This window comes from Notolabrus celidotus, chromosome 21 (assembly GCF_009762535.1).
Source record: "Notolabrus celidotus isolate fNotCel1 chromosome 21, fNotCel1.pri, whole genome shotgun sequence".
NCBI lineage: Eukaryota > Metazoa > Chordata > Actinopteri > Labriformes > Labridae > Notolabrus > Notolabrus celidotus.
In genome coordinates, this window is record NC_048292.1 from 26,938,321 (window position 1) to 27,008,745 (window position 70,425).

A 70,425-nucleotide genomic window follows, 5' to 3' on the forward strand; every position below is an offset into this window, starting at 1 on the left:
ATTTTTTTAAAAAGTCTGTTAAAAATTTTAAAAACCTTACAAAATCTCTGGTCAAGCATCACCAGCGTCAACTTGCATTTTGCTATGAAAATTATTATTTTAAAAGATTTGAGGTTGGTCCTATTAAAATCAAAACCATAGATGACCTGGAAGGTGGAGAATTACTGTGTCAGATTTTACATTTAGATGCATGTGCAGATGTTTCAACTACAATTTGGGTCAGAAATGATGGCACTGAGTACCAGGTTAATCTGTTTATATGCACTGGAACATCCTATGATCTACCTGTGTTCAAGAAAATCTGCAATATCATAATACACGAACAACGTGCTTTTATTTTAGGATGTACAGTTAAAACAATGTTCTTTGATGAACACTTTCATTCATATTGTATAGAGGAGAATATAGATGAACATGCTTTGATATGCATTGACCAGCTTACTTATTTTAGACCTTTTGATAAGCAATATTCTAATGAAAATGAGAGAGCATATATTATTCCATATTGTCATATGTTTTAGAAGATGTTTAAGATGCCTATGTGGTGCATATGTTTTAAAATTAAACAAAAATGTGTTCTTACTCAACATGTTGTCTTTATTTTAACAATATTATCCAAGTAATTTTAGTAATTTTATTACAGCAATTTTGACACCTTACAGTGTTAATAAAGGGTAACTCTTAACTAGGGGTTAACACTTTAATAGTTAAAAAAAAATCCTCTGAGAGTGTTAATCTCTAACACTATATTGAAGTGTTGACCAAAAGTAACACTGGTTAGTGTTAAGAAGTGTTAAATTTTAACTCTAGAAAGAGTCAATAATTACACTTAATAAGTGTTAATGTACCAACTCTCCAAAAAGAGTTACATTAACACTCAGTGGTGTGGACCCTTATAGACACTTTAACTCCAACATCCTCCAACCCATGATTTCAAATCATCAACCTTTTTTTCTTGTGATTTGCAGCTAAGGATCACCTGATGACTGATTTGACATCATGACAAATAACCAGGTTTAAATGAACAGTGTGTAACCATTTATGTGTGAAATGTGTTCTTAAATGTGGTTTGATCTTTCAGTGTTCACAATGTTTTAGTGACTAAATCCACTAGAGGGCAGTAAAGACCAGTGTTCATGTCAAAGTATTTTCACTGGGACTGTTTAGTTTATGAAAAGCTGAAAACCAAACAACTGTTACGTCCTCAAAGTTCCCTTACTGTATCACTTTAGAGAACATGAAGTCCCTTGAACCAAACACAAATGTTTAACATCCTTTTCTGTTAATACTTCAATTCTACTTTAACCTCACTTTGTCAGTAAGACGGACTGAATTTCAGTGATGCCAACCAAGACTTTTCTGCAACTGTATAACTTTAAATGTTTCAATCATCCAACTCCAACATCCTCCAACCCATGATTTCAAATCATCAACCTTTTTTTCCTTGTGATTTGCAGCTAAGGATCACCTGATGACTGATTTGACATCATGACAAATAACCAGGTTTAAATGAACAGTGTGTAACCATTTATTTCATATGACTGCAAAAGCAGAAGCATAATGCATGATCTGGTGCAGATTGGGGGGTGGGGGGAACTGCATGCTGTCTCCTTTCCTTCTGTCTCTGGACTTCTCTTCCACGTTCTGTTGTAAAAATGACATCACACATAAATTCTCCCTTGGATCAGATCTTTCATGGGATTTCTTGATAATTAATTATTCAAGTCCTGATAAAAACTCTAGAAATATACAGTATGCTTACCTTTTATAAATGTGGGTTTACATTGAATGCTTGTGCAGCAGTTCAGGGGGACATCTAAGACGGCTTGTCTTTGCTGAAAATGAATACAAACGGACAAGGCAGAACATCAGTTAACAACTTAGTCAATGGTTTAAAAAGCTCTCCAGTCTGCTTTCCCTCTGTCATGGACTCAGCTTCCTGAGCTTCCTTGCTTTTCTAAGACATATGAGACAGATGTGTGTGAACAACAATACGTTCAGAAAAAAGGTGCAGTGTGTATCACTTTTGACATTTTTACCTCTAAATACAAATATGTTTTAAGACAGAATCAGATGTAAAAGTATATACTCATCTTTTTTTTAAATGTGGTTTACAATGAATGCTGGTGCAGCAGATCAGGGGGACGTCTAAGGCTGCTGGTCTTTACTGGATATAATGGACACAATGGAGACAAACAGACAAGGCAGGATAAAAGTCAACAACTTATTCCATACAGTTTGAATGTTACAACTGTTGATTGGCGATGAAATTACATCAAATCTAATAAAATAGATCATCATTTTTAAATAATGTTTATAGAATATCATTTTAACTTGTCCTGTAAAAATAATGTTTCACACCTAAATTTAACATTTTGAAACACTGATGAAGAACTGAATAAATCTATACTCATCTTTGTATTTAAAGAGAGTCACTGAGTATGATGTCCTGGTCCAAAGACTCTGGTCTCGTCTTGTCTTTGAACCAAGGTGTCCTCAGGTCTTTTAGCGTCCTCTCTCTAAAAGACAAATGATAGACAAGGTATCTGACAGTCAACAAACAACTTCTTCTAGATTTGACAAACTGGAGAAAAAAAACTGGAAATCAATAAAAAAACATACTTTTTTAAATGAATGGAATCACAAAGTCTGCTGTTTCTTTTCTTGTTGATTGAACTCCTCTTATTTTTCTATGAGACAAATTGCACATGAGTCAGAACATGATGCCATATGTGCAGTAAATGTATATGTATGTTTATGTGTAGAGTTTATATATAGTGTATGTGTCCCTTCTTACCTGACTGGCTGCTCTAGTTTACTGGAAGAGGAGTGTAGGAGAGGTCAACATCATCACCAGCTTCTTTCTTGTTGTTTCTGTATTCTTCTAGCAGCCTCATCGTCCTCATCCTCTTCCTCTCTTTGTTGGATGAGTATTGTAGTTGTCTCTTTGTTGTTTTGTAATATATCCTTTCATTCTTTTCTTGAGGTGAAATTTGAGGCTAAAGCTGCTTCTGATGAGTCCAGATTCATTCACAAAAAGTCACAATTCCCAAAGTTCCCTTGAAGTTGCCACCATGTTGGACACACAGGCCAGCTCCAAGAAATAATGAAAGGTGCAAGACGCACCAAAAACACTGACCTGTGTCCCACCACCATGATGGAATACACTATTTACATTATGTCACCCTCAGCAGGTGTACATGGGCCCAGGTAGAAGACCACTGGATGGGTGTTGGTCCTGCAAGACGCAAAGACCAGCCCTCAGGGGTCAGGATACTCCACCTGGTTAACCTGCCAGATGCTGAATCTACAAAGGACACACCAAAAGCTCTTGTTCCTGTGTTTTCCTGCTTCTTCTTTAGACCTCTTTGTTTCATCCTCTTGTATTTTCTTTGCTGGATCTACAGTCCTCTTGGCTGTCTTGTTTTGTAATTTTTTTTAAATAGTTGCTGCATATATCCTTTTATTTCTGTCCTTAACTTTAGTCTGAATTTTGTGATGAGTCCAATTTCTTAAAAAAGAGTCACAGTCCTCAAAACCTCCCTCAAAGTTGCCACCATGTTGGACACACAGGCCAGCTCCAAGAAAGAAAGAAAGGTGCAAGACGCACCAAAAACACTGACCTGAGTACATCCACCATGATGGAATAAACTATATACATATGTACAATATGTAACCCACAGTCAGACATGTTCTTCTTGTGGGTACATGTGCCAAAGTAGAAGACCACTGGATTGGTGCTGGTCCTGCCAGACGCAAAGACCAGCCCCCAGTCTTCACAGTAATCTTGATGGTGGACCTGCCAGATGCTGAATCAACATTGGATAGATCAGAGCTTCAGCACTTCATCACAGTCTCAAGTGTTTCTTTGGTGGAGACTGGCTCTCTTCCTCTGAATCCCTCTTCCTCTTCTTCCGTGTCTGTGGAGTGTACGCATACCTTGCAGACTTTCTGACAAACCCACAGAGGACTGACATGAGAAGGTGTCCATCCTGGCTGTAGGTGGTTACTCTCCAGCGGTTGGTCAGCTCAGTGCCATCAGCGTCGAACACAGTGGAGATGACTCTGCTGATAGTTCGGTCATCAATCTTCGTGAAAGTGACGCAGTTATCACGGTCGGCCATCAGGGTCCCAAGGTCTGTCCTCTCAGGAAGAACTGGAGTCTGCATGTTCGGAGGAGGAGAGCCGGAGCCTGCAGGAGGCACCATCACACCATCTGGTCCATCCATTGGTCTGGTGTTCTCTCTCACGTCCAGCTCGCCAAAGGGTGTGGTCAACAAGTTAACACGAAGGAACACTTCGGCCTGAATCATAGGGAAGTCCTTTGAACCGGTGACCAGGTCGTGGTAAAGGCTCAACATGGAGTGACTCAAGACCTCAGTGTCTGAGCTGCACAGAGGCCGGTTCCTCAAGTTTGTAACAAGCATTTGAAGAACTGGTCCTGGCCTTGGGAGCTCCACTAAAAGAAAAGAAAAAGGAAAACATTTGTTACGTAACTTTGGACATGACTGGAGTCATTTAAGTCTGGATAAAAATGTCTAGATAGCTGTGAATACATGAGAGTGATGACAGTCAGTGCTGCACTTCAAATAATTCATCACCTGCCAAGATTTGAATTCTTAGATTGAGACATGTTAGATGAAGGACCTTGTTTTTAGAGTTCTTTACTTGTTTTTAATCTTTGGATGTATGGTTGAATCTTAAATTGATTATGAACATGTCTTTTTGTCTCAGTTAGTCTGGGAATCTTAAATTGAGTGAATGACTGTTAAAATAAGCTACATTGGTTGTCTCACCTAAAGTCTCATCAAAATAAAACTTGTTCCAAGATTGAGTAACAACTTCAAGTTGATTTAAGAATAACACATGAGGCATCTCTTCAAGACACAGTTCAGCTTGTATCTTATTGATGCTCATAGTTCTGCTGTATGGTGATATATCTGTTTTAGTTTGGCTCTAAAGACTGTTGATTCAGTATCCATCAACCCTGAGCCACTATTAAAGTGTTCTTGATGTTATATGTTGTTAATCCTGACATGTATTAAATGTTGCCAGTAATCCAGTTTGCTGTTTTGGTTTCTGTAGAAACATTTCAGAGGTATATTCTAAGAATAAGACCTGGTTTAAAGATTTTAGTTTTAAAATGGGTTAGGGTTTATTTTAAGATGAGTCAGCTTATATCAAGAAACAGTGTAATCAGAGTTTTCTAATAGTGAGTCATTTTTTACTTAAATTGATGTTTTTCTTCCCCAGGCCTTAATTTGCTCAAATTAAGTATATTGAATAAATACATGAGATTTTCTTTGCTCATATTCAGTATATTTCACTTCTAACTGTGCTGTAGGAAGTTTGTTTTCAAGTAGTTTGAGCTAAAAATCATCATATTCTACTTATTTCAACCCTTTTAATATGTTTCAGAGCCTGCTTATTTCTAGATTTAACAATCTCATTTTAAGATTTCTTATCAAGTAGAATTAACTCACTGCATGGACAGATCATTTCACTAGTTTTAAGAAATTTTCACCTTGAATTAAGTTTTTTTACCCTATATTTAAGCTACCCTTTTTACAGTGTGTAAGTACATGTCTAAAATACAGATTTGCATAGCGCAACTTTAAATGCAACTTTATCATTCAACTGTAAACAAATCCTCCAAAAATGTTGGCTCTTGAACTAAAGTAAATAAATGAGTAAAGTCAGTTTGATCTGGCTTTTAACTTTGAGTCATTTCCATTTAGCCCTGGACTGCATTATTACCACTATGACCATTGTTTTAGCATCATTTTACTTATTCTATTCTTTGTTATTATATCATATTTTATTTTTATATTATTTTAGTTTTCTGGTATTTTTCTGATTTTATTTTATTGATTTGATCATCATGATTTAATTTTTTTGAAATAACTGAAAACTCTTAATAAAAATGCTGTATTAATCCCCCTCCAAAAAAAAGAAGAGGCTCAAGGAAAAAGGGTAACGTTAAAAATCTAAATGTTTGCTTTTCATCTTTTCAACACAGTCACAAATCACACAGCTGTGACAACAAATCTCTTTAAAATGTCCATTAACTGAGAGAAAGATCAAAACAACAGCAATAGATCTATTCTGTTCTTTTCTGTCTCTGTTCTTTTGTGGAGCACTTTGGGCTGCATGCTTGAATGTATGAAAGGTGATATATAAATAAAAATGAGTTGAGTTGAGTTGTATCATCATTTAGAACATAGTGGTGCAGCAGTAAGGGCCATGCCATGACACATGATTGAAATGACAATGATGTATATGTCCCTCTAGTTTGGCCTCATGACAGTAAGAGAGGCTGGAGTGAACATTAAAGTATCACTTACTGAAGTCAATAAGTTAGAACAATACTTGAATCCGTCAGAATGACACTTTCTGACTCTGTACAAAGTTTGATTGCTAAGTTTGAAGCTAATTATTGACACACTTTTAGCTAGGCTATATTTCACACAGTCCCAATGAAAGAACTTCTTCATATAAAACCATGTTCTGTAATGCTAGGTGTGTTATCTGACATGTTATTATGCTCACATGATTTCTATAAAGGAGAAGAAAGGAACAAGTATTTTGGAGGCTACTTTATTTTACCATAGCGTTCATCGAGCACGCGCACGATGCCGGTGCTCAGCAGGTACTTCTCACGAGGTAACCCGGCGGGGTGGGGCATGTTTACGACACTTCAACAGCTGTTTCCTGCAGATGTCCTCAGTTCAACTTTAACTCAGGGTTTTACTGCTGAACGATTCAGTCCGTGTTTTAAAACGACCAACATTCAACTTTCCAACAACTCAGAAAGAGAAACTGTGTCCTTCAAAAAGATACGGCCCTTACTGTCACCATGACAACCAGTGGAACGTTAGTGTTGGGGTTACAGGAGGTCAACTTACAGTCAGGTGTAGATGTTAGCAAACTGGTATTATTTTATATATTCATTTAATTCAAGCAGTTATACTTTAGCCCATACTTACCTTCTCATAACACTATGTTGGGAACATTGTTCACATGTTTAAGATAAACTAGATCAAAGTATGAGTTCAGTTCAGATTGCTTTATTGGCATGAACACTTCAGTTATTGATGAAGTAGTGTAAAAAAAACAAATACAATAATAACAATATTTTTTTTCATAGATTACACTGAAAGTTATTTTTTTTAACAATTCAACATAATATATCTTTATATAAATAATTAATATAATACAGTGGATTTATATATCATTAATCAGTATGATATAGTGGGTCTTTGTATAAATAATTAATAATAATTAATACAATACAGTGGATTTACTTATCATTAAACAGTATGATACAGTGGTTTCTGCAGCTTTGTCTGGAGCTCTGAGGATGCTCACATTCCCCCTGCTTTGCAAACATTCAGACATTCTTCCTGTTTCATAAACAGATGCTGCATTTGAGATATTTGAATTAAACATGCAACGTTTCGATATCAAAATAACAGCAAAAACGATCCTGAACAGCTAACCATGAGTGCTTTGCTGAAGTGAAAACTTAACTTGACACACCGTGAACACCTTGTGTAACTTAGGTCATGTGTGATGCTAGGCTACGAGGCACAACACAATATCACAGGTTGTTAACGTGTCTGAAGTTAGGAGTATGGAGTAGGAGTATTAAAGCCATGGATGAGAAAAATGAATGAGAGGAGGAAGAGTTTCATACATGATGCACTTTGAGACAAAAGTCGAATCACACTTCTGTATAAAGCAATTTACAGGTCAAAATGCTCCACCACTCAATAGTAAACACAAGCTTCTCCTGCTTTTTGTCAGTTTACTTGAGAATAAAAAGCCAACACTTTGTCAAAACACCTGTTAGGCACTTAGAAAGACAACATGTCCTCTGCTCATCTGCAAAGTCTGCCACCAAACACTGTTAAGATTTAAACTAGCAAAAAACGCTGCTCATACACAAACATGTTTCCCAAAAGCTTCCTTTGTGGCGTCTCACTTCTTGGCTTTGTCTTAAAATTTAGCACATTTTAGTAAACTGAGCAGCCGGCTGAAATTAAGAAGCTTCTATTTGCTGAGGTGAGTCACTGCAGGTAGATCCTGTGATCTGTGATCATTTATACTTCAACTGTATTATTTCTTACTCTCAGTGATGCCAACCAAGACTTTTCTGCAACTGTATAACTTTAAATGTTTCAATCATCCAATTCCAACATCCTCCAACTGATGATTTCAAATCATCAACCTTTTTTTCCTTGTGATTTGCAGCTAAGGATCACCTGATGACTGATTTGACATCATGACAAATAACCAGGTTTAAATGAACAGTGTGTAACCATTTATTTCATATGACTGCAAAAGCAGAAGCATAATGCATGATCTGGTGCAGATTGGGGGGTGGGGGGGGGGACTGCATGCTGTCTTCTTTCCTTCTGTCTCTGGACTTCTCTTCCACGTTCTGTTGTAAAAATGACATCACACATAAATTCTCCCTTGGATCAGATCTTTCATGGGATGTCTTGATTATTGATTATTCAAGTCCTGATAAAAACTATAGAAATATACAGTATGCTTACCTTTTTTTAATGTGGGTTTACATTGAATGCTTGTGCAGCAGTTCAGGGGGACATCTAAGACGGCTTGTCTTTGCTGAAAATGAATACAAACGGACAAGGCAGAACATCAGTTAACAACTTAGTCAATGGTTTAAAAAGCTCTCCAGTCTGCTTTCCCTCTGTCATGGACTCAGCTTCCTGAGCTTCCTTGCTTTTCTAAGACATATGAGACAGATGTGTGTGAACAACAATACGTTCAGAAAAAAGGTGCAGTGTGTATCACTTTTACATTTTTACCTCTAAATACAAATAAGTTTTCAGACAGAATCAGATGTAAAAGTATATACTCATCTTTTTTGAAATGTGGTTTACAATGAATGCTGGTGCAGCAGATCAGGGGGACGTCTAAGGCTGCTGGTCTAACTCAGTTTTTATAAATAAAGTGATATTTGATATTTATAAAATGATTTCTTGATTCAACAGGTCTGGCAGTAATCAGGTCTGGGTGTGGAGAGTGAAATTGAACTCAGCTTTCCAAAAAATCTGGTTAATCACAGTTAATTTGTGATTTAACAAGGGGGGCAAATACTTTTTCACACAGGGTCAGGTGGGTTTGGATCACTTTTTTCCCTTAATAAATAAAATCATCATTTAAAAAGTGCATTTAATGTTTACTCTGGTTATCTTTGTCTAATATAATTTTTTTTTGATGATGATGATGATGATCTGAAAAATTTAAGAGAGAAAAATGTGCAAAAATATGATAAATCAGGAAGGAGGCAAATACTTTTTCACAGTACTAAGATCTTTCCTTTCCCCCTCAGGTCTGTCCAAAGTCATCTATGCATCTATTTTTTCTGGTCTTGATTATTGTAATGCACCTTTAACAGGTATCAGTCAGAGCTCCCTCCACAGACTCCAACTAGTTCAAAATGCAGCCGCTCGGATTTTAACAGGCACATCAAAATACCAACACATCACTCCTGTCCTCGCCAGCTTACTTTGTCTGCCAGTTTTCTATTGCTTCGATTTTAAGATCTTGTTGATTACTTTTAAAATTTTAAATGGACAGGCCCCAAACTATTTAAGCAACATTTTAACCCCCATGTGCCTGAGCGGCCCCTCAGGTCTGTGGATGCATCTCTGCTGGTTGTGCCAAAACCTCGCCTTAAAACAAAAGAGGACCGGGCTTTTTCAATCAGAGCTCCAAGTTTGTGGAACTCCCTGCCACTGACAATTAGACAGTCCACAACCTTGACTGCTTTTAAATCCTCACTGAAAACATTTTTATACAAGAAGGCATTTCTCACCCCTAATTCTTGAACTTGCTCTGCATTCAGATGTCTTGTTTTGCTTCTGTCTTTTTTCTCCTGTTTGCACCGTTTTTTGTGCTTTGTAATTCTCTGTGTGAAGCACTTTGTAACCTTGTTAAGAAAAGTGCTATATAAATAAAGTTTATTGTATATTATATAACTGTATATCAATCAAGGGCACTTTGTTCTGTCATAGGCAAGTTATTGAATCACATTTTGAAATACTTTTTTATAACTGAAAACTTTGTCTTTGGTTTGATCTTTCAGTGTTCACAATGTTTTAGTGACTAAATCCACTAGAGGGCAGTAAAGACCAGTGTTCATGTCAAAGGATTTTCACTGGGACTGTTTAGTTTGTGAAAAGCTGAAAACCAAACAACTGTTACGTCCTCAAAGTTCCCTTACTGTATCACTTTAGAGAACATGAAGTCCCTTGAACCAAACACAAATGTTTAACATCCTTTTCTGTTAATACTTCAATTCTAGTTTAACCTCACTTTGTCAGTAAGACATACTGAATTTCAGTGATGCCAACCAAGACTTTTCTGCAACTGCCACAGCAAATTGAAGGGAGTTGATATTTTGGTGTTAGGGCAATTTAAGAAAGTGCAGAGTTAATTTAACACTGATGTAGTCAAATTCATAAAAGTGCATCTTCAGTGTAAAAAAAAGTTAGAGTCAAAATCGAGTGTTAACATGAAGTGTCAACAAATTAAATCTGTAAGTGTTAATGGCAGAATTTTTAACTCTATACTTTTCACTCTCAACTCTGAACCTGGATGTGACAGGATTTACCGTTCTCAGGTAAGAAAATACTTTCTGTAAAGGTTATTTTTTGATACAAATATTATTTCTTTAACGGTGCATGGTCTTTTACTTTCAATTATTAACCACTGTTGCACTGTTAGCTTCTGTTATGCTGTAATACTCAAACTAGCCAACCTAACCAAATATCTTTAGTAGCTAACTCGTTCATTTCAGCTCGCCTAAACTTGATTTGATAGCAAATACCATACCAATGACACAAGTTTTAGAGACAGCGGTGCCAAAAACTGTTGATTAAGTTAAGTATGTCGAGTTTAATGTTAGGCTAACTGAAGCAATGTGTCTAGTTGGGTTGTTTTAATTCACGAGCAGCCCAAATGCTATGCGAAAACGGGTGGCGGGATTATCCTCGGTTTGTAAAACTTGCATTTCTGTGAGTCAGTGAGCATTTGAAGTCTGCTACACTACTACTGACTTGCTATATCTTGACTTCTCCGACAACATGTTGACACCGCGGTTTTGCAGTAAGTTGCTTCTCTTAAGCAAATCGATGTACAGCACGATATCTTTTTATTTTAGCGGGAAAGACAAAATGATTTACAAGAAGTCAAATTGCAGACTGCAGAGCTAAGACAATATCAAATTGATTTATCAATCTCTCTTCAGTGTCTCAGTGGTTTCTTGTCGAACATCTGTGTGACTGCTTGCTTATTGCTCTCATAATGGAGCTACATGTCAGTGCTCTTTAAAGTTATTACTTTTTTAGTGTTTTATTTGCTGTGTAAATGTTTAATGTCTTTTAGTTGAAGGTTTTTTTTTCTTTACATGAATGACATGCAGGGTTGTCGTTTTGTTTTATAAAGTGTGAAATCTTTGATTCTTAAGTGCTTAGTCATATAAAAGTGACTCAAACTTTTGTGTCTTAGGTCTTCTAATAACACGAAGGATGCAGTAATATCTCACTGGCATTTTGTATGGTAAGATACTAATGGAAAGTATGTGATATTGGCATACAACAACTGTTCTTTCATTCATTTTAATTATAGTAAGATCCATTTTTCATGTACTTGGGTCAAAGACGAATAAGGATTTGAAAATTGAAAAAAACCCAAAGTGGCTAAAAATGCCTATTTAGACACTTTCTATCTTTATTAGAGTGTTGTGTATACAGCTCAACAACAGGAATTTGTTTTAAAAATGCAATAAACATTTTTCAGTGAATCACATGATTTTTTCCGTGAAAAATGTCCTTCCTGGGTAACGGAAATGGATTTGAAAATTAATTAAAATATCTATCATTCTTGTCATTTAAAAGTTATTAGATAACTAGAGTTAGAGCACAACAAACAAATACTGCTCAGAAAACAACATTTTTATCACAATTTATGTAATATATATGGACATTTTCACTGAAATGGCTTCATTAGTTCCTGTTTATTACACATTATTAAATTCCAAAAAGAGAAAAAAGATGGAAAATGTCTTAAAATGTTTAACAGTAAAGGTAAAAGCTTTGATTTTGTTTTATAAAGTGTGAAATCTTTGATTCTTAAGTGCTTAGTCGTATAAAAGTGACTCAAACTTTTGTGTCTTAGGTCTTCTAATAACACCAAGGATGCAGTAATATCTCACTGGCATTTTGTATGGTAAGATACTAATGGAAAGTATGTGATATTGGCATACAGCAACTGTTCTTTCATTCATTTTAATTATAGTAAGATCCATTTTTCATGTACTTGGGTCAAAGACGAATAAGGATTTGAAAATTGAAAAAAAACCAAAGTGGCTAAAAATGCCTATTTAGCCACTTTCTATCTTTATTAGAGTGTTGTGTATACAGCTCAACAACAGGAATTTGTTTTAAAAATGCAATAAACATTTTTCAGTGAATCACATGATTTTTTCCGTGAAAAATGTCCTTCCTGGGTAACGGAAATGGATTTGAAAATTAATTAAAATATCTATCATTCTTGTCATTTAAAAGTTAGTAGATAACTAGAGTTAGAGCACAACAAACAAATACTGCTCAGAAAACAACATTTTTATCACAATTCATGTAATATATATGGACATTTTCACTGAAATGGCTTCATTAGTTCCTGTTCATTACACATTATTCAAAAGAGAAAAATGATGGAAAATGTCTTAAAATGTTTAACAGTAAAGGTAAAAGCTTTGTTATTATATCCTCAACTCAAAAACCATGATTGAGTGGTATAGCATGAAAATCTGGGTTAAATGACTTGACTGTGTCATTGTTACCCAGAATGACATGCTGTTAGCAGGAATGACCACCGCAAGATTCCAGCATTGAGTATTATCATTAAAGGCTGTTTCAGGAACATCATTTTTAACAAACATACTGTATTACAAAGAGACTGGCAACTGTTGAAAAGATGTTTTTTTTCTTTCATCTTTTAATCTTTAGTTTCATGCAACAATGTAACTTATGCAGAAATGCAACTTCAGATTCAGCTTCAAGAGCGGATTCATGAATAGGTTCTGGCGTGTTGTCCATGAGTTCATTAAGTTGACACATTGCTAAACTAACATATCTAAGCCTTTTGAAAGTTATTTTTAACTGATCTGCCTTCTCATTTCATTACTAAATCACAATACCATTCTCTCTTTTTCTCAAGATACTCAGCCCTAGCTCTTGGGTCAGCATTCTTCCTGGCCCTGAAAAGTCTCTGCCTCTCTTTATTAGACAGCTGCATCTGGAAGGACAAAACTCAACCTTAAATATCAAAAGCTATACTAAAACATTATTTGCCTGAACTAGCTCTGCAGGCTTTGCAACTTATTAAAGCATAAATATTGGTTCATTGTTGGGCAAAAACTTCATAAAAATCTATGATAATGACCAGTGTTGCTATCATTGAATAATGTGAAAAAATATTGACAAAAAATGCCACAAAAGTAAAAAAAAAATACATCATATTGTTATTAATATAATATAACAATATCAAGTCAATGCCTAAAAAGCAACATATACTAATATAAATCTGTATTGATTAACATGTCCACTCTGGATAACAGAGGACATGTCCTGGGTAACAGAAGATCTTTGTTATCCAGGGAGGACAAAAACAATGTTTTCCCTTTATAATCAGGCACTAACTAGTCCTACTGTGTAAAATGTTTGCTTAACCTTCAACACATCAATGTCATATTTAACATGAGATAGGTCATTTTTAAATATATAAACATTATAAAGTTTTATTAGCGTTATCCAGAAAGACACATGATTTGAGGACATAGTGCACCAGTGACCGAAAAGGTCAAAATATCAACATTTTAAGAGAGACTTTCTGACCATGTGATATCTTTTGGGGGTCCTCCAGAAACTGTTGGCTGATGCAGTAGCCTGTCACATGACTATCCAAATCCAAATATGGTAATATGTAGCCACTTTATGTGTGTTACCCAGGAAGGACATTCGGAAATCCAAATATGTAAACAAAAGTATTTCTTGCATAAATATGTAAATAAGCTTAGTGTTGTGACTATATTTGTGGGTATCATTGCAAATATCAACACAATTATGCCCCAGTACATAATTAATGCTTTTATTAAGATTTCTGACATTTTTAGAATATTTTTGTATTAGATTTTAAGCCCGGACGTTCTCCAGGAAGGACAGTTCTGTATTTTTGAGCTCAATTGCTCTTTAAATTAGATTTTTTTAATAGTGAAAACTCATATGAGTAGGTAAAGTGGAGAGAGTTGAGTACTGTAATGTGGTATTTTTAAATCTTTATATATTTTTAACATTATAATTATGCTTTGGACTACAGAAATGACATGCCACGTCTTTGACCCACTTACAGGAATACAAAAAATGCTGGCAAAGGTGGAATACGGAGGAGTCCAAAAATACATCAAAGTTCCACAAAGTGATGGAAACTTTGATTTCCTCCAGTTTCTTCAAGAAGGTTGGTATCTACATTCTAAACTACAATAGTTAACACTCAGCTTACAGATCTCAATGACATGGTTGATCTTGTAGCTTAATGTCATTTCTTTTTGATTTCTTACAGTAACAAACAAATTCAGTCTGCAGGCTCATCTTCTAACTGAAGGTGAGCTTAGACTGAATGATGAATCTGGTACTGAGATCGACGCAGATGTGTTTGATGAGCTCTTAAAGTCAGGGGTCCGAAAGTTTAAGGTTGGATACCGTCAGTATGTAGCTACAGGTAAGGCTTATTAAAAAATGTATTCAGAATAATTGACTCAGTCATTGATATGAATGCATTGATATTCCTGTTGATATGTAAGAAACACTTTCTCATTCTAACTCATTTTTAGGAAAATAGTTGTGAAGATGCATTTTCCATAATGTTTACAACTGAAGGTTAGATGTTGTTTTTTTTTGTTTTATGTGGTCTCATACAGGATCATCAACTCAACAGTGTTTTAAAACAGCATTGACTATGATTTGATCTGTCATTACATCATTGTTTTTAAGACCCCATAGAGTAAATAAAAGTATTTCTTTTTTTTAGATCTAGAAATCAATATGGTCGCAGATGAATCACTGTCATCAGTATTGCCGGAGCCATCAGCATCATTGGCTTCATCCGCAGACCTTTCAGCATCACCAGCTTCTTCCCTTTCATCGGATTCAACTATTATTCTTCCATCTACAAAGAACAGGAGAAGGGGCCTGAGAGAGCTGGATTGTGAGGAAGCAAGACAGGTAAACCTTGAAACCATCAATATATTATATACAATATATAAAACTGTTGCTATTAGATCACCACTACTTGAACTACTATTCAACAAAACACAACAAAGTCAATATAAACAAAATTTATCAAGGCTGATTTTGAAAATGTTTTGTTTGCAGAAAGTTGATACTGTTCTGAGGTCAAATCCAAAGGGTGAAGAAATCTTCCAAGAGTATGACAAAACTAAAACGCTGTCAGATGCAACACGCAGACAGATGGTCAACATTCTGGTTGCAGAAATGACTGATTCATATGGGTAAAAATCTATCAAATGAACCAGAAGCTTCACATACACATACAATCAGACATACAGTACAGGCCAAAAGTTTGGACACGCCTTCTCATTCAATGCGTTTTCTTTATTTTCAGGACTATTTCCATTGTAGATTCTCACTGAAGGCATCAAAACTATGAATGATCACATGTGGAGTTATGTACTTCACAAAAAAAAGGTGAAATAACTGAAAACATGTTTTATATTCTAGTTTCTTCAAAATAGCCACCCTTTGCTCTGATCACTGCTTTGCACACTCTTGGCATGCTCTCGATGAGCTTCAAGAGGTAGTCCCCTGAAATGGTTTTCCAACAGTCTTGAAGGAGTTCCCAGAGGTGTTTAGCACTTGTTGGCCCCTTTGCCTTCACTCTGCGGTCCAGCTCACCCCAAACCATCTCGATTGGGTTCAGGTCTGGTGACTGTGGAGGCCAGGTCATCTGCCGCAGCACTCCATCACTCTCCTTCTTGGTCAAATAGCCCTCACACAGCCTGGAGGTGTGTTTGGGGTCATTGTCCTGTTGAAAAATAAATGATCGTCCAACTAAACGCAAACCGGATGGGATGGCATGTCGCTGCAGAATGCTGTGGTAGCCATGCTGGTTCAGTGTGCCTTCAATTTTGAATAAATCCCTAACAGTGTCACCAGCAAAACCCCCCCACACCATCACACCTCCTCCTCCATGCTTCACAGTGGGAACCAGGCATGTGGAATCCATCCGTTCACCTTTTCTGCGTCTCACAAAGACACGGCGGTTGGAACCAAAGATCTCAAATTTGGACTCATCAGACCAAAGGACAGATTTCCACTGGTCTAATGTCCATTCCTTGTGTTTCTTGGCCCAAACAAATCTCTTCTGCTTGTTGCCTCTCCTTAGCAGTGATTTCCTAGCAGCTATTTGACCATGAAGGCCTGATTCGCGCAGCCTCCTCTTAACAGTTGTTCTAGAGACGGGTCTGCTGCTAGAACTCTGTGTGGCATTCATCTGGTCTCTGATCTGAGCTGCTGTTAACTTGCGATTTCTGAGGCTGGTGACTCGGATGAACTTATCCTCAGAAGCAGAGGTGACTCTTGGTCTTCCTTTCCTGGGTCGGTCCTCATGTGTGCCAGTTTCGTTGTAGCGCTTGATGGTTTTTGCGACTCCACTTGGGGACACATTTAAAGTTTTTGCAATTTTCCGGACTGACTGACCTTCATTTCTTAAAGTAATGATGGCCACTCGTTTTTCTTTAGTTAGCTGATTGGTTCTTACCATAATATGAATTTTAACAGTTGTCCAATAGGGCTGTCGGCTGTGTTTTAACCTGACTTCTGCACAACACAACTGATGGTCCCAACCCCATTGATAAAGCAAGAAATTCCACTAATCAACCCTGATAAGGCACACCTGTGAAGTGGAAACCATTTCAGGTGACTACCTCTTGAAGCTCATCGAGAGAATGCCAAGAGTGTGCAAAGCAGTAATCAGAGCAAAGGGGGGCTGAAGAAACTAGAATATAAAACATGTTTTCAGTTATTTGACCTTTTTTTGTTAAGTACATAACTCCACATGTGTTCATTCATAGTTTTGATGCCTTCAGTGAGAATCTACAATGTAAATAGTCATGAAAATAAAGAAAACGCATTGAATGAGAAGGTGTGTCCAAACTTTTGGCCTGTACTGTACATACACAGCAGTGTTCAGCCCTATGGATGGATTTTTCTAATTTCTAATAAATGTTTTCTGTCAATAGAAGAATTCCACCCACAAGTGCGCGGGTCAGTTATGCACAGGGAATTGTTACCCGGTTTCCATATCTTCAAGATCCATTTTCCAAAAATGGATATGTAAGTGTTTGTGTCCCTTTACATTTACAAAGTGTGTCGGTATATCATTTATCATATCATATTTATGTTAAAATATATTTTTTTGATTGCTTTTTATGTGTCTTTGCGTGTACATGTGTGTGTGCATGCATGCAGGAACATTACTACGATCCGGAGGCAAATACCGGTTATCTTGCTTGGAGACTTAAGACAGTACAACGAAACACTTGCGATGGACCACGCGGGTGTTCCAGGCCGATTGTCAAGGACAGTCCAATGAGAAAACGGGAATCTCTGTTAACTGGTGACCAGCTGTTTGGTGACGAGTGCAGAGAGGCTATCTCTTTAATCAGACACTCAACAGATAAAGTGGTGGTTAAAGAGAAAATGAGAGCAACCTTTGAATACAGACAGAAGATGGTTCACGACAAGGATGCAACAGCTTCAGTGTTGGAGGTCTTCCCTCGTTTCCTTGACATACCTGGATTGGTAAGGATATGTACAGATCCCTTTAAAGTACTTTGAGTATTTTATACCTTAATCCTCGTAAGTGCAAAGCACTCATAAGAAACTTGTAAATGCACATTGTGTCTCTCTCAACAGATCGACCAGGACTTTTCCATAATGTTTGGGGATGAAGTATCTGGACGGTTCCTTGCAAGGTGGCCCTCATATTTCAAGCAGAAAGTCATCGCAGAATGCCAGAGTCTTCCTCAAAGTCCATATGTGGAGGAGCTGCTGGAACCTTTTAACCCTGAGGCAGAGAATGACTATGGTAAATATGTAGTACTGTATGCGAAATACCCCCAGCTGCCTAGTTTATTAAGTCTTACATGCAACAGTAAACTAAAACTAAATAATGTGTCTAAATAAACACATTCTATGCATGGTAATTTGAAGTTAAATTATAAACTAGTTTACAGACTGTAACTAAACGTTTAAGCTAAATGGCGACTGAAGTAATTAATAACTTCTTTCTGTCTAAAATAATCTCATTTGTGTTCAAGGCTGGGATAGTGATATGTCGGCTCTCCTGTTGCTGTTGCATCTCCTGCCCCCTACATCAAGAGGCCACAAAAAAACAGCAAAGATAAGCTCAGCACAGGCAGCTAATCATCTTGTGAGATATCTTAAGGTATGTACTATTAGCTTTTCATACCACCAAAATCCTACGTTTTGTTTTCTGCAATTGTAAGAAGTGTTTGTTACAGGTTGATAGTGGACAGCAACAATTAATTTGATCTGGTATGTTATATTCATTATGTTTCTGTAAATCTGGTTCAAACTGCAGCAAGGAGCCAGCCTCACTACGTTCCTGGACAAAGTTGATGCAAGACAGCCCTTCCTTCTCTGCATCGGTGAGCAAAAGAAGAAGATGGAAAAGTTCTTCATCATTGTGGACCAGAAAGCAATCCCGTGCGATGCTCAGACATCAGTTGCTGCTTTTGATGTTCTATTCAAAGCTCACTATGTCTTCAGCCTCTCTTATGATGAAGCTCTCTCCGGTTTCTACACTTTCATACAAACCACAGTTTACCACATTGATGTTGGGAACGCAAAAGAGAGCCCAAGAGTCAAGGAACTGAGAGCCCGAGTACTGCGTGATCGTTAAAATGCCACCAGAGTACAGAGGTCAGAACACAGTTAAGCAAACTGTCCAAGTGAGTTCACATGTTTTTTCTGCAAAACGCAATGTTAATAGTTAAAATAACTGTTATAATGTTTGATTTGTGCAACACGACACAAAACTAGTTTTCTTTGAATAATACTTAAAATGCCACTAGATTACGAAGGTGTTCAAAAACCTGTTTAACCATGTTCACATGTTTTGTATGTAAAAAGCACCACAAAAATTGTTCAGGTCTTTGTCAGCATTTGAAATTTCAGCACGGGTTATATCCGGCAAAAAATCTGCGTTTAAAATGTGGAGAGCAAGGCTGTCCTTCATCTTTTTGTACTTACAATGGCTTCAGAAAGCACCTTAACACTGCACATAGGCAACACCTTGATGAACAGGCCCTTACTAACCAGGAAGTTGCCACAGAATCACATTCTGAGGGGGATTTTTGAAGTGATCAGCCTACAACTTCTACATCCATGTTGCAGGTCCCCCCTCCTGTCACAAAAAACTGGCTTGATAGAATGTGTGGATCAATTGTTGCACACTTGCAAGCTTCTGGTATTTCTCAAAGTACTGTCCAAACAATAGTTTGTTCAATGGAGGAAGTTGTTAGTGATGTACAAAGTCAAGCACGAGAAGCAGTTCTCCAAACATTTTCTTCTGAAGCACAGCAGGCAGACATTTATAAAAAAAATAGTGCACAATTTAGATAAGTTAGATAACCCCTTTTCTGGATTTAATACAGAGAACAAGAGACAAAAATATTCTGATGAAAAATGGGAAATAGTTGAACCCAAAGAATTTGTCCTTGGTGTGAGACTGGATACACGGAGAGATAGAACTACAGGTGTCTTTAGTCAGATTCCTGTAACAGACAAGTACATGTATGTGTCCATATTAGGTACACTTAAATCCATTTTCAAAAATAGTGAGATAAGAGAGGCTTTTTTGCAAGAGAAACTGAGTAAAAAGGGAACATACAGAGATATCAATGATGGGTTATATTTCCAAAATCATTCTCTGTTCTCACAACAGAAGCAGGCCCTCCAAATTTTGCTTTATTACCATGATTTTGAAACCGCCAACCCATTAGGTTCCAAGAAGGGTGTCCATAAACTTGGGTGTGTCTATTTTACTTTCAAAAACCTCCCACCAAAGTTAAACTCTGTGACAATGAATGTACACCTTGCAGCTCTTTTCTACACAGAAGATTTAAAAAAATATGGCTTTGGTGAAATATTAAAGCCTGTAATTGATGATTTGAAAATTTTAGAAACAAAAGGAATCCAACTTCCATTTATTGAAGAACCATTATTTGGCTCTGTAATACAAGTCACTGGTGATAATCTTGCTTTAAATAGCTTGCTAGGCTTTGTTGAATCTTTCAGTGCAACACATTGGTGTAGGTTTTGCCTAACTAATGAGCAAGACATTCAGTCTGTGTTTAACAAGAGTGACCCTGGGCTGATTCTGCGCTCAAGAGAGCTTCACATTGAACATTGTAATGCACTAAGTGAAGTTCCTGCTCTACCTTCTGTTTGTGGTGTTAAAAAACCTTGTGTGCTGAATTCATTAGAATATTTTCATAGCTCTGATCATTTTTCAGTTGATATCATGCATGATTTGTTAGAAGGTGTTGTACAGTATGAACTGAAATAGTTTTTTCAGTACCTGATAAAAAATGGATACATCTCTTTGAACACGCTGTTGGACAGGATACATAGTTTTAATTATGGTTACATGGAACGTAAAAACAGACCAAGTGTTTTAAAAGTGGATGATAACAGCAAACAGTTAGGTTTAAAGGCCATTCAGTCATTGTGTGTCCTCCGTAATACCCCACTCATCTTTGGTGATGTGGTTGAAAGGGAAAATAATCACTGGAAGTTTGTTCTCCTTTTGTTACAAATTGTTAATATAGTGTTTTCCCCCATCATTACTGATGGCATGATTTGTTACCTAAAACATTTGATCCATGACCACCACACCATGTTCAAAACTTTGTATCCTGATAAAAAATTGATACCCAAGCACCACTTAATGATTCACTATCCAAGATGTATTCAAAAAAATTGGCCCTCTCATTCATATGTGGTGTATGAGATTCGAAGCTAAACATTATTTTTTTTAAAAGTCTGTTAAAAATTTTAAAAACCTTACAAAATCTCTGGTCAAGCATCACCAGCGTCAACTTGCATTTTGCTATGAAAATTATTATTTTAAAAGATTTGAGGTTGGTCCTATTAAAATCAAAACCATAGATGACCTGGAAGGTGGAGAATTACTGTGTCAGATTTTACATTTAGATGCATGTGCAGATGTTTCAACTACAAGTTGGGTCAGAAATGATGGCACTGAGTACCAGGTTAATCTGTTTATATGCACTGGAACATCCTATGATCTACCTGTGTTCAAGAAAATCTGCAATATCATAATACACGAACAACGTGCTTTTATTTTAGGATGTACAGTTAAAACAATGTTCTTTGATGAACACTTTCATTCATATTGTATAGAGGAGAATATTGAAGAACATGCTTTGATATGCATTGACCAGCTTACTTATTTTAGACCTTTTGATAAGCAATATTCTAATGAAAATGAGAGAGCATATATTATTCCATATTGTCATATGTTTTAGAAGATGTTTAAGATGCCTATGTGGTGCATATGTTTTAAAATTAAACAAAAATGTGTTCTTAAATGTGGTTTGATCTTTCAGTGTTCACAATGTTTTACTGACTAAATCCACTAGAGGGCAGTAAAGACCAGTGTTCATGTCAAAGTATTTTCACTGGGACTGTTTAGTTTGTGAAAAGCTGAAAACCAAACAACTGTTACGTCCTCAAAGTTCCCTTACTGTATCACTTTAGAGAACATGAAGTCCCTTGAACCAAACACAAATGTTTAACATCCTTTTCTGTTAATACTTCAATTCTAGTTTAACCTCACTTTGTCAGTAAGACGTACTGAATTTCAGTGATGCCAACCAAGACATTTCTACAACTGTATAACTTTAAATGTTTCAATCATTCAACTCCAACATCCTCCAACCCATGATTTCAAATCATCAACCTTTTTTTCCTTGTGATTTGCAGCTAAGGATCACCTGATGACTGATTTGACATCATGACAAATAACCAGGTTTAAATGAACAGTGTGTAACCATTTATTTCATATGACTGCAAAAGCAGAAGCATAATGCATGATCTGGTGCAGATTGGGGGGTGGGGGGAACTGCATGCTGTCTCCTTTCCTTCTGTCTCTGGACTTCTCTTCCACGTTCTGTTGTAAAAATGACATCACACATAAATTCTCCCTTGGATCAGATCTTTCATGGGATGTCTTGATAATTAATTATTCAAGTCCTGATAAAAACTATAGAAATATACAGTATGCTTACCTTTTTTTAAATGTGGGTTTACATTGAATGCTTGTGCAGCAGTTCAGGGGGACATCTAAGACGGCTTGTCTTTGCTGAAAATGAATACAAACGGACAAGGCAGAACATCAGTTAACAACTTAGTCAATGGTTTAAAAAGCTCTCCAGTCTGCTTTCCCTCTGTCATGGACTCAGCTTCCTGAGCTTCCTTGCTTTTCTAAGACATATGAGACAAATGTGTGTGAACAACAATACGTTCAGAAAAAAGGTGCAGTGAGTATCACTTTTACATTTTTACCTCTAAATACAAATATGTTTTCAGACAGAATCAGATGTAAAAGTATATACTCATCTTTTTTTTAAATGTGGTTTACAATGAATGCTGGTGCAGCAGATCAGGGGGACGTCTAAGGCTGCTGGTCTTTACTGGATATAATGGACACAATGGAGACAAACAGACAAGGCAGGATAAAAGTCAACAACTTATTCCATACACTTTAAATGTTACAACTGTTGATTGGTGATGAAATTACATCAAATCTAATAAAATAGATCATCATTTTTGAATAATGTTTATAGAATATCATTTTAACTTGTACTGTAAAAATAATGTTTCACACCTAAATTTAACATTTTGAAACACTGATGAAGAACTGAATAAATCTATACTTATCTTTGTATTTAAAGAGAGTCACTGAGTATGATGTCCTGGTCCAAAGACTCTGGTCTCGTCTTGTCTTTGAACCAAGGTGTCCTCATGTCTTTTAGCGTCCTCTCTCTAAAAGACAAATGATAGACAAGGTATCTGACAGTCAACAAACAACTTCTTCTAGATTTGACAAACTGGAGGAAAAAAAACTGGAAATCAATAAAAAAACATACTTTTTTAAATGAATGGAATCACAAAGTCTGCTGTTTCTTTTCTTGTTGATTGGACTCCTCTTATTTTTCTATAAGACAAATTGCACACGAGTCAGAACATGATGCCATATGTGCAGTAAATGTATATGTATGTTTATGTGTAGAGTTTATATATAGTGTATGTGTCCCTTCTTACCTGACTGGCTGCTCTAGTTTACTGGAAGAGGAGTGTAGGAGAGGTTAACATCATCACCAGCTTCTTTCTTGTTGTTTCTGTATTCTTCTAGCAGCCTCATCGTCCTCATCCTCTTCCTCTCTTTGTTGGATGAGTATTGTAGTTGTCTCTTTGTTGTTTTGTAATATATCCTTTCATTCCTTTCTTGAGGTGAAATTTGAGGCTAAAGCTGCTTCTGATGAGTCCAGATTCATTCACAAAAAGTCACAATTCCCAAAGTTCCCTTGAAGTTGCCACCATGTTGGACACACAGGCCAGCTCCAAGAAAGAAAGAAAGGTGCAAGACGCACCAAAAACACTGACCTGTGTCCCACCACCATGATGGAATAAACTATTTACATTGTGTCACCCTCAGCAGGTGTACATGGGCCCAGGTAGAAGACCACTGGATGGGTGTTGGTCCTGCAAGACGCAAAGACCAGCCCTCAGGGGTCAGGATACTCCACCTGGTTAACCTGCCAGATCCTGAATCCACAAAGGACACACCAAAAGCTCTTGTTCCTGTGTTTTCCTGCTTCTTCTTTAGACCTCTTTGTTTCATCCTCTTGTATTTTCTTTGCTGGATCTACAGTCCTCTTGGCTGTCTTGTTTTGTAATTTTTTTTAAATAGTTGCTGCATATATCCTTTTATTTCCGTCTTTACCTTCAGTCTGAATTTTGTGATGAGTCCAATTTCTTAAAAAAGAGTCACAGTCTTCAAAACCTCCCTCAAAGTTGCCACCATGTTGGACACACAGGCCAGCTCCAAGAAAGAAAGAAAGGTGCAAGACGCACCAAAAACACTGACCTGAGAACATCCACCATGATGGAATAAACTATATACATATGTACAATATGTAACCCACAGTCAGACATGTTCTTCTTGTGGGTACATGTGCCAAAGTAGAAGACCACTGGATTGGTGCTGGTCCTGCCAGACGCAAAGACCAGCCCCCAGTCTTCACAATAATCTAGATGGTGGACCTGCCAGATGCTGAATCAACATTGGATAGATCAGAGCTTCAGCACTTCATCACAGTCTCAAGTGTTTCTTTGGTGGAGACTGGCTCTCTTCCTCTGAATCCCTCTTCCTCTTCTTCCGTGTCTGTGGAGTATACGCATACCTTGCAGACTTTCTGACAAACCCACAGAGGACTGACATGAGAAGGTGTCCATCCTGGCTGTAGGTGGTTACTCTCCAGCGGTTGGTCAGCTCAGTACCATCAGCGTCGAACACAGTGGAGATGACTCTGCTGATAGTTCGGTCATCAATCTTCGTGAAAGTGACGCAGTTATCAGGGTCGGCCATCAGGGTCCCAAGGTCTGTCCTCTCAGGAAGAACTGGAGTCTGCATGTTCGGAGGGGGAGAGCCGGAGCCTGCAGGAGGCACCATCACACCATCTGGTCCATCCATTGGTCTGGTGTTCTCTCTCACGTCCAGCTCGCCAAAGGGTGTGGTCAACAAGTTAACACGAAGGAACACTTCGGCCTGAATCATAGGGAAGTCCTTTGAACCGGTGACCAGGTCGTGGTAAAGGCTCAACATGGAGTGACTCAAGACCTCAGTGTCTGAGCTGCACAGAGGCCGGTTCCTCAAGTTTGTAACAAGCATTTGAAGAACTGGTCCTGGCCTTGGGAGCTCCACTAAAAGAAAAGAAAAAGGAAAACATTTGTTACGTAACTTTGGACATGACTGGAGTCATTTAAGTCTGGATAAAAATGTCTAGATAGCTGTGAATACATGAGAGTGATGACAGTCAGTGCTGCACTTCAAATAATTCATCACCTGCCAAGATTTGAATTCTTAGATTGAGACATGTTAGATGAAGGACCTTGTTTTTAGAGTTCTTTACTTGTTTTTAATCTTTGGATGTATGGTTGAATCTTAAATTGATTATGAACATGTCTTTTTGTCTCAGTTAGTCTGGGAATCTTAAATTGAGTGAATGACTGTTAAAATAAGCTACATTGGTTGTCTCACCTAAAGTCTCATCAAAATAAAACTTGTTTCAAGATTGAGTAACAACTTCAAGTTGATTTAAGAATAACACATGAGGCATCTCTTCAAGACACAGTTCAGCTTGTATCTTATTGATGCTCATAGTTCTGCTGTATGGTGATATATCTGTTTTAGTTTGGCTCTAAAGACTGTTGATTCAGTATGCATCAACCCTGAGCCACTATTAAAGTGTTCTTGATGTTATATGTTGTTAATCCTGACATGTATTAAATGTTGCCAGTAATCCAGTTTGCTGTTGTGGTTTCTGTAGAAACATTTCAGAGGTATATTCTAAGAATAAGACCTGGTTTAAAGATTTTAGTTTTAAGATGGGTTAGGGTTTATTTTAAGATGAGTCAGCTTATATCAAGAAACAGTGTAATCATAGTTTTCTAATAGTGAGTCATTTTTTACTTAAATTGATGTTTTCCTTCCCCAGGCCTTAATTTGCTCAAATTAAATGAAGTTAAGGTGTTAACTTAGATTCGGGAGCAGGACCACGCCTAAACCACACCCTCAATCACCTGACAAGCCTACTTAAACGTAGCAAGACTACTTAACCGCTCGTCTGTTGCTCTTCGAGACTGACAGACCGTGCATCACCGTTCTGATTTTGCGCTAAGCGTTTGAACTTACCATGGAACTGTTTCTGCACGACTCCGATGAGGATCTATATGACGAACCTTCCCGTACGGGGAGTCCTTCACCTGAAGAAGGGCAGTCTGACTTCAGCCAGGAGTCCCTGCCACGCCGCTTGCGCTCCGTGGTCCGCCTGCCGCGGCCGCGTCCTGTCCGGTCACGCTCCCCGAACGCGGTATCTCCTACTCCGGAAAGGAATCGGGCCGTGTCCCCAGCGTCAGCTGGAGCCGTGAACCGGGGGCGCCGCAGGGGCGGTCGGCGCCTGTCCTCTCCTCGCCTTTCTCGCCGCTCCGTCCCGGGCAATCCGTCGCGGGGTGCCGCGCCCTCCACCTCGGGGCCAGCCCCGCGTTCTCCACCCGAGTCCGACAGCAGGAACTGGACCGTTGCCCGCCTGCGACGGTTCCTCAAGTCGAAGGGCATCGTCTTCCACAGCAACGACAATAAGGCAAGATTGTTCCAGCTCTACACTTCTTCCACGACCGCTCCAGCGTCGACAATCAATCTTCCCGCGCTACCTGCTTCCTCACCAGGGCCAACCTCCGCCAGCGACGTCAGACGTGACGTCATCAGGCCTCGGCCGCTCTCCCAGCCTTTACCGGCTTCACCGGCTCCCCCTGGTGGGGAACAGGTCGTATCACCCCCTGTGCCTGCTCCCTCTGTGTCTGTCTATTCTCAAGCTATCTCAGCTTTCCTCTCATCCCTGTGTCCGCAGGCTGCACAACCTCCCCATGCACATGCATCCTTTCATCCTTTCATCCCTTCCTCTACCCTTCCTTCAGCCACTCCAAGCAACATGGCTTCTATTCCCCCTCATCCCACAATAGCCAGCTCCTCGGCTCCACCAGGAGCCCCTCCTCAGTTCAATCAAGCTGGCTATCCTCGACCCCCTCTTTTTCCTGCTGACCTGTCCTTTCCCCCCTCCCTCCCCATCCCCACCCCCTCCCTTCCCCAACACCCAAATGTTTTCCCTTACTCCTGTCACACCTACACTCTCGCCACAGCGGCTCCACCCGTCCAGCCGGCTTCAGTAGTTCACCGCCCCTCACCTGTCTCGCCCACGTTACGCCATCAGATTCTCTCTGGTAATTACGTGGACTTAGCACAGCTACTTCACCCGTCCATCATCGACACTAGTCAGCCTAGGGAATTGCAGACTATTTTCGGCCCCGTGCAGCTCCGTCACCCACTTCCCTCCAGGTCCAAGGACTTGACACCGGCAGAATTCGCCCTGGCCTTTTCGCTCTACCGTGACATTGTGTGTTCGGCCTTTCCTGCACGTAGGGCCGAGCTCGATGACTATTTGTCCATCATTCTCGACATGGCCCTCAGATTCGGCGGTACCGGTTTTTACAGTTACCACGTCCACTTCGCCAATCAAGCAGCCGGGCGCATACAGCAGTTTAATCAGAACACCCACTGGGGCGCTCTCGACTCTGAGCTTTACTGCCGCATCTTCGCAGCCCGTACTTCCCTCTCCTGTGAGTTCTGCGGGGCTCCCTCTCACCCTGCCACCTCGTGCACCGTTAGCGCTCCTCCACCCAGCTCGCGCCCTCCTTCTTCACGCCACCCCTCCATCTTCAACCGTCTGTCTCCCGCTGCACCTCCGCCTCCGATTATTCCCAAACCTCTGAGCTTACGCCCGGCCGCTAATGTTCCCATGCCAAAAGGGGTCGATAAAAGGGGACGGCCTGTCCTCTACCAATCCGGCAGGATGGTATGCAACAACTTTAACCACCTCGGCTGTAGCATGTCCAACTGTCGCCTCCTGCACGTCTGTTCCTTCTGCGGGGGTGCCCACGCCAGGAGCACTTGCCCGCACAATCCTACAACTCCAGCGGATTGACTAGCACGCCACCTCGACACACCCATTAAGGTAACGGTCCTCGCGGCAGCTTTGAAAGATCACCCGGACAGACAGTTTGTCGAATTTCTCCTAGATGGTTTCTCCCGCGGTTTTCATCCTGGCATCGACATTCTTCCGGACACTCCACATTCCTGCCATAACCTCCAGTCCGCTCTTAGGGAACCGGATATCATGGACTCCCTGCTGGCTGAAGAGGTCAGGCAGGGATTCATGATCGGCCCATTCGACAGTCCCCCCTTCCCCGTGTTTCGCGTCAGCCCGTTAGGCGTGGCCACTCGGAAATACTCCGGGAAAAAGAGGCTCATTATCGACCTCTCTTCCCCGCACGGTTCGCACGTCCCTAGCATTAACAGCGTCATTCCTGCCCCGGATTTTTCTATGCAGTACGCCACAATCGACCATGCCATAACCCTTGTCCGTTTAGCGGGCATCGGAGCCTGGCTCTCTAAAGCCGACATAACCAGTGCTTTCAAGATCCTCCCCATCCAACCGGCTTTCTGGCGCTACTTTGGGGTACGTTGGAAGGGGGCCTATTACTTTGCGGTGCGTCTCACCTTCGGTTGCAGAAGTAGCCCAAAGATCTTCGACTCCCTTTCTGAGGCACTTTGCTGGGTCCTCACGAACAATTACAGACTCCCGTACATTCTCCACCTCCTCGACGATTTCCTGGTGGTCACGCCGTCGTCCTCACCTCCCAAGTTCGGCCTCGTCACCCTCACGAAAGCCTTTGAGGAGCTCGGCGTGCCTCTTTCGGAGGAAAAAACCTCAGGGCCTGGCACCTCCATCGAGTTCCTCGGCATCACCCTAGACTCCATCTCCCTCCAGGCATCTCTGCCGCAGGAAAAAATTCAGCGCATCACTCTGATTCTCTCCAACTATCTCTTAGCCGATAGGTGCACCAAACGCCAGCTGTTGGCTCTCCTCGGTCACCTGAACTACGCAATCCGCATAATTCCTCAGGCCAGGTCTTTCCTCTCTAACCTCCTCACGCAAGCTGCAGCCGTCCCTTCACTTCACGACAGGATAGTGCTGGACAACGTCTGCAAAATGGAAATGCGCATGTGGCTACATTTCCTGTCGGCATGGAACGGCATCTCGTTTTTCTACAACGATTTCGTTTCCCGACCCGACGACATTCAGTTGTACACCGACGCAGCTCCCTCTGTCGGCTTCGGCGGCTTCTACAAAGGGCGTTGGTTCGCAGCCACCTGGCCTCCGGAGTTGAAGTCTCTCGACTCCGAATCCCGTTCTCCTTCATCCACTCTTCACGAGCTCTACCCCGTCGTCATAGCGGCCTTACTTTGGGGGCACGAATGGTCAAGAAAATCAATTCTCATACACTCCGATAACACAGCAGTAGTTGAAATCATAAACAAGGGCCGATCTCACTCCCCAGCCATCATGCCGTTTCTACGCAGACTCACATTAATCTCCGCCCACCATCAGTTCATTCTAAGAGCAGCTCACATTCCAGGATATCTCAACACCATCGCTGACGCACTCTCTCGTTTCTCTTTTCAGAAATTCAGACATTTGGCCCCAGAATCCGATCCGCATCCAGTACCAGTCCCACCGTTTTCAGCAACGATATTCAGCTAGCTCCACAGCTAGCTAACCTCTCTCTCATCTCACAAGAAACCATCCTCAACAGTCTAGCTCCAAGCACTCTCTCCGCTTACCTCACCGGTTGGAACTGTTTCAAATCATATCACTCCACATACCAGCTGCCCTTTCCGTCTCTGGACATCGTGTCCATCTGCAACTTCATCTCTCACGCTCACTCCATTCAGAAAATCCGGTCCACGTCCATCCAAACCTACCTCGCCGGCGTTAACTTCTTCATTAAACTGGTCACTGGCCTTCACTGCCCTTCCATCTCCCATTCCCACGTAACCATGCTGATCAAAGGTTTCAAAAAACAGGAACCTGCAGTCACCTCAAAGCGCCTTCCACTCACCTCGGACCTCCTTAGTCTCTGCATTCAGTCTCTCCGTTCAGGCTACCTAACCCCTACCATTGATTCTACCCTGGAATCCATGTTCCTACTGGCTTTTTTCGGTCTCCTCAGATGTTCCGAATTTGCCCCTACCTCTTCCGTCTTTAATCCTCACCATCATCCCAGATTATCCGACATCACTGTACACACCCCAGATTCTCTAATATTCACACTCCGACGCAGTAAAACCGATCAGCTCGGGATCTCCTTCCCAATCTACATCTTTCGCCTCGACTCTTATCTCAGCCCGTTTGAACCACTTACTCAATACATCAGCACTAGGTTCGCAGCTCTAGCATCTCCTCACGACCCACTCTTCATCACCGAAACCGGAAAAATGGCAACTCGATTCTGGTTTCACAAACACCTGCACCAAGTCCTCCGCATTTCAGGCATCACCTCCGAACACTACTCAGCCCACTCATTCCGCATCGGTGCAGCATCCACAGCAGCCAGGTCAGGCATCTCCGATAAAACCATACAGATCCTCGGGCGCTGGTCATCCCAAGCATATCACACATACATTCGCAACAGTCTTAGTGATCTGCGTCAAGCCCACGCTCAACTGAGCTCCATCTAATCCAACTCTTTTGGGGATCAAGATCAGCTCCGGCTAGGATAACGCTGAGACGTAATCCCCATCCTGAGTCTCCATCCGCTGGGCTATACGACGCACAATAAATCATTATATGTTCAAACTTATATTCTCGTGTGGCGTGGTCCTTGCTAGTGAAATGAAGTTAAGGTGTTAACTTAGATTCGGGAGCAGGACCACGCCTAAACCACACCCTCAATCACCTGACAAGCCTACTTAAACGTAGCAAGACTACTTAACCGCTCGTCTGTTGCTCTTCGACCCGCCCTCCCTCACCTTGCTCTGCTTCAATTGCCCTTTATCTTACCCCTTACTACTCAACGCTCTTTTGTGCCCTTGTCTAATTCCAGGTACTGCCTGGGATCAAGATCAGCTCCGGCTAGGATAACGCTGAGACGTAATCCCCATCCTGAGTCTCCATCCGCTGGGCTATACGACGCACAATAAATCATTATATGTTCAAACTTATATTCTCGTGTGGCGTGGTCCTTGCTAGTGAAGTATACAAAATAAATACATGAGATTTTCTTTGCTTATATTCAGTATATTTCACTTCTAACTGTGCTGTAGGAAGTTTGTTTTCAAGTAGTTTGAGCTAAAAATCATCATATTCTACTTATTTCAACACTTTTAATATGTTTCAGAGCCTACTTATTTCTAGATTTAACAATCTCATTTTAAGATTTCTTATCAAGTAGAATTAACTCACTGCATGGACAGATCATTTCACTAGTTTTAAGAAATTTTCACCTTGAATTAAGTTTTTTTTACCCTATATTTAAGCTACCCTTTTTGCAGTGTGTAAGTAAATGTCTAAAATACAGATTTGCATAGCGCAACTTTAAATGCAACTTTATCATTCAACTGTAAACAAATCCTCCAAAAATGTTGGGTCTTGAACTAAAGTAAATAAATGAGTAAAGTCAGTTTGATCTGGCTTTTAACTTTGAGTCATTTCCATTTAGTCCTGGACTGCATTACTACCACTATGACCATTGTTTTAGCATCATTTTACTTATTCTATTCTTTGTTATTATATCATATTTATTTTCATATTATTTTAGTTTTCTGGTATTTTTCTGATTTTATTTTATTGATTTGATCATCATGATTTTATTTTTTTGAAATGACTGAAAATTCTTAATAAAAATGCTGTATTAATCCCCCGCCCAAAAAAGAAGAGGCTCAAGGAAAAAGGGTAACGTTAAAAATATAAATGTTTGCTTTTCATCTTTTCAACACAGTCACAAATCACACAGCTGTGACAACAAATCTCTTTAAAATGTCCATTAACTGAGAGAAAGATCAAAACAACAGCAATAGATCTATTCTGTTCTTTTCTGTCTCTGTTCTTTTGTGGAGCACTTTGGGCTGCATGCTTGAATGTATGAAAGGTGATATATAAATAAAATGAGTTCAGTTGAGTTGTATCATCATTTAGAACATAGTGGTGCAGCAGTAAGGGCCATGCCATGACACATGATTGAAATGACAATGATGTATATGTCCCTCTAGTTTGGCCTCATGACAGTAAGAGAGGCTGGAGTGAACATTAAAGTATCACTTACTGAAGTCAATAAGTTAGAACAATACTTTAATCCGTCAGAATGACACTTTCTGACTCTGTACAAAGTTTGATTGCTAAGTTTGAAGCTAATTATTGACACACTTTTAGCTAGGCTATATTTCACACAGTCCCAATGAAAGAACTTCTTCATATAAAACCATGTTCTGTAATGCTAGGTGTGTTATCTGACATGTTATTATGCTCACATGATTTCTATAAAGGAGAAGAAAGGAACAAGTATTTTGGAGGCTACTTTATTTTACCATAGCGTTCATCGAGCACGCGCACGATGCCGGTGCTCAGCAGGTACTTCTCACGACGTAACCCGGCGGGGTGGGGCATGTTTACGACACTTCAACAGCTGTTTCCTGCAGATGTCCTCAGTTCAACTTTAACTCAGGGTTTTACTGCTGAACGATTCAGTCCGTGTTTTAAAACGACCAACATTCAACTTTCCAACAACTCAGAAAGAGAAACTGTGTCCTTCAAAAAGATACGGCCCTTACTGTCACCATGGCAACCAGTGGAACGTTAGTGGTGGGGTTACAGGAGGTCAACTTACAGTCAGGTGTAGATGTTAGCAAACTGCTATTATTTTATATATTCATTTAATTCAAGCAGTTATACTTTAGCCCATACTTACCTTCTCATAACACTATGTTGGGAACATTCTTCACATGTTTAACATAAACTAGATCAAAGTATGAGTTCAGTTCAGATTGCTTTATTGGCATGAACACTTCAGTTATTGATGAAGTAGTGTAAAAAAAACAAATACAATAATAACAATATTTTTTTTTTCATAGATTACACTGAAAGTTAATTTTTTTAACAATTCAACATAATATATCTTTATATAAATAATTAATATAATACAGTGGATTTATATATAATTAATCAGTATGATATAGTGGGTCTTTGTATAAATAATTAATAATAATTAATATAATACAGTGGATTTACTTATCATTAATCAGTATGATACAGTGGTTTCTGCAGCTTTGTCTGGAGCTCTGAGGATGCTCACATTCCCCCTGCTTTGTAAACATTCAGACATTCTTCCTGTTTCATAAACAGATGCTGCATTTGAGATATTTGAATTAAACATGCAACGTTTCGATATCAAAATAACAGCAAAAACGATCCTGAACAGTTAACCATGAGTGCTTTGCTGAAGTGAAAACTTAACTTGACACACCGTGAACACCTTGTGTAACTTAGGTCATGTGTGATGCTAGGCTACGAGGCACAACACAATATCACAGGTTGTTAACGTGTCTGAAGTTAGGAGTATGGAGTAGGAGTATTAAAGCCATGGATGAGAAAAATGAATGAGAGGAGGAAGAGTTTCATACATGATGCACTTTGAGACAAAAGTCAAATCACACTTCTGTATAAAGCAATTTCCAGGTCAAAATGCTCCACCACTCAATAGTAAACACAAGCTTCTCCTGCTTTTTGTCAGTTTACTTGAGAATAAAAAGCCAACACTTTGTCAAAACACCTGTTAGGCACTTAGAAAGACAACATGTCCTCTGCTCATCTGCAAAGTCTGCCACCAAACACTGTTAGGGTTCAAACTAGCAAAAAACGCCGCTCATACACAAACATGTTTCCCAAAAGCTTCCTTTGTGGCGTCTCACTTCTTGACTTTGTCTTCAAATTTAGCACATTTTAGTAAAGTGAGCAGCCGGCTGAGATTAAGAAGCTTCTATTTGCTGAGGTGATTCACTGCAGGCAGATCCTGTGGTCTGTGATTATTTATACTTCAACTGTATTATTTCTTACTCTCAGTGATGCAACCAAGACTTTTCTGCAACTGTATAACTTTAAATGTTTCAATCACCCAACTCCAACATCCTCCAACTCATGATTTCAACTCATCAACCTTTTTTTCCTTGTGATTTGCAGCTAAGGATCACCTGATGACTGATTTGACATCATGACAAATAACCAGGTTTAAATGAACAGTGTGTAACCATTTATTTCATATGACTGCAAAAGCAGAAGCATAATGCATGATCTGGTGCAGATTGGGGGGTGGGGGGAACTGCATGCTGTCTCCTTTCTCTCTGTCTCTGGACTTCTCTTCCACGTTCTGTTGTAAAAATGACATCACACATAAATTCTCCCTTGGATCAGATCTTTCATGGGATGTCTTGATAATTAATTATTCAAGTCCTGATAAAAACTATAGAAATGTACAGTATGCTTACCTTTTTTTAATGTGGGTTTACATTGAATGCTTGTGCAGCAGTTCAGGGGGACATCTAAGACGGCTTGTCTTTGCTGAAAATGAATACAAACGGACAAGGCAGAACATCAGTTAACAACTTAGTCAATGGTTTAAAAAGCTCTCCAGTCTGCTTTCCCTCTGTCATGGACTCAGCTTCCTGAGCTTCCTTGCTTTTCTAAGACATATGAGACAGATGTGTGTGAACAACAATACGTTCAGAAAAAAGGTGCAGTGCTTATCGCTTTGACATTTTTACCTCTAAATACAAATGAAGAGTTAATTTGCAGAAACAGATAACTCAGTTTTTATAAATAAAGTGATATTTCATATTTATAAAGTGATTTCTTGATTCAACAGGTCTGGCAGTAATCAGGTCTGGGTGTGGAGAGTGAAATTGAACTCAGCTTTCCAAAAAATCAGGTTAATCACAGTTAATTTGTGATTTAACAAGGGGGGGATACTTTTTCACACAGGGTCAGGTGGGTTTGGATCACTTTTTTCCCTTAATAAATAAAATCATCATTTAAAAACTGCATTTAATGTTTACTCTGGTTATCTTTGTCTAATATAATTTTTTTTTTGATGATGATGATGATGATCTGAAAAATTTAAGTGAGAAAAATGTGCAAAAATATGATAAATCAGGAAGGGGGCAAATACTTTTTCACAGCACTAAGACCTTTGCTTTCCCCCTCAGATCTGTCCAAAGTCATCCATGCTTTTACTTTTTCTGGTCTTGATTATTGTAATGCACCTTTAACAGGTTTCAATCAGAGCTCCCTCCACAGACTCCAACTAGTTCAAAATGCAGCCGCTCTGATTTTAACAGGCACATCAAAATACCAACACATCACTCGTGTCCTCACCAGCTTACATTGTCTGCCAGTTTTTTTATCATTTCGATTTTAAGATCTTGTTGATTACTTTTAAAATTTTAAATGGACAGGCCCCAAACTATTTAAGCAACCTTTTAACCCCTATGTGCCTGAGCGGCCCCTCAGGTCTGTGGATGCAGCTCTGCTGGTTGTGCCAAGACCCCGCCTTAAAACAAAAGAGGACCGGGCTTTTTCAATCAGAGCTCCAAGTTTGTGGAACTCCCTGCCACTGACAATTAGACAGTCCACAACCTTGACTGCTTTTAAATCCTCACTGAAAACATTTTTATACAAGAAGGCATTTCTCACCCCTAATTCTTGAACTTGCTCTGCATTCAGATGTCTTGTTTTGCTTCTGTCTTTTTTCTCCCCTGTTTGCACCGTTTTTTGTGCTTTGTAATTCTCTGTGTGAAGCACTTTGTAACCTTGTTAAGAAAAGTGCTATATAAATAAAGTTTATTGTATATTATATTACTGTATATCAATCAAGGGCACTTTGTTCTGTCATAGGCAAGTTATTGAATGACATTTTGAAATACTTTTTTATAACTGAAAACTTTGTCTTTGGTTTGATCTTTCAGTGTTCACAATGTTTTACTGACTAAATCCACTAGAGGGCAGTAAAGACCAGTGTTCATGTCAAAGTATTTTCACTGGGACTGTTTAGTTTGGGAAAAGCTGAAAACCAAACAACTGTTACGTCCTCAAAGTTCCCTTACTGTATCACTTTAGAGAACATGAAGTCCCTTGAACCAAACACAAATGTTTAACATCCTTTTCTGTTAATACTTCAATTCTACTTTAACCTCACTTTGTCAGTAAGACGTACTGAATTTCAGTGATGCCAACCAAGACTTTTCTGCAAATGCCACAGCAAATTGAAGGGAGTTGATATTTTGGTGTTAGGGCAATTTAAGAAAGTGCAGAGTTAATTTAACACTGATGTAGTCAAATTCATGAAAGTGCATCTTCAGTGTAAAAAAAGTTAGAGTCAAAATCGAGTGTTAACATGAAGTGTCAACAAATTAAATCTGTAAGTGTTAATGGCAGAATTTTTAACTCTATACTTTTCACTCTCAACTCTGAACCTGGATGTGACAGGATTTACCGTTCTCAGGTAAGAAAATACTTTCTGTAAAGGTTATTTTTTGATACAAATATTATTTCTTTAACGGTGCTTTTACTTTCAATTATTAACCACTGTTGCACTGTTAGCTTCTGTTATGCTGTAATACTCAAACTAGCCAACCTAACCAAATATCTTTAGTAGCTAACTCGTTCATTTCAGCTCGCCTAAACTTGATTTGATAGCAAATACCATACCAATGACACAAGTTTTAGAGACAGCGGTGCCAAAAACTGTTGATTAAGTTAAGTATGTCGAGTTTAATGTTAGGCTAACTGAAGCAATGTGTCTAGTTGGGTTGTTTTAATTCACGAGCAGCCCAAATGCTATGCGAAAACGGGTGGCGGGATTATCCTCGGTTTGTAAAACTTGCATTTCTGTGAGTCAGTGAGCATTTGAAGTCTGCTACACTACTACTGACTTGCTATATCTTGACTTCTCCGACAACATGTTGACACCGCGGTTTTGCAGTAAGTTGCTTCTCTTAAGCAAATCGATGTACAGCACGATATCTTTTTATTTTAGCGGGAAAGACAAAATGATTTACAAGAAGTCAAATTGCAGACTGCAGAGCTAAGACAATATCAAATTGATTTATCAATCTCTCTTCAGTGTCTCAGTGGTTTCTTGTCGAACATCTGTGAGACTGCTTGCTTATTGCTCTCATAATGGAGCTACATGTCAGTGCTCTTTAAAGTTATTACTTTTTTATTTGTGTTTTATTTGCTGTGTAAATGTTTAATGTCTTTTAGTTGAAGGTTTTTTTTCTTTACATGAATGACATGCAGGGTTGTCGTTTTGTTTTATAAAGTGTGAAATCTTTGATTCTTAAGTGCTTAGTCATATAAAAGTGACTCAAACTTTTGTGTCTTAGGTCTTCTAATAACACGAAGGATGCAGTAATATCTCACTGGCATTTTGTATGGTAAGATACTAATGGAAAGTATGTGATATTGGCATACAACAACTGTTCTTTCATTCATTTTAATTATAGTAAGATCCATTTTTCATGTACTTACAGGAATACAAAAAATGCTGGCAAAGGTGGAATACGGAGGAGTCCAAAAATACATCAAAGTTCCACAAAGTGATGGAAACTTTGATTTCCTCCAGTTTCTTCAAGAAGGTTGGTATCCACCTTACTTGAGAGAGCAGTCCCTCACTCACAATCTCTACTGTTGCTTAATGATACCTCATCCTTGGAACTAACCATTAATGAAAAACGACTCTTGTTCGCTGGTCTCACAGCTGCTAAAAAAATAGTGGCTTGCCACTGGAAACACCCGCATACACTTTCAGTGAGGGAATGGCTCTCCACTTACAGATATATTGCACTGCTGGAACTATCCACAGCTAGATCACATTATACTAAAACACAAAATGTTACTTGTTGGCTGAAGCTACTACAAAATATCTCTGGCTTACTATAGCTACTAGTGATTAGGTGCCCCTATATCATATGTTTATCTTGGTGTATGTACATATGCATGCATGCATGTTTCCTTCTTCATAAATGTATATGTACTATGTATGTAAGTATATGTGTATGTCTGTATATGTGCATATGGGTGTGTGTATATATGCGTATATATGTGTGTGTGGGTATGCACACATATGTGTGATTGTTTAAGTCTATGTACAGACTGTTAATGGGATACCAAGATGGGGGAGGGATTGGAATTTTATTTATATTTACTTTTCTTAGTTTACTATCAATGTCGTCATGATTAATAATTGATTATTGTTGTTACTATTATAATTATACTTTTACCAATACATTTTTTTTATTTATTTATTTTTAAATTTATTATTATTATTATATTACTATTTTTTTTTTTTTTTTTTTGCAATGTCAAAGCCACTGTAACACAAAATAAACAATAAACAATTGATCACAAAAAAAAAAGAAGGTTGGTATCTACATTCTAAACTACAATAGTTAACACTCAGCTTACAGATCTCAATGACATGGTTGATCTTGTAGCTTAATGTCATTTCTTTTTGATTTCTTACAGTAACAAACAAATTCAGTCTGCAGGCTCATCTTCTAACTGAAGGTGAGCTTAGACTGAATGATGAATCTGGTACTGAGATCGACGCAGATGTGTTTGATGAGCTCTTAAAGTCAGGGGTCCGAAAGTTTAAGGTTGGATACCGTCAGTATGTAGCTACAGGTAAGGCTTATTAAAAAATGTATTCAGAATAATTGACTCAGTCATTGATATGAATGCATTGATATTCCTGTTGATATGTAAGAAACACTTTCTCATTCTATCTCATTTTTAGTAAAATAGTTGTGAAGATGCATTTTCCATAATGTTTACAACTGAAGGTTAGATGTTGTTTTTTTTTTTGTTTTATGTGGTCTCATACAGGATCATCAACTCAACAGTGTTTTAAAACAGCATTGACTATGATTTGATCTGTCATTACATCATTGTTTTTAAGACCCCATAGAGTAAATAAAAGTATTTCTTTTTTTTAGATCTAGAAATCAATGTGGTCGCAGATGAATCACTGTCATCAGTATTGCCGGAGCCATCAGCATCATTGGCTTCATCCGCAGACCTTTCAGCATCACCAGCTTCTTCCCTTTCATCGGATTCAACTATTATTCTTCCATCTACAAAGAACAGGAGAAGGGGCCTGAGAGAGCTGGATTGTGAGGAAGCAAGACAGGTAAACCTTGAAACCATCAATATATTATATACAATATATAAAACTGTTGCTATTAGATCACCACTACTTGAACTACTATTCAACAAAACACAACAAAGTCAATATAAACAAAATGTATCAAGGCTGATTTTGAAAATGTTTTGTTTGCAGAAAGTTGATACTGTTCTGAGGTCAAATCCAAAGGGTGAAGAAATCTTCCAAGAGTATGACAAAACTAAAACGCTGTCAGATGCAACACGCAGACAGATGGTTAACATTCTGGTTGCAGAAATGACTGATTCATATGGGTAAAAATCTATCAAATGAACCAGAAGCTTCACATACACATACAATCAGACATACAGTACAGGCCAAAAGTTTGGACACGCCTTCTCATTCAATGCGTTTTCTTTATTTTCATGACTATTTCCATTGTAGATTCTCACTGAAGGCATCAAAACTATGAATGAACACATGTGGAGTTATGTACTTCACAAAAAAAGGTGAAATAACTGAAAACATGTTTTATATTCTAGTTTCTTCAAAATAGCCACCCTTTGCTCTGATCACTGCTTTGCACACTCTTGGCATTCTCTCGATGAGCTTCAAGAGGTAGTCACCTGAAATGGTTTTCCAACAGTCTTGAAGGAGTTCCCAGAGGTGTTTAGCACTTGTTGGCCCCTGTGCCTTCACTCTGCGGTCCAGCTCACCCCAAACCATCTCGATTGGGTTCAGGTCCGGTGACTGTGGAGGCCAGGTCATCTGCCGCAGCACTCCATCACTCTCCTTCTTGGTCAAATAGCCCTTACACAGCCTGGAGGTGTGTTTGGGGTCATTGTCCTGTTGAAAAATAAATGATCGTCCAACTAAACGCAAACCGGATGGGATGGCATGTTGCTGCAGGATGCTGTGGTAGCCATGCTGGTTCAGTGTGCCTTCAATTTTGAATAAATCCCCAACAGTGTCACCAGCAAAACCCCCCCACACCATCACACCTCCTCCTCCATGCTTCACAGTGGGAACCAGGCATGTGGATTCCAATCGTCACCTTTTTTGCGTCTCACAAAGACACGGCGGTTGGAACCAAAGATCTCAAATATTTGGACTCATCAGACCAAAGCACAGATTTCCACTGGTCTAATGTCCATTCCTTGTGTTTCTTGGCCCAAACAAATCTCTTCTGCTTGTTGCCTCTCCTTAGCAGTGGTTTCCTAGCAGCTATTTGACCATGAAGGCCTGATTCGCGCAGTCTCCTCTTAACAGTTGTTCTAGAGATGGGTCTGCTGCTAGAACTCTGTGTGGCATTCATCTGGTCTCTTATCCGAGCTGCTGTTAACTTGTGATTTCTGAGGCTGGTGACTCGGATGAACTTATCCTCAGAAGCAGAGGTGACTCTTGGTCTTCCTTTCCTGGGTCGGTCCTCATGTGTGCCAGTTTCGTTGTAGCGCTTGATGGTTTTTGCGACTCCACTTGGGGACACATTTAAAGTTTTTGCAATTTTCCGGACTGACTGACCTTCATTTCTTAAAGTAATGATGGCCACTGGTTTTTCTTTAGTTAGCTGATTGGTTCTTGCCATAATATGAATTTTAACAGTTGTCCAATAGGGCTGTCGGCTGTGTATTAACCTGACTTCTGCACAACACAACTGATGGGCCCAACCCCATTGATAAAGCAAGAAATTCCACTAATCAACCCTGATAAGGCACACCTGTGAAGTGGAAACCATTTCAGGTGACTACCTCTTGAAGCTCATCGAGAGAATCAAGAGTGTGCAAAGCAGTAATCAGAGCAAAGGGTGGCTATTTTGAAGAAACTAGAATATAAAACATGTTTCCAGTTATTTCACCTTTTTTTGTGAAGTACATAACTCCACATGTGTTCATTCATAGTTTTGATGCCTTCAGTGAGAATCTACAATGGAAATAGTCCTGAAAATAAAGAAAACGCATTGAATGAGAAGGTGTGTCCAAACTTTTGGCCTGTACTGTACATACACAGCAGTGTTCAGCCCTATGGATGGATTTTTCTAATTTCTAATAAATGTTTTCTGTCAATAGAAGAATTCCACCCACAAGTGCGCGGGTCAGTTATGCACAGGGAATTGTTACCCGGTTTCCATATCTTCAAGATCCATTTTCCAAAAATGGATATGTAAGTGTTTGTGTCCCTTTACATTTACAAAGTGTGTCGGTATATCATTTATCATATCATATTTATGTTAAAATATATTTTTTTGATTGCTTTTTATGTGTCTTTGTGTGTACATATGTGTGTGTGCATGCATGCAGGAACATTACTACGATCCGGAGGCAAATACCGGTTATCTTGCTTGGAGACTTAAGACAGTACAACGAAACACTTGCGATGGACCACGCGGGTGTTCCAGGCCGATTGTCAAGGACAGTCCAATGAGAAAACGGGAATCTCTGTTAACTGGTGACCAGCTGTTTGGTGACGAGTGCAGAGAGGCTATCTCTTTAATCAGACACTCAACAGATAAAGTGGTGGTTAAAGAGAAAATGAGAGCAACCTTTGAATACAGACAGAAGATGGTTCACGACAAGGATGCAACAGCTTCAGTGTTGGAGGTCTTCCCTCGTTTCCTTGACATACCTGGATTGGTAAGGATATGTACAGATCCCTTTAAAGTACTTTGAGTATTTTATACCTTAATCCTCGTAAGTGCAAAGCACTCATAAGAAACTTGTAAATGCACATTGTGTCTCTCTCAACAGATTGACCAGGACTTTTCCATAATGTTTGGGGATGAAGTATCTGGACGGTTCCTTGCAAGGTGGCCCTCATATTTCAAGCAGAAAGTCATCGCAGAATGCCAGAGTCTTCCTCAAAGTCCATATGTGGAGGAGCTGCTGGAACCTTTTAACCCTGAGGCAGAGAATGACTATGGTAAATATGTAGTACTGTATGCGAAATACCCCCAGCTGCCTAGTTTATTAAGTCTTACATGCAACAGTAAACTAAAACTAAATAATGTGTCTAAATAAACACATTCTATGCATGGTAATTTGAAGTTAAATTATAAACTATTTTACAGACTGTAACTAAAGGTTTAAGCTAAATGGCAACTGAAGTAAGTAATAACTTTTTTCTGTCTAAAATAATCTCATTTGTGTTCAAGGCTGGGATAGTGATATGTCGGCTCTCCTGTTGCTGTTGCATCTCCTGCCCCCTACATCAAGAGGCCACAAAAAAACAGCAAAGATAAGCTCAGCACAGGCAGCTAATCATCTTGTGAGATATCTTAAGGTATGTACTATTAGCTTTTCATACCACCAAAATCCTACGTTTTGTTTTCTGCAATTGTAAGAAGTGTTTGTTACAGGTTGATAGTGGACAGCAACAATTCATTTGATCTGGTATGTTATATTCATTATGTTTCTGTAAATCTGGTTCAAACTGCAGCAAGGAGCCAGCCTCACTACATTCCTGGACAAAGTTGATGCAAGACAGCCCTTCCTTCTCTGCATCGGTGAGCAAAAGAAGAAGATGGAAAAGTTCTTCATCATTGTGGACCAGAAAGCAATCCCGTGCGATGCTCAGACATCAGTTGCTGCTTTTGATGTTCTATTCAAAGCTCACTATGTCTTCAGCCTCTCTTATGATGAAGCTCTCTCCGGTTTCTACACTTTCATACAAACCACAGTTTACCACATTGATGTTGGGAACGCAAAAGAGAGCCCAAGAGTCAAGGAACTGAGAGCCCGAGTACTGCGTGATCGTTAAAATGCCACCAGAGTACAGAGGTCAGAACACAGTTAAGCAAACTGTCCAAGTGAGTTCACATGTTTTTTCTTCAAAACGCAATGTTAATAGTTAAAACAACTGTTATAATGTTTGATTTGTGCAACACGACACAAAACTAGTTTTCTTTGAATAATACTTAAAATGCCACTAGATTACGAAGGTGTTGAAAAACCTGTTTAACCATGTTCACATGTTTTGTATGTAAAAAGCACATGTTCACATGTTTTGTATGTAAAAAGCACCACAAAAATTGTTCAGGTCTTTGTCAGCATTTGAAATTTCAGCACGGGTTATATCCGGCAAAAAATCTGCGTTTAAAATGTGGAGAGCAAGGTTGTCCTTCATCTTTTTGTACTTACGTACAATGGCTTCAGAAAGCACCTTAACACTGCACATAGGCAACACCTTGATGAACAGGCCCTTACTAACCAGGAAGTTGCCACAGAATCACATTCTGAGGGGGATTTTTGAAGTGATCAGCCTACAACTTCTACATCCATGTTGCAGGTCCCCCCTCCTGTCACAAAAAACTGGCTTGATAGAATGTGTGGATCAATTGTTGCACACTTGCAAGCTTCTGGTATTTCTCAAAGTACTGTCCAAACAATAGTTTGTTCAATGGAGGAAGTTGTTAGTGATGTACAAAGTCAAGCACGAGAAGCAGTTCTCCAAACATTTTCTTCTGAAGCACAGCAGGCAGACATTTATAAAAAAAATAGTGCACAATTTAGATAAGTTAGATAACCCCTTTTCTGGATTTAATACAGAGAACAAGAGACAAAAATATTCTGATGAAAAATGGGAAATAGTTGAACCCAAAGAATTTGTCCTTGGTGTGAGACTGGATACACGGAGAGATAGAACTACAGGTGTCTTTAGTCAGATTCCTGTAACAGACAAGTACATGTATGTGCCCATATTAGGTACACTTAAATCCATTTTCAAAAATAGTGAGATAAGAGAGGCTTTTTTGCAAGAGAAACTGAGTAAAAAGGGATCATACAGAGATATCAATGATGGGTTATATTTCCAAAATCATTCTCTGTTCTCACAACAGAAGCAGGCCCTCCAAATTTTGCTTTATTACCACGATTTTGAAACTGCCAACCCATTAGGTTCCAAGAAGGGTGTCCATAAACTTGGGTGTGTCTATTTTACTTTCAAAAACCTCCCACCAAAGTTAAACTCTGTGATAATGAATGTACACCTTGCAGCTCTTTTCTACACAGAAGATTTAAAAAAATATGGCTTTGGTGAAATATTAAAGCCTGTAATTGATGATTTGAAAATTTTAGAAACAAAAGGAATCCAACTTCCATTTATTGAAGAACCATTATTTGGCTCTGTAATACAAGTCACTGGTGATAATCTTGCTTTAAATAGCTTGCAAGGCTTTGTTGAATCTTTCAGTGCAACACATTGGTGTAGGTTTTGCCGAACTAATAAGCAAGACATTCAGTCTGTGTTTAACGAGAGTGACCCTGGGCTGATTCTGCGCTCAAGAGAGCTTCACATTGAACATTGTAACGCACTAAGTGAAGTTCCTGCTCTAACTTCTGTTTATGGTGTTAAAAAACCTTGTGTGCTGAATTCATTAGAATATTTTCATAGCTCTGATCATTTTTCAGTTGATATCATGCATGATTTGTTAGAAGGTGTTGTACAGTATGAACTGAAATAGTTTTTTCAGTACCTGATAAAAAATGGATACATCTCTTTGAACACGCTGTTGGACAGGATACATAGTTTTAATTATGGTTACATGGAACGTAAAAACAGACCAAGTGTTTTAAAAGTGGATGATAACAGCAAACAGTTAGGTTTAAAGGCCATTCAGTCATTGTGTGTTCTCCGTAATACCCCACTCATCTTTGGTGATGTGGTTGAAAGGGAAAATAATCACTGGAAGTTTGTTCTCCTTTTGTTACAAATTGTTAATATAGTGTTTTCCCCCATCATTACTGATGGCATGATTTGTTACCTAAAACATTTGATCCATGACCACCACACCATGTTCAAAACTTTGTATCCTGATCAAAAATTGATACCCAAGCACCACTTAATGATTCACTATCCAAGATGTATTCAAAAAATTGGCCCTCTCATTCATATGTGGTGTATGAGATTTGAAGCTAAACATTATTTTTTTAAAAAGTCTGTTAAAAATTTTAAAAACCTTACAAAATCTCTGGTCGAGCATCACCAGCGTCAACTTGCATTTTGCTATGAAAATTATTATTTTAAAAGATTTGAGGTTGGTCCTATTAAAATCAAAACCATAGATGACCTGGAAGGTGGAGAATTACTGTGTCAGATTTTACATTTAGATGCATGTGCAGATGTTTCAACTACAAGTTGGGTCAGAAATGATGGCACTGAGTACCAGGTTAATCTGTTTATATGCACTGGAACATCCTATGATCTACCTGTGTTCAACAAAATCTGCAATATCATAATACACGAACAGCGTGCTTTTATTTTAGGATGTACAGTTAAAACAATGTTCTTTGATGAACACTTTCATTCATATTGTATAGAGGAGAATATTGATGAACATGCTTTGATATGCATTGACCAGCTTACTTATTTTAGACCTTTTGATAAGCAATATTCTAATGAAAATGAGAGAGCATATATTATTCCATATTGTCATATGTTTTAGAAGATGTTTAAGATGCCTATGTGGTGCATATGTTTTAAAATTAAACAAAAATGTGTTCTTAAATGTGGTTTGATCTTTCAGTGTTCACAATGTTTTACTGACTAAATCCACTAGAGGGCAGTAAAGACCAGTGTTCATGTCAAAGTATTTTCACTGGGACTGTTTAGTTTGTGAAAAGCTGAAAACCAAACAACTGTTAGGTCCTCAAAGTTCCCTTACTGTATCACTTTAGAGAACATGAAGTCCCTTGAACCAAACACAAATGTTTAACATCCTTTTCTGTTAATACTTCAATTCTACTTTAACCTCACTTTGTCAGTAAGACGGACTGAATTTCAGTGATGCCAACCAAGACTTTTCTGCAACTGTATAACTTTAAATGTTTCAATCATCCAACTCCAACATCCTCCAACCCATGATTTCAAATCATCAACCTTTTTTTCCTTGTGATTTGCAGCTAAGGATCACCTGATGACTGATTTGACATCATGACAAATAACCAGGTTTAAATGAACAGTGTGTAACCATTTATTTCATATGACTGCAAAAGCAGAAGCATAATGCATGATCTGGTGCAGATTGGGGGGTGGGGGGAACTGCATGCTGTCTCCTTTCGCTCTGTCTCTGGACTTCTCTTCCACGTTCTGTTGTAAAAATGACATCACACATAAATTCTCCCTTGGATCAGATCTTTCATGGGACGTCTTGATAATTAATTATTCAAGTCCTGATAAAAACTATAGAAATATACAGTATGCTTACCTTTTTTTAAATGTGGGTTTACATTGAATGCTTGTGCAGCAGTTCAGGGGGACATCTAAGACGGCTTGTCTTTGCTGAAAATGAATACAAACGGACAAGGCAGAACATCAGTTAACAACTTAGTCAATGGTTTAAAAAGCTCTCCAGTCTGCTTTCCCTCTGTCATGGACTCAGCTTCCTGAGCTTCCTTGCTTTTCTAAGACATATGAGACAAATGTGTGTGAACAACAATACGTTCAGAAAAAAGGTGCAGTGTGTATCACTTTTACATTTTTACCTCTAAATACAAATATGTTTTCAGACAGAATCAGATGTAAAAGTATATACTCATCTTTTTTTTAAATGTGGTTTACAATGAATGCTGGTGCAGCAGATCAGGGGGACGTCTAAGGCTGCTGGTCTTTACTGGATATAATGGACACAATGGAGACAAACAGACAAGGCAGGATAAAAGTCAACAACTTATTCCATACAGTTTAAATGTTACAACTGTTGATTGGTGATGAAATTACATCAAATCTAATAAAATAGATCATCATTTTTGAATAATGTTTATAGAATATCATTTTAACTTGTCCTGTAAAAATAATGTTTCACACCTAAATTTAACATTTTGAAACACTGATGAAGAACTGAATAAATCTATACTTATCTTTGTATTTAAAGAGAGTCACTGAGTATGATGTCCTGGTCCAAAGACTCTGGTCTCGTCTCGTCTTTGAACCAAGGTGTCCTCATGTCTTTTAGCGTCCTCTCTCTAAAAGACAAATGATAGACAAGGTATCTGACAGTCAACAAACAACTTCTTCTAGCTTTGACAAACTGGAGAAAAAAAAACTGGAAATCAATAAAAAAACATACTTTTTTAAATGAATGGAATCACAAAGTCTGCTGTTTCTTTTCTTGTTGATTGGACTCCTCTTATTTTTCTATGAGACAAATTGCACATGAGTCAGAACATGATGCCATATGTGCAGTAAATGTATATGTATGTTTATGTGTAGAGTTTATATATAGTGTATGTGTCCCTTCTTACCTGACTGGCTGCTCTAGTTTACTGGAAGAGGAGTGTAGGACAGGTTAACATCATCACCAGCTTCTTTCTTGTTGTTTCTGTATTCTTCTAGCAGCCTCATCGTCCTCATCCTCTTCCTCTCTTTGTTGGATGAGTATTGTAGTTGTCTCTTTGTTGTTTTGTAATATATCCTTTCATTCCTTTCTTGAGGTGAAATTTGAGGCTAAAGCTGCTTCTGATGAGTCCAGATTCATTCATAAAGTCACAATTCCCAAAGTTCCCTTGAAGTTGCCACCATGTTGGACACACAGGCCAGCTCCAAGAAATAAAGAAAGGTGCAAGACGCACCAAAAACACTGACCTGTGTCCCACCACCATGATGGAATAAACTATTTACATTATGTCACCCTCAGCAGGTGTACATGGGCCCAGGTAGAAGACCACTGGATGGATGTTGGTCCTGCAAGGCGCAAAGACCAGCCCTCAGGGGTCACGATTCTCCACCTGGTTAACCTGCCAGATGCTGAATCCACAAAGGACACACCAAAAGCTCTTGTTCCTGTGTTTTCCTGCTTCTTCTTTAGACCTCTTTGTTTCATCCTCTTGTATTTTCTTTGCTGGATCTACAGTCCTCTTGGCTGTCTTGTTTTGTAATTTTTTTTAAATAGTTGCTGCATATATCCTTTTATTTCCGTCTTTACCTTCAGTCTGAATTTTGTGATGAGTCCAATTTCTTAAAAAAGAGTCACAGTCCTCAAAACCTCCCTCAAAGTTGCCACCATGTTGGACACACAGGCCAGCTCCAAGAAAGAAAGAAAGGTGCAAGACGCACCAAAAACACTGACCTGTGTCCCACCACCATGATGGAATAAACTATATACATATGTACAATATGTAACCCACAGTCAGACATGTTCTTCTTGTGGGTACATGTGCCAAAGTAGAAGACCACTGGATTGGTGCTGGTCCTGCCAGACGCAAAGACCAGCCCCCAGTCTTCACAATAATCTAGATGGTGGACCTGCCAGATGCTGAATCAACATTGGATAGATCAGAGCTTCAGCACTTCATCACAGTCTCAAGTGTTTCTTTGGTGGAGACTGGCTCTCTTCCTCTGAATCCCTCTTCCTCTTCTTCCGTGTCTGTGGAGTATACGCATACCTTGCAGACTTTCTGACAAACCCACAGAGGACTGACATGAGAAGGTGTCCATCCTGGCTGTAGGTGGTTACTCTCCAGCGGTTGGTCAGCTCAGTGCCATCAGCGTCGAACACAGTGGAGATGACTCTGCTGATAGTTCGGTCATCAATCTTCGTGAAAGTGACGCAGTTATCAGGGTCGGCCATCAGGGTCCCAAGGTCCGTCCTCTCAGGAAGAACTGGAGTCTGCATGTTCGGAGGGGGAGAGTCGGAGCCTGCAGGAGGCACCATCACACCATCTGGTCCATCCATTGGTCTGGTGTTCTCTCTCACGTCCAGCTCGCCAAAGGGTGTGGTCAACAAGTTAACACGAAGGAACACTTCGGCCTGAATCATAGGGAAGTCCTTTGAACCGGTGACCAGGTCGTGGTAAAGGCTCAACATGGAGTGACTCAAGACCTCAGTGTCTGAGCTGCACAGAGGCCGGTTCCTCAAGTTTGTAACAAGCATTTGAAGAACTGGTCCTGGCCTTGGGAGCTCCACTAAAAGAAAGAAAAAGGAAAACATTTGTTACGTAACTTTGGACATGACTGGAGTCATTTAAGTCTGGATAAAAATGTCTAGATAGCTGTGAATACATGAGAGTGATGACAGTCAGTGCTGCACTTCAAATAATTCATCACCTGCCAAGATTTGAATTCTTAGATTGAGACATGTTAGATGAAGGACCTTGTTTTTAGAGTTCTTTACTTGTTTTTAATCTTTGGATGTATGGTTGAATCTTAAATTGATTATGAACATGTCTTTTTTGTCTCAGTTAGTCTGGGAATCTTAAATTGAGTGAATGACTGTTAAAATAAGCTACATTGGTTGTCTCACCTAAAGTCTCATCAAAATAAAACTTGTTTCAAGATTGAGTAACAACTTCAAGTTGATTTAAGAATAACACATGAGGCATCTCTTCAAGACACAGTTCAGCTTGTATCTTATTGATGCTCATAGTTCTGCTGTATGGTGATATATCTGTTTTAGTTTGGCTCTAAAGACTGTTGATTCAGTATGCATCAACCCTGAGCCACTATTAAAGTGTTCTTGATGTTATATGTTGTTAATCCTGACATGTATTAAATGTTGCCAGTAATCCAGTTTGCTGTTGTGGTTTCTGTAGAAACATTTCAGAGGTATATTCTAAGAATAAGACCTGGTTTAAAGATTTTAGTTTTAAGATGGGTTAGGGTTTATTTTAAGATGAGTCAGCTTATATCAAGAAACAGTGTAATCATAGTTTTCTAATAGTGAGTCATTTTTTACTTAAATTGATGTTTTTCTTCCCCAGGCCTTAATTTGCTCAAATTAAGTATACAAAATAAATACATGAGATTTTCTTTGCTTATATTCAGTATATTTCACTTCTAACTGTGCTGTAGGAAGTTTGTTTTTAAGTAGTTTGAGCTAAAATCATCATATTCTACTTATTTCAACCCTTTTAATATGTTTCAGAGCCTGCTTATTTCTAGATTTAACAATCTCATTTTAAGATTTCTTATCAAGTTGAATTAACTCACTGCATGGACAGATCATTTCACTAGTTTTAAGACATTTTCACCTTGAATTAAGTTTTTTTTACCCTATATTTAAGCTTCCCTTTTTGCAGTGTGTAAGTACATGTCTAAAATACAGATTTGCATAGCGCAACTTTAAATCCAACTTTATCATTCAACTATAAACAAATCCTCCAAAAATGTTGGCTCTTGAACTAAAGTAAATAAATGAGTAAAGTCAGTTTGATCTGGCTTTTAACTTTGAGTCATTTCCATTTAGCCCTGGACTGCATTATTACCACTATGACCATTGTTTTAGCATCATTTTACTTATTCTATTCTTTGTTATTATATCATATTTTATTTTCATATTATTTTAGTTTTCTGATTTTATTTTATTGATTTGATCATCATGATTTTATTTTTTTGAAATGACTGAAAATTCTTAATAAAAATGCTGTATTAATCCCCCTCCCAAAAAAGAAGAGGCTCAAGGAAAAAGGGTAATGTTAAAAATCTAAATGTTTGCTTTTCATCTTTTCAACACAGTCACAAATCACACAGCTGTGACAACAAATCTCTTTAAAATGTCCATTAACTGAGAGAAAGATCAAAACAACAGCAATAGATCTATTCTGTTCTTTTCTGTCTCTGTTCTTTTGTGGAGCACTTTGGGCTGCATGCTTGAATGTATGAAAGGTGATATATAAATAAAAAGGAGTTCAGTTGAGTTGTATCATCATTTCTAACATAGTGGTGCAGCAGTAAGGGCCATGCCATGACACATGATTGAAATGACAATGATGTATATGTCCCTCTAGTTTGGCCTCATGACAGTAAGAGAGGCTGGAGTGAACATTAAAGTATCACTTACTGAAGTCAATAAGTTAGAACAATACTTTAATCCGTCAGAATGACACTTTCTGACTCTGTACAAAGTTTGATTGCTAAGTTTGAAGCTAATTATTGACACACTTTTAGCTAGGCTATATTTCACACAGTCCCAATGAAAGAACTTCTTCATATAAAACCATGTTCTGTAATGCTAGGTGTGTTATCTGACATGTTATTATGCTCACATGATTTCTATAAAGGAGAAGAAAGGAACAAGTATTTTGGAGGCTACTTTATTTTACCATAGCGTTCATCGAGCACGCGCACGATGCCGGTGCTCAGCAGGTACTTCTCACGAGGTAACCCGGCGGGGTGGGGCATGTTTACGACACTTCAACAGCTGTTTCCTGCAGATGTCCTCAGTTCAACTTTAACTCAGGGTTTTACTGCTGAACGATTCAGTCCGTGTTTTAAAACGACCAACATTCAACTTTCCAACAACTCAGAAAGAGAAACTGTGTCCTTCAAAAAGATACGGCCCTTACTGTCACCATGGCAACCAGTGGAACGTTAGTGGTGGGGTTACAGGAGGTCAACTTACGGTCAGGTGTAGATGTTAGCAAACTGGTATTATTTTATATATTCATTTAATTCAAGCAGTTATACTTTAGCCCATACTTACCTTCTCATAACACTATGTTGGGAACATTCTTCACATGTTTAACATAAACTAGATCAAAGTATGAGTTCAGTTCAGATTGATTTATTGGCATGAACACTTCAGTTATTGATAAAGTAGTGTAAAAAACAAATACAATAATAACATTTTTTTGTTCATAGATTACACTGAAAGTTAATTTTTTTAACAATTCAACATAATATATCTTTGTATATGAAATTAATATAATACAGTGGATTTATATATCATTAATCAGTGTGATACAGTGGGTCTTTGTATAAATAATTAATATAATATAGTGGATTTATATATCATTAATCAGTATGATACAGTGGATTTATATATCATTAATCAGTATGATACAGTGGATTTATATATCATTAATCAGTATGATACAGTGGGTCTTTGTATAAATAATTAAAATAATATAGTGGATTTATATATCATTAATCAGTATGATACAGTGGGTCTTTGCATAAATAATTAATAATAATTAATATAATACAGTGGATTTATATATCATTGATCAATATGATGCAGTGGATTATATATCATTAATCAGTATGATACAGTGGATTTATATATCATTAATCAGTATGATACAGTGGGTCTTTGTATAAATAATTAATAATAATTAATACAATACAGTGGATTTACATATCATTAATCAATATAATACAGTGGATCTTTGTATAAATAATTAATATAATACAGTTGATTTATATATCATCAATCAGTATGATACAGTGGATCTTTGTATAAATAATTAATATAATACAGTTGATTTATATATCATCAATCAGTATGATACAGTGGATCTTTGTATAAATAATTAATATAATACAGTGGATTTATATATCATTAATCAATATGATACAGTTGATTTATATATCATTAATCAGTATGATGCAGTGGGTATTTGTATAAATAATTAATAATAATTAATATAATACAGTTGATTTATATATCATTAATCAGTATGATGCAGTGGGTATTTGTATAAATAATTAATAATAATTAATAAAATACAGTTGATTTATATATCATTAGTCAGTATGATACAGTGGGTCTTTGTATAAATAATTAATAATAGTTAATATAATACAGTTGATTTATATATCATTAATCAGTATGATGCAGTGGGTATTTGTATAAATAATTAATAATAATTAATATAATACAGTTGATTTATATATCATTAATCAGTATGATACAGTGGGTCTTTGTATAAATAATTAATAATAGTTAATATAATACAGTTGAGGTTGCGTCTCGGCCGCCAAGTCCTCTGTCGTGACCTAACTTTTAAACGGTTTTACGCAACTGATTTTACGCTGCGCTTTTCAGACTCTAATTGCTTTTAACTATACCTTTTACAGCACTTGGGGTTTCAATAATCAACTCCCTGGATAATTGGTTATTGGAGAAACAAACCGGGCATACGCTCAGGTAAACATGGCTCCACTTACCTCGCCTCCAGCTGCCAGAGCTGTGTCAGTCTTGACCAGAAAATCCTCGAGTTGGAGCAAACAATATCCACACTCTACAAAATCCAAGAATCCGAGAAGTACACCGACACAATCCTCTTTGGCCCTGCATCAGCCACCTCCAGAGCCGATGAGCTGAATGACATGGCACCCTACACTTCACCGGCCACAGCGTCCACACCACCGGCTGTTGCTCACGCCGCTGCTCCTCTTCCTGCCCAGGGCAAGGCTCCCGAGGACCGCTGGCTACGGCTCGGGCTTAAATCCAAGGCTCCGGTGAGCTCTACGACTGAAGTGCGCTCAAGGAAACTTCATTAAATGAGTGTAGATAATTACGTACAACTGATAAATGCAAAGAAATAGGCTGTAAAGGAATTTAAGGCCCGTTTTTAGAAATGCATATTTTAGAAAACAATAATATTATGTATCACTGTGAATACAATTGTGAATACTTTTTAAAATTCTGAATATTTTCATTACAGGAAATAATTCATATTTACTTCTTTCCTCTTTCTGCAGGAATGGAAGCTGCCTCATCAAAAGACTTGAATAGCAGTTCCCCAACCCTAGACCTTCATAGAGGACTTTTTCTCATGTCTGCTGGAGACCACCTTCAACATGGAACTGGAAATGCCTCCTCTTAGCATCTTTATTTTTCTGTGATTTATTTCTGCAGATTATTTTGCATGATTTATCTTCAGGTTATTTACCCGTAAATTATGCACCATGTTACTGTTGGTGATTGTTGTAAACATCATTGTCAATGTTTTTTGTGTTGTTTACTTCAATTTTCAGTAAAGACACATTTTCTGTAGTTGTGTTTGTTCGTATAAAAAAGAAGAACCAATAATTTATTTTACACTATGAGAATTTCAAATACAACAAAGATAAGCATATAAATACTTATAACCATATACAATATTTTACAATTTTAATTTATTGTGCTATTTTAGTTTTTATTTACAGATTGCCTCTGGATTTTTTTCCTCATTTCATCCTGCCACTGCTGTTTGGTGATGGCTTCAAAAGCAGGGCAATGCACTTTTCCATAGTAGTGGCTATGGACAGTTTCGGCAGTGTGGAACTCGCCACACTTTTTGCAGGTGTTAGCTGAACTGTTCTCCTGTATGGCATCTTAGGTGTGGCTCCTTCTGGGCCCCTGTTTGTGGGCTCGTACCCTGGAAGACCACAGGAACTAGTACCATTCCAACATTTTGTCCAGTTGGAGAGACTAACTGGGTCGTCAGAATGGGTGCTGGTGCTGAGGGGCTGGCAAACAAAGGTCTCTTGCCTGGGGTTTTGGGCAAGATGGTGTGGTGGACCTTACTAGGACCACTCTGCCTCTGATATGCCTGACCTGTTACGCTCTCAGGCAGCCAATATTGGTGTCCCTGCTGTGTTGGTTTAGGTTGAGCCGGTAGATACCTTGCCTCCTGTCCTGAAGAGGCTCTGCAGATTTCCGAATCTGGCAGATTGTCTCCTCGGTCTGATGTTATACCACTGGATGAGTGTTTGGTTCACTTTTCAGGCAAGTTTTGTCAATCCAAATTTTAAATGGTCATAATTTAATCTGTGCTATCACGGTAAATAATGTTAACTTTTAAAATTGTAAATAATTTTCTACAAAACTGGGCTCCCAAAATGTTGTAATTTTATAGATTTCAACTTTTAACATGCACATAGTATTGTCACACAAAAGTCACTTAACACATACCAATATTTAACACTTTGTTGCTTGTAATAAAAGGCAATATGAAACACATCTGCATCATGTAATGCAGGTGTTGTGCCATGGAGAGGGAGCATTTGTAAAAGTTGTTAAAAATGTTCACCACTGTGTGGCACTAGTGTGCTAAAGATTGACTGACAACAATGAAGGCGAACAGAGTTTACCAACAGTCACTTTGTTCCCCTGAGAAGAAGGACACATCCAAATCTGCTCATACATGGTAGATGGATGGTAGACAATCTTAGCATGAGCATACAGCCTTTGTAGATGTGAAGTAATCAGTGGATCTTTAAGGATATCATTTGTTTGGATACAACCAGGGTGAAGGCTGCAAAGTCAGATAAAATGTTCTCTCCCAAACAACAGCAGTCAGGCCACTGAGCTGGAGCACTGCTTGCACCTTACAAGCAATGGGGTGGTGCTCTCCACACCAGGTGTTCTTGAGGGCTTCTTTGGTGTTCGGTACCGTCCACTCGAAAGTCTGTCCTGATGTCAAGCAGCGTATACCACGCTGCTTGTCATGCTCATCAATGCTGTCCCACAGGTCTTCATACCTGGGTTTTCACCTCAACAATAAACTGGACTGGTCACACAACACTGTACAGGAAGGGCCAAAGTCGTTGCACCTGCTTAGAAGACTGAGGTCCTTCGGGGTGTGCTGGACTGTTACGGACTTTTTAGGACACTGTGGTAGCGTCTGCACTCTTCTATGCAGTGGTCTGCTGGGGAGCAAGGAGCACAGAGAGGGACAGGAAAAGACTGAACAGACTGGTCAGGAGGGCCAGTTCTGTCCTGGGCTGTCCTCTGGACTCCATAGAGGAGGTGGGTGAGAGGAGAATGTTAGCCAAGCTGACATCCATCATGGGCAATCACTCTCACCCCCTGCATGAGACTGTGGGGTCCCTTAGCAGCTCCTTCAGCAGCAGACTGAGACTCCCACCCTGCAGGACGGAGCGCTACCGCAGGTCCTTCATCCCATCTGCAATCAGACTGTTTAACACCAGCACTGCAATGTCCTGTTAATTACCTGCTAATAATCTGATATCATCTTCATTTCACTACATGGCAGTTACTGTGTAACTGGGCACTATGTCTCAGTCTTCCCAGGTCACTGTTAATGTTTATGATTCACACCGACAAACTATTCTGTCAATCTCCCATCTGAATCGCACTGATTTGTCATACTGTGTATGTTTTTTCTAATAACCTGGTGCAATTTTATCTGTGCAATAACTTTGCTATCTATTCATCAGATAGAAGTGTACCTAGTGTTTATATATCTGTTATATTTGACATATTTTATTCTATTTTATTTTTATTTTATCATTACTATTATTAGGGCCCGAGCACCGCTGGTGGCGAAGGCCCTATTGTAACCCTAAGGATTATTTTTCTCATTTCTTCCGCCACTTAAAACACATTTTTGGACCCCTGAACGTGAATGAAAGCGCGGATATTTTTGCACACTCATCGGGCCTGGTGAAAAATTTACTAATTTATGGGTAAAATTGCAAAAATGTGCTCGCTAATGTCCCCTAAAATTTTCAAAAACGCCTTCGTATTGAGCTACTTGCGTGAAAAATTTTACGCATATTCATGGCATCAGGACGCACATAAAAGCCTCTCACACCCATATCCCAAACTCAACAGGAAGAGCGCCACCTATTTTTGAAAATCAAAAATGGCTCCAAAAACGTCCAAATAAGGGTGCATACTTTTGCTATTAACTCCTAGAGCTTTTCTCCGATTCAGTCCAAACCAAGGTCAACCTATAGTAAACCCATTGACGATTAATACAAAGTAAAGGCATTCCGTTTAGATGAAAGCTGTGGGCGTGTCAGACTTTGGGGTGGGGCATCAAATAAAAAAACGTCGGAAAATTGATTTTTGTGACTTTAAAATGCATGTAATTTCACCTCATCCAACACACTCATCAGTCCTGGGAAAATTGCGACATTTTATCGGTTTCCCAAAAAAAGTCGAAAAAATGTGCTCACTAGCGCCCCCTACAGTTTTCAAAAACCCCTCCCCATAGAGGTTATTTTGAGCTACATGCTTGAAAAATGCATACTTTCGTTATCTTCTCCGAAACCACTTCTCCGATTCATTCCAAACCAAGGGCAACCTATAGAAGACACATTGACGATTCAAAACTGTTCGAAGGCGGCGGCTGGCGTAGGCAAGGGCCCGTTCATCGCCGCTTGCGGCTTCAATTGTTATTATATTTTTTAACTATGTTAGTACATTGTTGTATTCCCCTGTCCCGTGTTGTAAGCTGCTGTATCAAAAGAATTTCCCCCAATGGGGATCAAATAAAGTATATCTTATATCTTATCTTGTGCACGCTCAAAGCCAGGCATACCTTCTTCTTCTTCTTCTTCTTCTTCTTCTTCTTCTTCTTCTTCTTCTACCTGTCCAGGTTAAATTCCTTGTATTATTGCCACCTACTAGACTTTGGTGTGAAGTGGCGGATTTGAACCCCTAGCCTTTGTAGCTACTTTATTATTTCAAGTAGGCCTGAATTAAAAGAACAGTAAAATAGCTTTCTTCATTATGTAATTAAAGGTTACTTAAATAAAATCTAGTAAGAAGCACATATTTTGATAACTGAGTACTGGTAGGGTTAGGGTTAGTAGGGTTAGGGCTCATATATTTATGTTAAGATAGCTATTAGGTTTTACAGTGTGGGTCTTTGTTAATAATTTAACATAGAGTGGTCTAGACCTGCTCTGTTTGTAAAAGCGTATTGAGGTAACGTTTGTTGTGATTTGGCGCTTTACAAATAAAGATTGATTGATTGAATGATTGATTCATGTACACAAATAAGTTATCTTTTGAAAATAGACATAATATTCTGTTTTGAAAAAAAGACAGTAAAAATCTTTATAAGGATTCAGTATAGATGCCAGGTCAAGGCAACAAGACCTTTCTTACCCAACTCAACCAAGAAGGGATCATTTCAGTGTAAAACTATATAAAAAAGGTAAGTCTCATTTTCTGTCACACATCCCTTGTTGGATTGAAGGCAGATGATGTTTCCACATTTTCTGGAGAAGCATGCATGTTTTAAAGGTGACATATCATGCAAAATGGACTTTTTAATGGTTCTTTACCTGAAATATGTGTCCCTGGCATGTCTACAAACCCCCCCGAGAATGAAAAAAATCCATTCTGCCCCTGTTCTGATTTCTCCACCTTTCTGTAAATGTGTGTGAAACGAGCCGTTTCAGACTTCAGTGTTTTTGTTACGTCACAACAATATCCGGTCTGTCACGGAGTCAGAGCTCGGAGCTTGTTCAGCCCATAGACTGTATAAAATAATACTGAATCCCTCCTCCGTTTTTCATTACCTGCACACATGTGTGCTAACAAGGAGCTTAGAAGGGAGGCATGCTAGTTGTAGGCTGTCTTAATAAACACAAAGGTCGGTTTTACTCCCCACGTCTGCAGATTTGAAGATCTAGTGGATGATTTTTATTTATCATGGATAAGTGCTAGCGCTAGTTAGCATAGCTACATGTCGTAGCTGTAGCTGTGTACCAAGACACACGTCTACATACTGACAAATAAAACAACAAGAAACACAGAATCTGTGACCAATCCTTCAGAAAAGGTCCCGCTGCCTTTCTGGCAGAGGTCGGTTTTACTCCCCACGTCTGCAGATTTGAAGATCTAGTGGATGATTTTTATTTGTCATGGATAAGTGCTAGCGCTAATTAGCATAGCCACATAGCTACATGTTCATAGCTGTGGCTGTGTACCAAGACACACGTCGACATACTGACAAATAAAACAACAAGAAACACTAAATCTGTGACCAATCCTTCAGAAAGGTCCCGCTGCCTTTCTGGCAGAGGTTGGTTTTACTCCCCACGTCTGCAGATTTGAAGATCTAGTGGATGATTTTTATTTATCATGGATACGTGCTAGCACTAGTTAGCATAGCCACATAGCTACATGTTCGTAGCTGTGTACCAAGACACACGTCGACATACTGATAAATAAAACAACAAGAAACACTAAATCTGTGACCAATCCTTCAGAAAGGTCCTGCTACAGGCGCCTCTCCATCAGGATCAGATTCTGGATCAGATTCAGAGGGTTGAAGTAACGTGATCTCTGAGCAGCCGTGTATACTCAGCCAACATGTAAACATTAGATCAACGTGCCGGACAGCCGAGGCACATCCACTTCCTGAGGGGGCGTGGTCAGAGAGAAAACAGAGTGTTCTGAGGAGGACTGAAGAAGCGGGTTTTTCAGGCAGACCAAAATCTGATTTCAAAGTGTTTTTTTGAGCATAAACTTTAAAGACATGTCTTGGGGACCTCTTAGACCAATATATATATTGATGAAAAAAGCGTGATATGTCACCTTTAACATGTCCCATTTTCATTCCAGGTAACAGACATGGCTGCAACACGACAATTAAAAACTCATCATGTCATCTTTAATTTTACAATCACCATACTCTTTACCTTCCAGTGTCTTCAAAACATAAAAAATAAATACATTATGTTACAAAACATTTCCAGTGTCTCAGATCAGTTAAAAAAAGAGGACATTTAACATTCATTGATCAAAGGACAAAAAAAAACACTGGGGTTGGATAGCAAGAAGGGCATTTCATGAGTGGTAAACAAGACTTAAATTTCCAGAATATTAGCTGCAAAATGCAAGAAAGATGAAATAACTTTTACTTTAAACTTGAGAAATCAGCAGTAGACATGACTCATTTGTACTGAAGGGTTCATCTATGCCAAGTTTGGATAAAGAAAATGACTGGCAGCTGAAATCCAGCACAGAGTACTTGAAAGGTCCTACAAACTTGCATCAAAGACCAACAAATGTTGTTCAAACCAAACTATTTTGTGATAAAACTGAGTAGACAGTGAAGTAACTCCAACCTGAGAGTGCACATTTACAGTTTTTCATGACTTTGGTAACCAAAAGTGTTTTGCATTGGACAAACAGGCGGCATATATTCTGAAAAAGGAAGGCTTCAGGTTCATAGTAGTCAGACTGAAAACATTTTTAAGCAGACTATTTGTATAAAAACATCAATTAAGGCCCTTCTGCTCAATGTGTTCAGATATTTTTGGATACTTAGAAAAATACACATCACAACCTTGAATCACTTGTGAGTATGCCTAAGGCTTCAGATCAGGAATGTGATTTTCATGACTGAAAAGCTTCCTAAAAAAAGGCAATATAGTTTTTAATGTAAAAGCTTGTCCTTGCTACAGCAGAAAACAAAAATAGTTAATTTGTTTTTATCACCTTTTATTTTATCTACTCATAAATTCCACTCTAAATGCACTGCTTTGAGAGGCTCATGAAGCCAAAGGAAAAGAGCACTTGCTGTGTTATAGCCCCAGTGGATAATATCCAAACTTTAAAATGAACAAAGACTTCAAGATTTTCAGACTTATAGAATTTGCAGTTCTTGAAATCCTGTAGGACTACAAATGCATTATTGTTTATTTAGACTGTGTTTACACACAGTATAAGTAACTCCTTTTTCAGGAGAGGGAAGCTGGCCACTCACTTTAAGCATTGAAGTGTGAGCCAACGTAATGAGCCATCACAGATCTCCATATCCAGTAGATGAACAAGATTTTGTGGCTTGCAATGCATCATGGCAGAAATGTTTCTATCTCTTCCAATCCATTCCCTGCAATGTTTTTGGCACACGTGGCTCCATTGTATCCTCCTTGTAAGACCAACATACCTTTCCCTTTATTATTTCTCACATCTGTGTATCACATCCATTTGTTTTTCTTGTCTCAGGCAGTCTTAAAGTTCACCATTAATACTGCTCTTCAGAGGGAGGAATCATGGAAGGACGGACTGACTGGCAGATTATGGTAGAGAAATGGAGAATACTTTTTCCCAACTTTCAACCAATCAAGCATATCTGTCCGTCTTGATTTTTCTGTTCTTTTTTCCCCATCCTCTTTGTCTTCTTCCTATTGTGTCCTCTCCTCCCTGAACAGTTTTTTTTGCTCCTTCTCTCACAAAGGCAGGCTGGTCTGCATTTTCCTGACAGGTCAGATCGAAGTCTCGTTACTGCCACTGTTAACAGAGGAGATAGGACGGAAGGAAAGGTTTGGAATTGGGAGAGAAGGAGAAAGAAAGATCATTATTGTTTGAAGTAAATTAAGGTGTATAGAAATGCACTGTTAGAGCTCAAAATGTAACATCTCATTTGTCTTTCAACTTTGCTTTGCATTGTATTCAACAAAAGTGAAGTGTAACTGCATAAGGATCAAGTTAATTCCAGTCTCACTTTTTTTCCAGTTTCTGTGCTAAACTAAACTAAACTAAACTAAACTAAACTAAACTAAACTACTGAAATATTTTTTAATACTGCCTGTAATTACTGCTATTTAATTTAAATTCCATTTGTAACATTGTATATATCTAAATTGTATTCTAGCTTTATTTATCTATTTTATTTTACTTATTTTTTATTTTATTTTTATTTATTTATTTATTTTATTTATGTTATGTTATGTTATTTTGTTTTTATTTTTTTGTACTTATTTTTATTTATTTATTTATTTATTTATTTATTTATTTTTATTTTTTTATTTTTTTATTTACTTTTTATTTATTTATTTTTTAATTTAATCTTTTTTTATTATTATTTTTTTAATCTTATTCTGTACTTATTGTACTTATTTTGTACTTATTGAAACTTCTTTCTTGACTGTACTTATGTCTGGGTTGCTGTAACAACTGAATTTCCCCCCCCGGGGGATCAATAAAGTAATATCTTATCTTATCTTATCTTAAGCTAAGCTAAGCTAAGCTAAGCTAAGCCAGATCTTGTAACTCATCACTAATTATCTAATGACAAAATATGCAACAGAAATGCAGATCACATAACTATTCGGCATAGCTAGCAGTTAGCGATACACCAGAAACCACATACACACCCATTCAAAGAAGACGATCTTTGCAGCAGAAATAAACATGTTTACAGCCTGGTTCAAAAAACGGCTTGGGTCTGAAGAGCTCATTTCTCTATCTGCTCACACTGTACGTGGGGTGAATTTTTTTCTAACACTACAGTTCAGAAGGACATGGCTGACTTGATTGACAGGCGGGAACACATAGCTGTTGACGAGGAGGCTCAAACCCTGCCTCTTTTCCTCACACTAGCTCGACAGAAGGTAGGTTCAGTATTTCCAATATGGCTCCCGCTGACGATCGGCTTCAAAACAGCGCTTCAGAAACAGATGGGTGCGACACTGATACTACGTCCATTAATTATACAGTCTATGCTTCCAACCCAGACTTCCTTTTGAAGATTTTCTTTACATAGAAAAAAAATGCAAAACATCCCAAATTTTGAGGAACAGGTCTCATTCAATGCTTTTAAAGGGATTCTGAATAACTCTGAATAATCTACTTAAAATTGTTGGTGTTTTGTCAGCACAAATAATTCTTCATGTCATTCTTCTCTGGAGCAATACTCACTCTGAGTCAGACTCATTGCCTCCATTTACTGTTCCTGACTTCAAGTGCATTGCAACTCCTCCATTGGTTTCTCGGTGGACGCTTGCTGGTGGGGGTGCGGCAGGTATCTGAGGCCTTACGGCACTGGGTGGCTTGATGAGGGAGCTGTTGTCGTGGTTGCTAGGGCGACTTCCATCAATTGGAGCCAGCGAGGGAGGCTGGGATGGAGGGGATATGTTGTTGATGGAAGAGGGAGGTGGGGACGATGTATTGTTGTTGTTGGGAGGAGGGGAGTTGATGGTGGGGTTGTTGTAGTCGCTTAGCTTCTCCCTCAGACGGTTTTTCATATTCTTGTCAGTCAGCGGAGGAGGGTAGCTAATCTTGTTCTTTAAGATACCTGAGATGGACAAAAATCAAAAGCTTACATTAATGACACAAACATGCATTTGAAATCTATTGAAAATAATTCTGTAAACCTACCTTTTCTCTGCTCTGGTTGGTGGTTGCTGTTGCTGTTAGACATGCTAGTGGGAGCTACGTCTCTAGCATTACCAGGTGTTTGTTTGTCTCTCTCCTGAAGAGTCTCCTTGTCTCTGTCTCCAGTGTGGTTGAGCTTATTCTCCTGATGTAGCTCCACATTTACCTTGGTCTCCACCCTCAACCTCTCTGCTCCACCAGGTTCTTCACTGTCACTGGCTGTGGTGGCCTCTGTTGGCCAGTAAGGCTTTACATGATTGGATACTGACTCCACTGGTAGAAGAAAAGAGGTAAAGGAAGCAGAAACATTAGAACAAAATTCCAACCTTTCTCATCATTTTTACTAGAGGTTCTTTTATGGGGTTTATATCAAGTTTTGGTGTTCCAAAACTCAATATTTCCTAAATATTAATAGTGACAGATCCTTGCAGTACTTAGTATGGGTAGAGTATTTAGATCAGTTTAGTATTTAGGTAAGTATGCTCAAGTATCTCAATTGAAAGAACTACTTAGCACCGTTATGCCATTACCTTATACTAAAGTACATTTTTACTGGTGTATTCATTTGTTAGTAGCATCCCTGCCAAGCATCAAGCTTGCATTCCTTTGTTGAATGTCCACGCCCCCATCAGTAGAGCTGTGATTTCCTTTAATTGGGCCTTTGCCAAATCATGGATTTTAAAAATCCCTGTGCCTAAGAGATTGGCAGCACCCCTTACTTTATGATCCAGCAGAAAAACCTCCTTTATCATTTAATGTGTGCTATCAGTGCAATAGTTACATGTTTGTGTGATCAGCCCATGTTAGGGTCCACTTTAACTGATAATACATGTGCTTCATTAAAGGTGACATATCATGCAAAATCGACTTTTTAATGGTTCTCTACCTGAAATATGTTTCCCTGGCATGTCTACAAACCCCCCGAGAATGAAAAGAATCCATTCTGCCCCTGTTCTGATTTCTCCACCTTTCTGTAAATGTGTGTGAAACGAGCCGTTTCAGACTTCAGTGTTTTTGTTACGTAACAACAATATCCGGTCTGTCACGGAGTCAGAGCTCGGAGCTTGTTCAGCCCATAGACTGAATAAAATACAACTCAACCCCTCCTCTGTTTTTCATTCCCTGCACACATGTGTGCTAACAAGGAGCTTAGGAGGGAGGCATGCTAGTTGTAGGCTGTCTTAATAAACACAAAGGTCAGTTTTACTCCCCACGTCTGCAGATTTGAAGATCTAGTGGATGATTTTTATTTATCATGGATAAGTGCTAGCGCTAGTTAGCATAGCCACATAGCTACATGTCATAGCTGTAGCTGTAGCTGTGTACCAAGACACACGTCGACATACTGACAAATAAAACAACAAGAAACACTAAATCCGTGACCAATCCTTCAGAAAGGATCTGTGGAAAAGGACATCCCAGCAAAGACATCATTTGTTAAAAAAGTCCTAATACTGAACTCATTGTTGTTGGAGCAGAAATAAAACCAACTTTTGCAAAAAAAGTTTTTTTTTTTAAACATATACAACAATAATTCCATTAATAAACGACATTGTTTTTGCATAAACATTATCATTAAAGTAATATATGGCTGTCAAATAAATAAAAATAGTACATTACTTTCTTCAAAAACCTAAATGTGACTTTTTAAATTTTGTTCAAGAAGAGGAGTACCTTTAGGAGTGCTGTGAACTGGCTGTCTCTCATTGTTCCACTTGGGCTTGACATCGATGTCATCGTCTCCACTATCAGAGGAGTGGGAGGAGGCGTAGGAAGAGCTGTGTTCATCCACCGACAACTCGCTGTCAGAGTCAGAGTCTGACAGGCACATGAAGGGAAGCAGAAGGTTATTAAGATGAATCTCTATCAATCAAATGCACAGAAGCATCTATTTATATACACATGCAAATGATTGAAAAGTTATACATCATTTTATAATGAAATAAAAAATGAAAAAATAAATCACCATCTATTTTGGTGCCCTTTCTGTGGAACAGAGGTCCGTCCAAGTCTGTGTGTCCTTTTGCTGTCCCTGAGGAGACGCTAGGCTTCTGACCAGACTCCTCCCTTGATAGTTTAAGAAACATTGTTGCAAGTTAAACAAAAGCCCAAGCTCATGCTTTGGCACAACTCATGTTGAATGGATTAAAATTAAAAACAACATACATTACGTAACATCTGCCTCTACTGACTTACATCAAAAAGATCACAACAGCTTAACTTATCACTCACTACTAAACCAGCATCATAATTGCTAAAAATATATATGACCACATATTTTTGTTTCACTGCAGCAAGCCTTTAAAAATTCACTTCAGTAAATGTAGCCATATAGTCCAGGTGTAATCGAGCCATTGGCTGGGGTGGTGGGAGAATGCTTGACATCAGAACCTGCCTGATGTCATGCCAACATCCACAGGGAAGAAGTATGTGTGTCTGTGTTGCATTCCCACTTCCTTAGAGTTATTCTCACTCTTAGCCCATCTTCTCTCACTTGTCTTCCTCTTCCCTTTTTCTTTTCCTCTGACTTTCCTCTGTTTTTACTTCAACCTACTCCCCCTGGCACTTTTTGCTCTCATACTACCTAGGGATGTCCCATTCAGCTTTTTTGGCCTCTGATCCCGATCTAATTTTTTTATATTGACTATTTGCAGATACTGAGTCCCGATCCAAAACTTGTGTTTGCCTATATAAAAGTTGCACAAGAGATAAGAGAGTTGAGCTGCACACTTTTTTTTTCCTGTAACAAAAATAAATGATCAGAAAAGTAACTAAAATATGTCTTCTGTTTATTCCATCTAACTTAATCCAGCTAGTATTGATGTAAAACTCCTAATCTGTTTCACAAGCTCTGCTGTATGAGACCCACCAAACTAGTGTGCTTCATTACAGAACACTTAAATCTGAGGCTGCTCTGAACACAACTCTCACCAGACAGAATGTGAATTACAATGTTAGCATCCTGCTGCGTGACAGAGAATGTAAATATTGGGATTGACAGTGAGATGGAAACACGCCCGGTTACATGCCACTAGCTACAGAGCAACATGCCGGTATAGAGAACAGCAGCTAGCCACAAGGTTTCTAATGCCAATGTAACAGACTGTCCTGTGTTTGGTTTATGTTTTCACCTTTTTGAATCATATGTCCCTGCAGAGTTATCGTAGGGTGCGTAGAGCATATGCTTCTTCCTGTAATGTGTCAAGTAGTACACATGTGAGTTCTACAATCACATTTAAATCATGGCTTGAGTTCTACATCAATGTCCCATTTGTTATTCTCTCATTATGTATACAGTTAAGCTGACTCAGAACGCTCAATTACACTTTCGCCTTCAGCTGCAAATTATGCTGAGTGACAGTGGACGTACTGTAAATGATCGGATGAGATGATTGATTTAAATGCAGATCACTGATCAATAAAAAAGAAAAGGCCAGATTGGCTCCGATACAATAGTTCAGATCCGGATCCGGACATCCCTAATACTGACACCAGTGTCAGCTTGCATTACCAAGATGACAGCTTCATGAGGTAAAGTATTTAGTCTATAAAACACTGATGATGTCATATCACTACAATAAAATTATGTAAGTTACACGCACGCACGCACGCACGCACGCACGCACGCACGCACGCACGCACGCACGCACGCACGCACGCACGCACACACGCACGCACACACGCACGCACACACGTTGATCTTTCATATATAGTCTATGTCCGTGATATGACCCCTGCCTGCTGTAACAGTCAGTTACAGGTGATATAACTGCAGTACCAAATAGTGCCACAAGGTGGAGCCTCCTTTCTGTGTTGTTATTATGAGACTCCATGGTCTTGTGCGGGACCATGGCCAACAGCTACCACTACTACTACTACCCATCTCATCACTATCATCTCTCTCTCTCTCTCTCTCTCTCTCTCTTATTCTCCTCTATCCCTCTTTCCAACCCCAACTCAGTCGAGGCAGATGGCTGTCCAACATGAGTCTGGTCCTGCTCAAGGTTTCTGCCTGTTAAAGGAAGTTTGTCCTTGCTGCTGGAACTAGCTAAATACTGGAGGTGTAATGCTCATGGTGGATTAAGATGAGAAAAGATCTGAGTCCTGTCAGTAAGAGGGGCCTGGATCTTACTCTGTCTTGATGTTGAATCATATCTAGTATTGGTGTTGGGTCTTTGTTAACAATTTAACATAGAGTGGTCTAGACCTGCTCTGTTTGTAAAAGTGTCTTTAGATAACATTTGTTGTGATTTGGTGCTATACAAATAAAGATTGATTGATTGATTGCCTGTGGTTCTGACAGAGAGAGGACTCTAGTTGGTGACCAGTTAGTGCAGATTATACAGATGTTTTATTGCTCATGCATGACTAGTGAATAAAGCGCCATAGAGACATGGCATTTCATGATTGATGAATAAGTTCTGATTATAGATTCGCCCAGTGGAAATCCTCATCCTGTTGCCTGTAACTCTCTGATGCTCACCTGCTATCCTGGGGCTAACCACTAGAATCTCTCATGTTAATGTAATTTAAACCATTTTACAATACTAAGGAGGCTATCAAGTTAACAGCTCTTCTGATGGTGTACTTTGAAATGCACAGAACAAAACTAAATAAGTGTTGATATGTATTTTACTGCATGTGTGGTTGGTTTTGCATCAAAGCCATGTGCCATGCACTCTACACCAATTCTAGTACCATTCTGACAAAGCATGCATGTACAGAAGAAAAGTTTGAAATAGAGCAACAGAATATATGCCTACAGTATATCTGCAGAAATAGTTTGTAAGTGTGTGTTTGTTTGTGTGTTTATGTGTTTATATATGGATAGATAAGGGGTTTGGGACTTGTTAGTATATGTGAGACATTTGATGCACAAGCAGGAGGGAGCACAAAGGGAAACAAAGGAAAATGGAGTTTACATACATGTACATGTACGCAATAATGTAGTAGAAGCAGCCATGCAGTCAGTGAGCGTGCTGTACCTGAGTGTGTATGCCAAATAGCTGCTGTGGCTCTTGGCTGACCTGAGTGTGCTGTCCAGGGAGACAGTGGACTCGCCAATGCCTGAGCGGTACAGCGCACCGTCCTCTGTGTACGTGTTGTTGCAGTTAAGGGAGCGCTGTGAAAGGAGGGACAAAGGGATCGGGATGAGGGAAAAGTAGGACAAAAAAATGACAAATTATCACTTTGTTTAGTCTAATGATGAAACAATGCCATAGGACACCAGGCAATAAGTGTATGTGTGTCAACTCACTGTGAGCAAAGAGGCCCTTGTGGTGCTGGATTCGTCTGGTGTGCTCTTCTTTCCTGTGAAGAAGTTCTTGAGATTCCTCCTTACCTCTTTGTTAAAGATTACATGGAAGAAGAAGATGAAGACTCCCTGTAAAACAAGCCACAAGACCTTTATTATTAATGTGGGAGCCATCTTAGAACCCATCACCTGTTGTCGGCCAACTTTTCAGCTGTTCAATTGAAGCCAACAATTAGCAACAAATAGCTTCCAATCAAAAATCTCCTTTCAGTGCACTTCATTAGTTACAGTCCATTTCACAACTTGAGAAGCAACCATGTGTTCTGATCAAAAGTGAAGGGACAGATTTTCAAGATGGCAGACGAGGAGTAGACTGCTTTACCTCAAGCTCCCTTTTCTTTTGAGTCCAATATTCCTCATATATCTACCCAATGCTGCATTGCTGCATCCTGTTAAGGTTTTACTCACAGCGACATCATTAGAAATGGCAAGTAAGCACACTAAACAAAGCAGAAAGGACTCAATGCCAACTAGTGATATAGTTGCTAGTGACTTAAGCATGGCTGTGCTAACCAACTTGCTAGAAAGCCACAAGTCAGACCCATGAGCAGAATTCAAGACTTCCTCCTCAGTGCCTGGGCCTGCACATCTCCAATGACCTCATGTGGTCCACCAACACACACATCCACATCCAGCACCAAAAAGAAGGCCCACCAACGCCTGTACTCTCTGAGGAGGCTGAAGCAGGCTGGCCTCAGCCCTGCTGTCCTGACATCTTTTTACCAGTGTGTGGTGGAGAGCACACTGACAGCATCCATCACTGTCTGGTATGGGAGCTGCTCTGTGGCTGACAGGAAGGCGCTGCAGCGAGTGATCAAATCTGCTCAAGAAACTACAAACAGCAGCCTCCCTTCCCTGGAGGACATAGATGTCAGCAGGTGCAGAGGCAGGGCGTCTCACATCATGGAGGACCCTACCCATCCAGCACACGGACTGTTCACCCCCCTCCCCTCAGGCAGAAGGCTGCGCAGCCTCAAAGCCAGAACAACAAGGCTAAGGTGTAGCTTCTTTCCAGAAGCTGTGAGACTTGTGAACTCCCTTTAGGTCTGTTCTCTGCACTTTACTGCTGTGACTGCGTGCACACATTCCTGCACTTTCTGGTTTTAAACTATGTTTTTATATTTTCTGTATGCTGCTGGACCTGAGCAATGTGTTTCATTCCTTCATGTTTTTAAATGTGACTGACTGACAGTAAAGTGAACCTTGAACCTTGGAGTGAATATAGATTTACAGAAATAAAAAAGGCATTGGTAAATGTACTATCATTGATAAATAAGAGTGGATGTTTAAAAACTGCACGATGTTATAAATTAACTAATTAATGACGGTTATATAAGTCTGACTGAGTTACCTGCAGACAGCTGAAGACAGCAAACAGATAGTGGAAGGTCATAACATCACTGTTTACAGCCATTAGGCCAAGGAGCCAGGTAGCACAGATGAGTACCAGTAGGAGGAAGGCCATCCGGAGCGCAGGACTGAGAAGAGAACAAGTTCATAGGCAGGTTATTTAATGTCAATACTGTTCAATAGAAGGTGGAGTATACCAGCAAATTATGAAGTTTGTGTAAATACTTACATTGCTCCTGACCTCTCCACAGCCTTCTGCCTACGTCCGCATGATGCCTTTGCAGCCAGGATAAAGATCACTATGTTCACCTTTTAGAAAGGCAGACAAGAAGGTGTTTTAGTGTATAAAAAGATGCATGACATGACAGGCCCACCAAAAGCAAAAGCAAAAACATATGGGGCTGAGTGCACCAGCTGGGCGTAAACTAATGGTCTTTTTCCACCGGCCCGTCTTAGACCTACTCTACTCCACTTGACTCGACTCTACTCAGTTTGTGTTGTGTTTACACGGGCGCAGTACCTCATGTCAGATATCAGTTTTTCGTACCTGCTCTGCTCGTTTGTGATTGTTGTGTTTGTGTCATGTTCAAAATGATGTGAATGCAGTTTAGTGCAGCAGTTTCACGCAGCTGTGTTATGACGACCCTGCCCACCGTGAGTCGGTACTTGTGGTGGAAAAGGGACCCATACTGAGTCGAGTTGAGTCGAGTCGAGTCGAGTAGGGCTGGAACTGTGTAGTGGAAAAGGACCATAAGTCTCCTATCCCACAATAAAATATCTGCACTTGATATTAATAACACAATCCACAAGAAGTAAATGCAGATAGTGAAATAAGAAAACTCAGAGTTGATTGCAGTACATAGCTTTCAACAGGAAACCTGGGGAGGTCTGTCACCAAAACCTTCATTATAAAGCTGCATGGTCATTGACACATTTGGAAAGAATTCCCCCACTTTCACAAGACTGGATGGTACTGACAGCTCAGAACTGATGGCCTATAACCCCAGAGTGACCAGCACTTGCAGGGCAGGGATGGCACCCTGTTTCTATCTGACACTGGCTGTAGTTGAGGGGAGAACTCTCAAATTAATTCAAACAGAGCTTACCGGACAAAACAAAACCTCAAAATCAACTCTGTCTGAGTT

General features: G+C 39.0%; 5 protein-coding genes and 3 long non-coding RNA genes across 12 annotated transcripts in view; 2 read left to right on the plus strand and 6 right to left on the minus strand.

Annotated features, from left to right (window-relative positions):
* Nucleotides 1–1,504: 1,504 nt before the first annotated feature.
* Nucleotides 1,505–8,881, minus strand: LOC117805393. Of its 2 annotated transcripts, none has more exons than XR_004629420.1 (2): nucleotides 8,562–8,881; nucleotides 1,505–1,644 (listed from the first exon to the last, which is right to left on the minus strand). It is a non-coding gene; the product is annotated as an uncharacterized LOC117805393 (long non-coding RNA). The 2 variants fall into 2 exon arrangements; XR_004629419.1 differs by lacking the exon at nucleotides 8,562–8,881 and adding an exon at nucleotides 1,763–2,086.
* On the minus strand, nucleotides 2,391–3,094 carry LOC117805394. Its single transcript, XR_004629421.1, has 3 exons — nucleotides 2,798–3,094; nucleotides 2,623–2,690; nucleotides 2,391–2,519 (listed from the first exon to the last, which is right to left on the minus strand). It is a non-coding gene; the product is annotated as an uncharacterized LOC117805394 (long non-coding RNA).
* Nucleotides 3,320–6,852, minus strand: LOC117805391. Of its 3 annotated transcripts, none has more exons than XM_034674109.1 (2): nucleotides 6,607–6,852; nucleotides 3,320–4,459 (listed from the first exon to the last, which is right to left on the minus strand). In XM_034674109.1, the coding sequence occupies exons 1-2, from the start codon at nucleotides 6,683–6,685 to the stop codon at nucleotides 3,849–3,851; spliced, it is 690 nt and encodes a 229-aa protein (XP_034530000.1). In that variant the 5' UTR covers nucleotides 6,686–6,852; the 3' UTR covers nucleotides 3,320–3,848. The 3 variants fall into 3 exon arrangements, with proteins under 3 accessions (XP_034530000.1, XP_034530002.1, XP_034530001.1); XM_034674111.1 differs by having other exon boundaries at nucleotides 6,550–6,852; XM_034674110.1 differs by lacking the exon at nucleotides 6,607–6,852 and adding an exon at nucleotides 6,345–6,539.
* A 1,220-nt stretch (nucleotides 8,882–10,101) lies between the features above and the next one.
* LOC117805386 lies at nucleotides 10,102–24,189 on the plus strand. The gene is made up of 12 exons (XM_034674103.1): nucleotides 10,102–10,657; nucleotides 11,545–11,595; nucleotides 14,449–14,553; nucleotides 14,659–14,817; nucleotides 15,127–15,320; nucleotides 15,471–15,607; nucleotides 17,357–17,450; nucleotides 17,586–17,918; nucleotides 18,033–18,204; nucleotides 18,437–18,564; nucleotides 18,721–18,787; nucleotides 23,884–24,189. Exons 3-12 carry the CDS (start codon nucleotides 14,460–14,462, stop codon nucleotides 23,904–23,906), a joined length of 1,401 nt encoding a protein of 466 aa, XP_034529994.1. The 5' UTR covers nucleotides 10,102–10,657; nucleotides 11,545–11,595; nucleotides 14,449–14,459; the 3' UTR covers nucleotides 23,907–24,189.
* On the minus strand, nucleotides 22,196–34,719 carry LOC117805388. 2 transcript variants are annotated; one of them, XM_034674105.1, is made up of 5 exons: nucleotides 32,431–32,677; nucleotides 23,490–25,151; nucleotides 23,315–23,382; nucleotides 22,454–23,210; nucleotides 22,196–22,335 (listed from the first exon to the last, which is right to left on the minus strand). In XM_034674105.1, the coding sequence occupies exons 1-2, from the start codon at nucleotides 32,507–32,509 to the stop codon at nucleotides 24,541–24,543; spliced, it is 690 nt and encodes a 229-aa protein (XP_034529996.1). In that variant the 5' UTR covers nucleotides 32,510–32,677; the 3' UTR covers nucleotides 22,196–22,335; nucleotides 22,454–23,210; nucleotides 23,315–23,382; nucleotides 23,490–24,540. The 2 variants fall into 2 exon arrangements, 1 of the variants encoding a protein (XP_034529996.1); XR_004629417.1 differs by lacking the exons at nucleotides 23,315–23,382; nucleotides 23,490–25,151; nucleotides 32,431–32,677 and adding an exon at nucleotides 34,660–34,719 and having other exon boundaries at nucleotides 22,454–22,730.
* Nucleotides 34,720–35,874: 1,155 nt separating this feature from the next.
* On the plus strand, nucleotides 35,875–43,037 carry LOC117805387. The gene is made up of 11 exons (XM_034674104.1): nucleotides 35,875–36,395; nucleotides 37,279–37,329; nucleotides 37,426–37,530; nucleotides 38,420–38,578; nucleotides 38,890–39,083; nucleotides 39,234–39,370; nucleotides 41,123–41,216; nucleotides 41,354–41,686; nucleotides 41,801–41,972; nucleotides 42,205–42,332; nucleotides 42,489–43,037. The coding sequence occupies exons 3-11, from the start codon at nucleotides 37,437–37,439 to the stop codon at nucleotides 42,807–42,809; spliced, it is 1,632 nt and encodes a 543-aa protein (XP_034529995.1). The 5' UTR covers nucleotides 35,875–36,395; nucleotides 37,279–37,329; nucleotides 37,426–37,436; the 3' UTR covers nucleotides 42,810–43,037.
* A 2,959-nt stretch (nucleotides 43,038–45,996) lies between these two features.
* Nucleotides 45,997–46,579, minus strand: LOC117805392. The gene is made up of 2 exons (XR_004629418.1): nucleotides 46,255–46,579; nucleotides 45,997–46,136 (listed from the first exon to the last, which is right to left on the minus strand). It is a non-coding gene; the product is annotated as an uncharacterized LOC117805392 (long non-coding RNA).
* Nucleotides 46,580–59,103: 12,524 nt separating this feature from the next.
* celsr1a (cadherin EGF LAG seven-pass G-type receptor 1a) overlaps nucleotides 59,104–70,425 on the minus strand; it is a 145,888-nt gene continuing 134,566 nt past the window's right edge. Inside the window, exons 28-36 of the mRNA XM_034674220.1 lie at nucleotides 69,510–69,589; nucleotides 69,282–69,408; nucleotides 67,874–67,999; nucleotides 67,602–67,738; nucleotides 64,583–64,683; nucleotides 64,291–64,434; nucleotides 62,620–62,889; nucleotides 62,161–62,536; nucleotides 59,104–60,750 (exon numbers count right to left, since the gene is read on the minus strand). Coding sequence (XP_034530111.1) covers nucleotides 60,726–60,750; nucleotides 62,161–62,536; nucleotides 62,620–62,889; nucleotides 64,291–64,434; nucleotides 64,583–64,683; nucleotides 67,602–67,738; nucleotides 67,874–67,999; nucleotides 69,282–69,408; nucleotides 69,510–69,589 — 1,386 coding nt within the window. The 3' untranslated portion in view covers nucleotides 59,104–60,725. The remainder of the gene's footprint in view (nucleotides 60,751–62,160; nucleotides 62,537–62,619; nucleotides 62,890–64,290; nucleotides 64,435–64,582; nucleotides 64,684–67,601; nucleotides 67,739–67,873; nucleotides 68,000–69,281; nucleotides 69,409–69,509; nucleotides 69,590–70,425) is intronic.

Bases quoted from the DNA above. Each gene is read 5' to 3' on its own strand.
- LOC117805391 (XM_034674109.1), bottom strand. From the start codon at position 6,685: ATGCCCCACCCCGCCGGGTTACCTCGTGAGAAGTACCTGCTGAGCACC. The intron at 4,460-6,606 runs GTAAAATAAAGT...CTTTTCTTTTAG, and splicing joins CGTGCTCGATGAACGCTATG to TGGAGCTCCCAAGGCCAGGA.
- LOC117805386 (XM_034674103.1), top strand. From the start codon at position 14,460: ATGCTGGCAAAGGTGGAATACGGAGGAGTCCAAAAATACATCAAAGTT. The intron at 17,919-18,032 runs GTAAGGATATGT...CTCTCTCAACAG, and splicing joins TCCTTGACATACCTGGATTG to ATCGACCAGGACTTTTCCAT. The intron at 18,565-18,720 runs GTATGTACTATT...TTCAAACTGCAG, and splicing joins ATCTTGTGAGATATCTTAAG to CAAGGAGCCAGCCTCACTAC.
- LOC117805388 (XM_034674105.1), bottom strand. From the start codon at position 32,509: ATGCCCCACCCCGCCGGGTTACGTCGTGAGAAGTACCTGCTGAGCACC. The intron at 25,152-32,430 runs GTAAAATAAAGT...CTTTTCTTTTAG, and splicing joins CGTGCTCGATGAACGCTATG to TGGAGCTCCCAAGGCCAGGA.
- LOC117805387 (XM_034674104.1), top strand. From the start codon at position 37,437: ATGCTGGCAAAGGTGGAATACGGAGGAGTCCAAAAATACATCAAAGTT. The intron at 39,084-39,233 runs GTAAACCTTGAA...TTTTGTTTGCAG, and splicing joins ATTGTGAGGAAGCAAGACAG to AAAGTTGATACTGTTCTGAG. The intron at 41,217-41,353 runs GTAAGTGTTTGT...GCATGCATGCAG, and splicing joins CATTTTCCAAAAATGGATAT to GAACATTACTACGATCCGGA.